Consider the following 72,089-nt stretch of genomic DNA (forward strand, 5'->3'; position numbering starts at 1 on the left):
TTGTCTGAGAAAATCTTGTTTAGTAATGTTATAAAGCGTAAGTAAATCTATTTTCCAACTTCTATATTTCAGAGATTTCAATCCAAGTTTAACCAATCTATTATTATACGATCTATTAGATATGTTGCAACGACTACATCTCAAAAGGGTAAAATTTCTTTGCACAGACTCAATTTTGTCAATGTCTATTTTTAAACAGGGTGATGAAATTTAAGTATTGTATTTAAGCTTAGGATGAAGTTCCGATGAACGTATATTTTAAATAGTTTTATCAGAATAGTAGCTGAGTTTGTTTTAAAACTTTCAACATTTGATAAAATGAAATTTGTGCAGCATTATATAAATGATTTATGTGTTCGTTTGATTTAAAACTTTCATAGAAATATATTCCTAAATCCATAAAAACTTTAACTTTTGGTATCTTAGTTTTATTGATTAAAAGGTCAATTGGGTCAGACATATTGTTTTTCTTAATTATTAGAATATACATTTTTAGGACTTAAATCGAGTTTTATTTTTTTTTAGTCATTTGTAGATATTATCTAGAGTAAATAGTAAAATTTTTGTATCATCTGCAAAAAAATTCAAATCAATTTTAATATCAATGATTGAACTAATATCGTTAACGTAGATTAGAAAAAAAGGAAGGGGACCAACTACACCACTTTGTTGTACACCACTGTATATTGATAAAGGGTCTGACAGTGTATCATTAATGACCACTTTTTGTGATCTCTGAATAAAAAAATTATTGAACCACTTAACTAAGGACTCATGTAGTCTATACTGACTCAATATTTTTAATAGTCGTTTGTGTCGAAAGTTTTTTTTATATCAGTGTAAACAACTTTAAAACATTTGTTTTTGAGATAAGGAACTCTCCATGAATGTAAGTAAAATATTTTCCAAATTAATTTTATATAACTCGAAAATAAAGGTCAGGGACTAAAATGTTGTTGATTTTCATTAGACTTTATTACTAATTAAAATTTAAGAATTGATTTGTTCAAAATTAAGATGTATTGAAAATAAATTATCAGGACCAGTTATGTATAAATTGACAAGAAAGTAAAGTATAAAGCTAACAAGATTCTTTGTGTTTAAACTTAATAAATAATTGTATATTAATCTCTTCAACAAATGACCAAATACTCGATTTAAAAAAAAAAAAAGATTACAAATTAAAAATAATAATACTTAACAATGTGACAATTTCTAAAAACTATTTTTTTCAAATATTGTTTAAATTAAATTAGTTTTGAATTATCTTATATCTATCAAAAAAATTATTAAAAAACAACTTTATAGGCTTATAATATTAATTTGATTAACTTAACTAATAATAATAAAAGCTTAATTTAATAATTATTTTCATTTTTTTTTCTATATTCTTAAAGTTTAAATACGAAAGAGAGATAAATTAAATTTTGCGTTGTTTTTTAGCTTTCACATTTAGATTAAATAAAAACTAGCAAAAATATAAAAACTAATTTATTAAAGTTCTTCAAATAATTGAATAAAAAGCAATAAAAATTATGTTTTCATCTTTATTTATCCAGAAAACAAGGATTAATCAGTAGAGGTTTTTTTAATTATTTTCTTTAGTTAATCTAAAAATGTTGTTGATATCATTAACATTTATTAAACCGAAATTTGCCTCTTTTTATGCAATAATTAAAAACTTCGAACTTTAAAATTTCAAAAAATATAAATAAAAGCTAGCCAATCAATCCGATTTGAGAAAAAAAAAAATTTACTTTTAATATATTAGTGTAATTGCCCTAGAAATATTCAATTCTCATTCCATTATAAGAATTCTGATGAAATATACTAATGTTCAACTTCAGTATCCATACATTAATAAACAAAAGTAAATACAAATTAACAAATTAATGAAAAATTTCTAAATAAGCACTAAAATTTGCGATCAATCCTTTTTTATTTTATGGCGAATTCAGTTTGTAGTATTACTATATGAAAGAATTATTTACTAGCCAAACATTAAATGGCCATTTTAGTACACGCAACATAAATGCTTAACTGCTAAAATACTAAAATTTATAGAGAAAAAGTGAACAATACTGAGATTAATTATAATGTAGTTCATTTTTTTAATATTAAAAGTATGTTGTATACTACTTTAAAAAAAATATCTACAACAAAGTCAGTTATAATTTTTTTTTATTGTAATCACCACCAAGAATTATTTAACTTTTATAACATTTTTTAATAAATGCAAATTTTTTTTTATGGTAGAAAAACATCAGACTCAACGTTTTTTGAAGGTCAAGCAAGCAATTTGTCTTCTGCTGTAATTCTACCTCCCCTCTAGAATTAACATAAAAATACATAAAATTACTAACTTACTAAAATTAGTTAATTTTAAGATAGTATAAGATATTACTATAAGTTAGCACAGGGGTTTTATGAGGAACAAGCCTTATTGACATATACTGAAAAAAATTTATAATGACTAAATTTAAGAAAAAATTACTCTCGAAAAATATGTACAATTTAACCGCTAATGTGTGATAAAATAAACATAAAATAAATAAATCTTTATCACAAGCCATAAAGAGTATATTTGTAAAAATCATTAAAAAAAATCTTAATTTTAACTCTTCTGCTTTAGTTATTTTTAGTTAGAAAGTTTATCTTAAGCCAGAAAGTTTTTCTTGGCAGACCTCAGCAGTTTGCCAAATCTGATGAATTATTATCTAGTAAAGAATCAATTAGACATCTCTATTTTGTAAAAGGAGAAGAAGTACAGAACAAACAATGTTTTTTTTTGATAAAATAATAATTTTTAAAGATACTTGAATGCTAGTATGCGAAAGATATCTTTGCTTATAGTTATAAGCAGATTAAAAAAAGTTCAAAGTTTCTTTCTGATATTTGCTTGTTTAAATTTTAAACTTTAAAAAAAAACAAGTCAGTAACCTCTTGCAAATTCATGCACATTGCGACCACAGTAAAAGTGTGTAAAAAGGGTAGGAAATATACCTACTTATGTTTTCCTTTCACTATTAAGAAAATTTTTTATTATAAGAATTTTGAAAGAAATTTAAATAACTACTTAAATTAATAAAATTTTCAATGAAAAAAAAATTAATAAAAGTTTTAAAAATTTTAAAACTTGTAACTAATCAAGAGTGCATAGATTTGCAAAAGGTTACAGTAATTACATTGAAATTTCAACTTATGAGATTTAAAGTTATAATATGTAAACAGGTCTTTTTGAAATTACAATCAATGTGCTAGTTATTACAATTTATGACTGTTTTTTTAGATACTCTAGTTTGTAAAAACAAAGTCCATAAATATATATTTAACTAAGAAGTGTTATTTTTAGCTTCCAATTATTCTTTAAAATAACTTAAAAGTTTTTGTGATCCTTATAAAATTATTACTTTTAACCTATGAGTCAATATTTTGTTAAAAAATTATTTTTTCAGTAATAAAAAGTACACTACAAAATTCAAAAAATCAAAATTACATTTCTAATCTTAGACTGTAATAACTTAATTTTTGGTCATAAGTAAAATTGTAAAAAAAATAAAACACAAACTAAGGGAGTTAGAGTTTAGTTAGAGGCTAGCACACTTGTTTTTAAACTAAAGTTTGTTATAAACACAAGCTTAGTTTTGTTCTGTTTTATAATGCTTCAGTAAAAATTTATTTAAAGTTTTGTAGGTTTTACTTAAATTAGTCTATTTTTAAGATTCTTGAATACAGTTTTGTCCCAGTATTTATCTGTGTAGTAGCTTTATAAAATAGTCAGCTAAACAACTTAATTGTTGTTTTATAATAATGGCTGAATTCAAAACTTGGCAATATTTTTGTCACATAAAACTCCATGAATACAAAAAAAAAGTACACTTAAGTACCTTTTTAATCAAGTATTACTTTTGTTATAAATAATAAATATTATTACCTAAAATAATCCAACCAATACTAAAATTTTTACCTTTTATTTTTACAAACCCACTATCAGAAATATCAGCAATTATGTATATTGTGCATAGAAGAATAAAAATAAAACATAAACTTTAAACACAGTGATGCCATGAATAAAAACAAACAAATAATAAACAACGCATACAAATAAAATAATAAAGCAGATAAAATTTGTTCTGCTTCCTTTCTTTCAGTCTTTTATGTACAGTAGATCACCATTTGCTGCAGACATTTCCAAGCAACTCCCACTGATCTGTTCTTATATTCAAGCTTTAAAGGTTGAGCTTACTTTGTTATTAAAACATAATTTTTGATGACCTTGGTTGCTTTGCCAACAAGCAGCTGCTATACAACAAAGACTTTAAAATTTGCTTTTCACCTATCCTTAGAACTTGACCAAGGCAGCAAAGCCTGGGATGATTGAGAGTAAAGTACATGCTGGTAAGTGGTAGTTGCCATGTTATTCCAAGAATGGAGGCGTTGTAAGTGGAAGGTGTTGGTTTTTTGATTTTTACTCCTGTTAGAATACTGCATACACACAAACAATAAGCGTTAGCCTTTGTGCAAATGTTTAACTGCTGGTTATCCCAAACTTTTGCAGTCACACAAGCAAAAGTGACTGATGCCTTACCAATACGACTTGATTTTTGTGTCCAATTATTCTTCAAGAGTCAATATTTTAAACTATTTATTGTCAAAGTTCTACTTGTAGACTATTGATAAGTTACCTAATACTTTTGTTTATTTTTATATTGTTTTAGAAACTTACTGTTAATGACTAAACAGGCTTTAATTCTCAACATGATTTATTTTATAAAACAAAGCATACACAAATTTATAAAACTAAGAATAGCCCCAACAATGTGTACTTTCAAAAACCTGGAAGATATTTCTTAAAAACCAGTGGCAACCCTGTATTAAGCATTTTACCTGAAGTAGAAGAGTGTTTAAATTACAAAGAGTTTTTTTTCATATAATAATTGAAATATTGAACTTTTAATTTCTACATTATCATACTTTCTCTATTGATTAGTTAAGAACATAACTTGTTTAATACTTTTAATAAAAAGTTTAAAAAAATTAGTTATAAAACTACTATAACATTTAAAAAGGAATCATGGTAACTTTAGCTACATTAAAACTAATCAGGCTATTTTAAAAACAAAGACTTTAAGGTTAGTTTAGATTTTTAACTTTAGAGTAGGTTTTATTATACTCTAAATTTAAATTTTTAGCTTGACGTTATTATTAATTCTCCAGCTATTATTTTATTTTGTTATAGTTTTAACTTTATATTTCTATTCAAGCCATTTTTTAATTTTTTTTTACTTATACAACATGTTATTTTTATTTTATCTATGGCTTAATCAGGCTAGTTTTTGGTTGCTCAGGCTATTTGTTTGCTTTTAAGAGTGGCAACCCTGTAGTTGTTATACTAATTGAGTTGATAGAATATTTTGTATTAGGAGTTTATTAACTGCTTAAAATCCACCTTATATGTTTTGACTTAAGTTACAACTAACTAATGTTATCTAAAATTTAAGTTGTAACATTAGTTCTTTTACTTTGATGTACTTAGTATTAAATTTTATTCTTTTTAAATAATTTTAATTTCAAATGGATAATAATGTACATTATTTTTTTATTGTTTACTAGAATATAACCAGTTATTACAACAAAGATGAAGTTTTTTTATTAATTAATTAATTTTTTTATTAGGTTTATTAGCTTTAAATTCTCTGAAATGTACCATGGTGGTAAAATTCGTTCCAGAAATCCGTTACAGCCAAACAGAGATGTTGTTAGTTTTTTAATTTAGTTTTTAGTTTATAATTAGAATTATAAGCTGTACTTTAGATACTTTGTGCTATATTTGAATAACTAAATAAAAACTTTTCAATTACTTTATCTCGTCTCAGAGTAAACTGTATTTTTTATGTTTAAATTATACTTGAAAAACAGTCAGCTACCAGTTTTAACTTAAGGGTGCATAACTTTTCAAATTACAACAGTTCAAGTTTGAATAATTCTGTGATATTGTTCATCATATCTATTTTAATAAATGTTGAAAAATGAAAATATCTTATCATCATAATCTTATTAATTAGATCTACATGCACATTTTTTATTTCAAAAAAATTAAACTTTTTTCAGATATGGCTAAAATAAGTTTACAAGATAAAACTGTTCAAATATAGATTTAAGTGTTTGCTAAGAAAAGATCCTAGTAAAACAAGTTCACTGGAATATAAATAAAAACAAATTATACAGTAATCTTCCTTTATTGTAACAACATACGTTTCTGTGTATTAATGAATCAACACACTTTAACTGGGTTCTGTAAAAAATAAATACTGTAATGAAAGAATATAAGCTAAAGTAGGTGTATACATGTGTTCATTAAAACTAGAATAAAATAATTTCTACAGATAGTTAATAATAGGTAAAATACTTAATGTTAAATCCGACTGTTATAAAACTATATAATACTTGTAATTATTAAGTCTAAAATAAGTAACGTAAACTAAAATACACAACAAAACCACAAATCATAATATAAACAAACCACTTATTTTAGTGGTAAGAATAACTAATTCAAATTTATTTTACAGTTACCAATGATTAAACAAAATACATCCAATAAATACGTCACAATATATATGAACATTAAGACAGCTATTTAATTAGTATTGTAAAGTTAGTTAATTTAGTCTTTATGTTTGGGAAAGCAGTAAAGCACTTTAATATGAAAAGTAGTATGTAATCTATTTAAAAAAAAAAAGTGAAACAACAACCATTAATTAGTGGATCAATAAAGTTTAAAAACCCTAAAGACAATAAAAGTCACAGAAACTTGATATTATGTATATTTTATATTTTTTAATCATTAAAAACATTTAATATATAAAATATACGTAAGATAGATCACAATACAAAGAGTACAACAAAATAGATTACATACTACTTTTCATATTAAATCGCTTTACTGCTTTGCCAAACATAAAGACTAAATTAACTAACTTTACAATACTCATTTGCAAGCTTTTTTATTTTGCTAAGTAATTTACAATAGTTACATACTTTTGACTTCCATTCATACCTTTTTCAAAAAGAATTCTAATGTTACCTGAACATTTTATGGTATAATTTGTGTTAGTTAAATAAGTATCAAAGTTTATTTAGTTTATTTTTGTCCGTTTTAATTGTTTGTATTGTATTTCAAGTTGAATTGAAAGTATTTTTGTACATATGCAGATTTATAAAATGCTTGAGAAAAAAATGTAGGACCAAAACTAGTTTTTGATTCGTATATCTTAAAAAAACATATGATTAATCTTTTTGTTGGTACAACATTTACAATATTTATTAGTACAACATTTAAAATATTTGTTAGTAGTATTTGAATACTATATATTGTAGTAAACTAATCACATTCACAAAATTTTAAGTTATATTTTAAATCAAAGTATGTTAATACAACAATAACTAAATTTATGGTAGTTGTTTCACATAAACTAAGTAAATAAAAAAATAATAAAAAACGTTTTAATTACATAAGTGTAATAATTAAAGTTTCATTTAAACTACTAACATGAACTATTCCAAACTATTTAACTTTTAGCATGCAGCTCATCACGTGCATTTAACATTAAACACAAACTTGGGTAATCAAGTCCATAACAAGCTGAAGAGTCAGCAAAATTTGGACAAGCACAAACACAGATATGTAGTTTCAAAAGAAAGCAAACTTACAAACAACCAAAGTTCTACCATTAGGAATTCTGAAGCAATAGCAACAAGAAAGTTTACTATTTAGTTTTTTAGAATCAAAATAATTTTCACAGATAGGTCTAACGGAATGTTTAAATTTCTTACTGTAAATTTAATTTTGTTATATTTTTTTAGTCAGAATTTTGAAAACTTAAGCTTTTTTAGCATTTTGTTTTATTACATAGTATATTTTGCTTGATATATTTTGCAAACATTACAATTTGTTTTTGTGTGAATGCAAAGAAGTTAATCTTTATTTTCATTATGAAAAATGTTTGTTAATTTTTAATATGTACTAATTATTAAAAAACATTGGTCTTGTAGTTGTTTTTTTCATTTGTTTTTTTTTTGAAGATTTAAATACTATTTACTTAGAATTTATCTCCTTGTTTTTTTTTTGCATAAAAACCTTAAGTTAAAATATATTTTTTTAATAAAAAAGTACTTATATTCAAATTTTTTTGTTTAAAAAAATGTTTTTTATACAAAACAAAATAAATTCCTATACTGATCTAATCTCAAATTTTATAAGAATTGGTGATAAAGTATTACTTAAAAGTTACTAATATAGATAATCATGTAATACTTCTTAAATAATTCAAACTTGATTTTTCTGTTAAACTGAGTAATTTCTAAACTAATTGAAGTTTTTCTTCAACAAAAGTTACATAAAACTTAAAAAAAAAGTATGTGCAAAAAACATTGTGTAATCACACTATTTATTACTAAGCAGTTTATTAGTTTACTTTTTACGTTTTTAAATCTTGATTTGATCTATAACACTAACAACTCTTTTTAAGTAAAACACAGTTCTCAGATGTCAAAACTTTTTGAAACTTTGGATTATTTTTAACAAACTTAATTCTAGAGTATAATCATACATTTTTATGTTTTGAGTTGAAAAAAGGTGTTATTTTTTGTTTGTATCATACTTAAATAAAGCACTCGATGAAAAATTTAATGTTTGAAGTTAAACTTACAGCTATTATTATAATAACCTTTACATCTGTAGAATTTTTTTTTACACAATCTAATGTGTTTCAATCTGTGAAGTTTAGACTATTTTATACCAAATTACCTAATTCTTTACTATAACTTAGCAATTTTTTATAATTTTTTAAATTTTTTTATCTTACTTTCTGTTTTAATGTCTTCATAATCTTTTTATTTTTAAAACATTGCTAAAGTTTAATCTTTTCACTTTTTAGGTATTTTTTTTAATTATGATAAAATTACAGTTGTTTACTTGATATTGTGCCCTTACTTTATATTATATTGGTTGTTTAATAACTTGGTTAAATATAATTGCTTTTTAGATACTCTTCTAGCAGCGATAATCATCAACCTACACATAATTATCTTGTTAATCCTATAAAAAAGTTAGGTTAGTTTCTTTGAAATATCACAAAGTAAAACGTTTAAATAGACTTCTTTTTATACTCTAGCTATGTTTTAATTTTATAAAAACTATCCCTAACAATATATCTTACTAGCATTGTAAATATATGAAATCATTTATTTCAATCTTAAGTAAATTATATTTTAAAAAGTTCAGTTAAATTAACTATTCTTTAAACCAGGTTTCAATAACACCACCTCCTTTTTTGCTAAAAAAGAGCAGAAAGTTATAAGTTCGAGGCACAAATTTACTTCTTCTCCAAAGTTTCAAAACAATGATGTATGTTGTGGTTTGCGTATCACTTTGTTTGTATTTTATTAAAGCAAATGTAACTTAGTTTTTACAAAACATGTTTTTATCTTTTTTCAAGGACCATGTGTACGAAACAAGCAAGCCAGTCGCAGCTGTGACGACTTCGGCAGAAAAAGTTTTGTTTGCTGAGAATGTTCATTATCCGGGCGTTCCTATAGTATACAGGACTCCTGATGAAAAATCAGCCAACCCTGACAGAATTAATTTGGATAGGTGTTTTTCTTCATATGATTTTTTGTATTTGATACTCTTGTTTAAAATCTGTTATGTTTCCTAAGATCAAAACTTTAGAACATTTGTAGTTATGCATTAGTGTTTTTAAAGTTGTTGTTTTGGTTTGTAAATAGTTAAAATACTTTTTTCTAAGGATCTGGAAGGATTTATTCTTAAAATAATATCTGAATGTTTTAAACTTACGAAAAAGTCTTCTTTGCTTTAGAGACTTAGTTAACTGTAAAGTGGATTAAGTAATATACACTGTGGTAATTAGTTGGTTTGTTTATTTAATTATAACTGAGCAAAATTTAAAAACATATAAGTAAGGTTAAATATGTGTGTGTTTGAAAATAGTAACTTATGTTTACTAGTTACTTTTGTTAAATCTACATCTTCTAGTACGTAATACAGTATTAAATATTTTATTCCAAACTAAAAATTAAGAATTTATAAATCTATTTATTTTATTGTTTTTTTAAAAAGTTATCCATTTAACATTCGTAATTGCTTAGTCACAACTATATACTATATTGCACTTATGTATTTTTACTAGCTATGGCTGTTCGATTGTATCTTTACTGTATATTTTAGAGTTAAGCATAATATAGGTATTTAGTATCACTTATAGTTACTTTATTAGACTAGAGTTTTGTCCTGAATGGCTTTTAATGTAAAAAGCACTGTTAAATGAGTTTGGTGAAAAATGGGCAAGAAAACTGCATAGTAACAATAAGATTGTTATACTAACAACTTTTATACAAGTTAAATATAAATTGCTTACTAATAGTAAGAATTGAAATAATTACACCAAGTACTATACATAAATTAAAATTATAAGGTAAAAAAGTTTACATTTGTAGTTGTTAGTAAGCGTTAAAAGTTTAAAAAGTTATAAAGGTTTTAGTTAATTTAACTTAATGTTGTTACAAGTAAAGAAACTTTTAAAGTTCATGATTTAAAGTTTTGTTGTAGTAATATTAACAATATTTAATAGTACTAATGATAATGGTGTTTATAACTAATATTTAAAATAGTGTACATGTATGAAAGTAAAAATAAGTATATATTTATATATATATATATATATATATATATATATATATATTTATTTACATATAAAATAAGGTTATTATTTAAACTTGAACACCTTCTACTGAGCCCACTTGAAGGGCTTTTAAATAATTTATTAGAAAAATAAGATTTAAAAAAACACTGGTACACATGTTTCATAAGGCTAGACGCCTTAATCATCAGTTTAATTATTAATTTTTATACTTAATACTTAATATTTTTTGTACAAATTTTGCATCTATGTTTTGCAAAGTGCTTTTTATTTTAAATTTAACTGGCTGATGATTAAGGCGTCTAGTCTTATGAAACATGTGTGCCAGTATTTTTTAAAATCTTATTTTTCCAATAATTTATATATATATATATATATATATATATATACATAAATATAAGGCAACAGGGTAAGGCATTTAAAGTTTTAAATTGGATACAATAACATAAAATACATAAGCAATCAAGTAAAAACAATTTAATACATTATTTTCAGTTTTAGTGTAAAAATTCCTTAATAGAGGGTATGTCAAATTAGGTTGTATCTTATTTTAAGGTTTTTTCCTTGTTTCCAAGTGCTTTTTTTAATTTGCAGTTCTTTTAAAATTTCATATGATTTTATTTTATTTTCTCTAATCTTGTGCATCATCTTTCATCTGAGTTCATGTTTCACGTTATTGAGTTTTTTTTTAATTTCATGTATATTTTGATAGTTCAGTCCTATTGAGTTTCTCATTACATTTTGCTGTTTTTTTTTATGTGGAATTTATTTGTCCAAATGTCGTTATATGGTTTTATAGAGCTTTTTACTCGAAAATAACAAACAGTTCAAAACATTGTTGTAAATAAACTGGAGTGAATAAATTTACTCACTCTATTCTATTTTTGTTTAGACCCCATGATTGTGAAAGACACCAAACTTACTTTAGATTTTCATATTACAGGAGAAATTTAAAAGTTTGTCCAATATTACGAGGTGAAGAGCTAGTGCGACTTTTAAACTTTCAACACAATCTTATCACTAAAGTGGAAAACTTGAATCACTTGCAAAGACTAATATTTCTTGACCTGTACGACAACAAAATAGAAAATATGGTGGGCGTCTCTCAACTGACAAGCTTGCGTGTTTTGATGCTTGGCAAAAACAAGTTAGTACACTTTTTTATAATTTTTAAAAAATCAAATGTTCATTCAAAATATTATGTTTTGTTATCATTTAAAAACTTTATTTTACCATATTTTGCACGTAATGTTACTTATAGTACAAAATATTTATAAAATTTAAAGAATCACGAAAATACAAGGACTAAAAAATCTTCTCAAGTTAGATGTCCTAGATTTGCACGGTAATCAAATAAGAGAGATTAAAAATTTGAACCAACTTAGTGAATTGAGAGTTTTGAATCTTGCTGGAAATCTTATTGAGGTAATTTGTGACAGACTAACATTTATTTAGTTTAAAGCTTTGAAGTTAAAATAGCTTATAGTATTTTTTATACTTCTTAAAAAAATGTGTCCCTAAAAATGATTTTATTACACATTAGATTTATTTATTTTATTTTTGCTTAAAGAGCTCATCAGTACAAAAACACACTGAAGACATTTATAAGATAAAGTTATTTTAAATTTACTATTGGTCAAAATTTTATAATACAAAAAATTAAGTATACGTTTAAAAAAAGAATTTAATTTTATATGTTGAGTTTCCGTACTAAATGTTTAGACGTTTTAGTAAGTTTAACCAAAAGCGTAAAAAAGACTTTGTGTTTATACCTAAAAAAGTAAATTATCATTGTTTTTTACTTATAATTTAAAACAATTTAATTAAATAAAATAACCTACACTTTTAAAAATAAACCTGTTATTAAATAAATGTTAAACTTTATATTTTCTACTGAGTTTTTATTAATTTAAAGGTAGAACTATAAAATAGGATACTTTTGTTTTTAAACATTTTTATGTTTATTTGCTTTGTCTCAACTTATTAATTGTGCTAGGTTGTCACAAATTTAAAGGGAATGGAAACCTTAACTGAACTCAACCTCAGAAGAAACAACATAACATCTATTGAAGAAATAGATTTACTGCCTAGTTTGCTGAGATTGTTTCTTAGCTACAATGACATAGAAAAGTAAGTTTTTCAGGTACACATTTAGTAAAAGTATGGCATTGAATTTATTAAATAATTCGATTTTATTAAATAATGAATTATCTTAAAGCACATACACTAAATACTTATTTACAGTTAATGTAAATGGAAACTACAAACTACATAATTTTTGTTAAACATTTATTAAAATCTATATATAATCGGTTGTTGAATTAACACAAATTAGAAAAAATCAATTAAAAACTGTTAAATTAAAAGTATAAGAGGCCAGATGTTTTTAATAAAGCTGTTTTTTTTTTCTAATTTATAATACACCTCTTCATAAATTCAGAACCTCTATATATATTGAAAAAAAAAGTAAAGTTAACTTAAATGGTTATATGAAAATTTACAAAACACGTTATATATATATCTTATTTTGATGTTTATTGATGTAAGTATATATACTAAAAAAACTTAGTTACTTGAGGATACAACTCTATGTAGTAAACTTTAATAATTTAATAATAACTTTGCTTTTTACAAGGTCATCTTCTTTGTTTATATCTATTTTAGATAAACGTTGTTGTTTAGTCCTAAACTAATCCCAAACTTATTTTAAAATGTCAAATATGAAATTTTAATTTTAAAGACTAAAATGTTTCAATATTAATAATAAATTAATACCAAATAAAAGACTTCATAGTTATAAATTTTTCTTCTGTTTTATGTACAAATTTTCAAAGTATTAAACAGGTTATGTAAGTATTTGATACTTATTAAACTATTTATGACTATAAAAAATCTTTAGTTTTTTTTATATGATAATTCAGTATTTTATCAACATTTGTGTGTGGTGAACCACAAGCAAAATGTTTATTGGTTGTAAGAGGTTGTTATACACAGTTGAAATGTTTTATTAGTAAACCTCAATAATGAATGTACTGTTTACATTTTTTAACACGTAAAATTACTAATGTATTTCAAAATCAAAATTTAGTTTTATTAGTTAAGTGTGTATTTTTTGTTTATATTTATTCTTAATTTCTAATTATATATCTATTCATAATTTTTTTTTTTTTTGGTATTTTAATTGAATAATTTGACTTTTTGACTAACATAATAGTTAGTTTGTTAGTCAAAAAGTTAAATTATTCAATTAGAATACCAAAAAAAAAAATATTATTGAATAATATTATAAAATAAATGTTAATATAAAGTTTTATTAAGTTTAATTACAAAAAAACAAGTTTAAAACATTTAATACTTGAGTTTTTGGTAGCTAAATAATATCCCTCCCTTTTTAGTTGGGAAGACATTGCTTGTTTAGGTGAGTCTGAATCATTGTTAGAAGTTACACTGGATGGAAACCCGTTCAACAGCGATGCTCATTATAAACAAATTGTCATTAAAAACATGAAACTGCTGAAGCAGCTCGACATGAAAAGAGTAACTGTTAGTCTTGATAATTTTTTAAGCAATAAAAGATCAAAATCAAGTTGTGCCATTAAAGCTTATCAAAAAAATTCTTTAAGAAAAGCCATACAAACTTGTTTTTTCTGGTTCTCTTTGAAAACTGCAAACAATTATTGTATAATTTTAAGAATCTTTATTAAAATAAACGTTTTTTAAGGATGAAGAACATAGAATAGGAAACAACTTGTTGAAGAAAGAACAAGAGGAGAAAAGAGAACTTCACAGAAAAGTATTCAAATTTTACTTATTTCTTAACTACTTAAAATACTGATATATTTTGCATTGCCTTACGTTAACTCGGACTAAGTTTTATAAGACTTATAAAAAATGATATCATTTAAGTATTTTAAAAGAGTTTAGTAAAAAAAAAATAGTAGAGTTAAGATAATTATTGGTTTCTGAAAGTCTTAAAAATGGTTACTGCCGATATATTTTGATTTTTTTTTTGACTTTTATAAGTGCTCAAGTATTTTATCATTTAAATAATAAAAACGAAGCTACACTTTTACACCAACGATTAATAAAAATGTTTTAGTAAACAATATTTTACACATAATTTAGGATATAAAAGAACCAAAAAATCACTACGTTTTATTCAAAGCAATTTATTTTGTACAACTATTACAAAGGAGAAAACTGTTTTATTTACTAATATTTTCTTGTTGTTTGATATAAGTAAAGAGTGACACGCTTGTTAAATAAAATAGTGAAGTTGTGCACAATAGATCATTGAAGAAAAAATTATATATATATATATGTATTATTTGTGTTTTATTTTCATTACTCAATTCACTCATTATATGATTCAATTGTCTTTATTAGAATAGAACATAATACAACTTGATTTTAACTGTCAACTTTAGCTTTAGATTTGAACAAAGTAATTAAGATTTTTTGAAATATTATGATAACACATAAAATTTTCCGAGTATCTTCATAAAAACTGGCGTGGAGACTAACTCAAAAATATTTTATAGTTGTTAGAATTTCATTATAGTTCTGCTAACTAAAATAGATACTCTTTATGTTTTTATTGCATTATCCATATATTGCACTGCTAGCTCTTGGCTACTTTATTTCACAAGTTTTAGTTATATTTTAATTCTGTACTATACTTTTTAAATATATGCTCTGTTAAGTTTTGAATTAGTTATATCTTTTAAAATCTTATAACAGACTATCAATTCGTTTAAAGTCTTGAAATTTATGTTGTAGTTTTTGACCCAGGCTTTTACGACATTCAAATACAAATTTTTTATTATAAAATAATTTAGTTAAAATTTTAGCTTCGTATCACAACTTAGACAATTTCAGGGATTGGAAAAAGAAAGAAAACGATCTTTGATTTACAATTGTGCTATTAATTGGAGATGCAAATATCCTTTTAACAAAACTAAGTCGGAGTTAAAGTTAACCACTGATAATGTGTGAGTTTATCAAGTTTTTATCGTTGTACACTAAATTTTTATAGATAAAAATAATTTCTTAAACAAAAATATTTTTGTTTTTTAAGTATTAAATTGAAAACCTTATAAAACAAAATAGTTATATAATTATATTTTATTTCCTTGCTTTTTATTTAGTACTAAATGTACATGGTATATTTTTATTTTTAAATCATCATCATTAATGAAGCTGTTTTATTAAAAAACACAGCTTTTAATAGTTTTACCTTTAATATTTTAAATGTTGCTTTTTGTTCTACTTAAAATTTATCTATTTGAAAGTTTGACTGTAATGTGCTATTGCAACTGTTTATAAGATAAATAACGAGCAAGAGGTTTCATAAAACTAATTAAAAAAACAGATTGTTTTTTTACTAGTCTTTTTTTTTTTTTTTAGTTTGCAAATGTTTTCATTAAACAAAGGTATGTTTTCTCGATATTAAAAAAAGTTTTAGCCGTTATTGAAGTAATTTTAACAGTTTTTTATTTTACACTCCAAAAACTTATAAAACAGCAAACAGTTTCATATTCATTGAAAGCGCTACTAATACCTTGCGTTAGATTATGAAAAAGCCTTAATATATTATCGAGTATTTATCTTGGCGAAACAACAAAAGCAAACATAATGAGCACTTTCGCCATTGTTCACCACTTGTTACTTGTGACGCAATAATGTGCATTTTCTATTTATAAAACCTTCGTCTGCTTTAAAGAACATTCGGGGCATTTAAAGAGTTTTACCTCCTATAAGGTTTTGTTAATACTGCTACTTTGCATAAAGTTATCTATGAAATCTATCTTTTTTATTTGTACTATTTCGCTTTAAGTAGATACTGTGATTTTTTTATTATAAAACTCACAATTGCAGGGTTGAAACAAAATCTTGGATTAAAGAAATGGTCGCAGAAGCTAAGACCAACGAAGAAATTAATCTACTAAATAAAGTGTAAGCTTTTTTTTAGCATGTATGTTGTTCAATTGAAGTAATTTAGTTGAGCAAATTTGCAATTCATTAGAATACTACTGATTTTTAGTATAATGTATACAACTACAGTAGGTGATCGATAATGTACGCACCTTGAACACAGGAAAAAGTGCTTAGCTCACATGAAATCTGTACTTAACAATTTTGAGACGAATTTACTCTTTTCACACCGAATAATATCTAACATATACACTTAAAAAATATTTTTTTAATTAATTAGGATTATATAGATTAAAAAAAGATTATTGATATATTTATTATACCCGATTTTATTAATAAGTTCTAAATATAAAACAATGTTTCACCCTGTAGGGTTATAAATTAAATCTGAAAAATGTAAATTAAACCAAAAAGTTGAAGATAGTAAAAGTTGAAAACTTTTATTGTTATTTCAACGCTTAATGTATAATAATAACTATTCTGTTTTGAGTATTTAACTTCATTATTTTAGAAAAATATAATTTCATTTTTTCAAAAATCTTAAATCACACTCATTTTTGACATTTAGTGCGTACTTTATAGATGTACGTACTCATCTATGACACATTAAAGTTAAACTTAAACCTAAAAAAGCCTTTTGACAAACTTTATACTGCAAGTTATATGCAATAAAACTTAAAATCACTGAATCGTTTAATATCATTATACACAAATTGATTATTTTCTTAAGTAACTATAACTAAACCATCTGATATGCCATTTTTTAGGCAAAGTTTAAACTTTTTCTACTTATTGTTTCTGAGATTTCGAATATTTGTTTTCAAATGAGAACAACAAATGTTATTTAGTATTTTATCAAGACCTTTGTTTCTTTTGTATATTAGCTGTCAAAAATAGTATACTAAGCACAGCTTAAAAACTTAAACATTTAACAGTTATGTTACAATCACTTTACAAGTTATTCTATTTACCTATTTGACGAGCTTGTTAATATATTTGAAGAGCAAAAATTGTGAAAAAGTATTTAATATCAATTCTAAGTTTATAAATTTAGATAACAACAAATTTCAAAGTACTCATTTTATTAAAAATTACGATGTTTTCTTTGGATAATTAGTAGTGCAGTTCAACGGAGTTTTAAGTTAGCTGATTTGTACTTAACATCTATTTTTAGAGTATCATAATGCTAGTTCATAAAATTGGCTCAGGAAACATTCTAACTTTTAATAAATTAAGTATTTTAAAATCTCTTGTCGTTTTAATCTAACAAACTTGTTTCTTTCAGATCATGTATTAAAAAACATTGTTAAAAATATATCTATGTTAATAAGTATTTTTTTAATACAGAAGCAATAAATCTCTAGAAGAAACTAAGTTATTTCTCACTGATATCGAGGAGTCAACACTTTATTTGTTTGGGAACGGTTCTCTAAATGTTTTAGAAAAATACTCTAGTAAGTTTAACATTAAAATATTAAGTTTGGTTATTAATAATTTACAATTAATTTTATTCTTTAAAATATAACATGTTTAAAACAGTTGTTCATATTCACAAGTCTATGATTTTTATTTGAGTTTGAAAATATAAACTATTAAACTTTTTAAATGAGAAATAACTCATGTATTGTTTTTTAGGCAAAGAATAAATTTAAAACCATAGCTCACTATTTTAGTTTCAATATTTTATGAATTATTCTATAGCTTAAAATTTTTATACTGACGAATCTCGCTATATTTTGCTTAAGTACGGTACAAACTTTACATTATTAAAATAAATTAAAAGTGGTCTGTTATATACAAAACTGCATTTTGAATCAGGCCCACAGTTGTGCTCAACCATACACACGATTGAAGTTTACTTTATTGAATTCGTTCAGTTGACTCAGTATTTTGAGCTGTTGCGCACCAAATTTCCGTCTTTTCAGGTGATTAAAATGTTTATGCTTGTTTTTAGTTTCTATAAAAACCAATAGCAGCAAAACTTTTAATATCATATTTGCTTTGAAAATTTCCTTCAAAATAGTATAGTTTTATTTTTCATATAAAGTTTAGTTTCATACAAACAAAAAAACTCGCAGAAACTAGTGCTGAACGAGTGTTCAGTGGAATCTCTGCCGCAGCTGAACAGTATTTCCAGTTTACACAATTTGAAACACTTGTGCATATCGGAAGGAGACGCCAACCCGGTAACCCAACTGCATCTGTGGAAGTTGTATTGCGTTTTCAGACTGAAGTTCATGGGCTTGCAGTTTCTTAATGACCGCATGGTGAGTTTTCTTTAAAACAGTTCTACTTAAAATTTTAACTTAATTATATTGAGTTTATTTACAATACTAATGCTAGTGAGTTATATTTTATTCGTTTTGATTATCAGTAGACAGTCTTAAATTTTGATTAACATCATTAAAACGCTCTATCTTACCATAAATTATTCGATACAGATTACTGACAAAGAAATTGTGCAAAGTGAAAAAGTTTTTGGAAATCTTACGCTGGCGACCACTTCAAAACTTTCCCAATATCGACTATCGAAAATATATTCTGATAATCAAAAAAACCGAAATAAAATCTCATCAACTAGTATGTGGTTCTGTTATAATTTTTTGACCTTTGCAGTTTACTTTTTGTTCCTTAAAGCTAAATTATTTTTGTCTTAAATTTCAAATAAAACAGTTTAAGTGATGCTTATTTACAAGGTAACTCAATATATATATATATTTATTTTAATTGTCAGTGTATTTTTTGCAGATAAAAATGTTACAAATGTTATCGAGCCAATTGGAGTTAGTGCTTTAAAATATCAAACGAAAACGAAACAAGTTTGTGCAGTTGGTGTTATATACAAATATTTTTTATTAAATGCGATATTATTTAGCATAATCCATTTGAATATTAATTATCTCTAAAAAAAATGAAGTTTTGTTTTTAATTTTATATATCAAACCATGTTATAAAAATAGAAAAGACCAGTAGTTTTCTAAGTTCAATACAACTGTACTGTAGATCGCTGAAGAGAAGACTTCGTTAGTATTAGATTAATGAGTTCTGATGTTACAATACTTGTTTAAATTAAATTACTTGTTAGAACTTATATCTTAAAAACGGGATTTTACAACAAGATTAAGCAGAACACATCTTTAAAAAAAGTTGATTGTTATCAAAGTTTCGTGCATAGCAAATAAGTTTTTAATACTTTTAAATAAGTTTAAGTACTACTGTGCACATATGTACTGTATACTGTAGTAAACACTAGCATAAAAAACTGTACCTTAAATTCACAAAATAGTTTATGAATTTAATTCTTTTAGTTATACACTTGAAAATTTTTGTATTACAATGTTACTTTTTCATTTCTGCTTAAAGAGTGTGTCGTATACTTTAAATTAGAAAATTATAATTTCCCGATGTCGTATGTGAAAAGGTACGTGTAAAGTTTTAACTAACAAAAAAAAAACGGATAGTTGTCTAAAATTTACCGAATAGCGCATTTTTTCAGGTCAAAACTGCTGATCAAAACACAAGCAAGTTTGTTGAGGAAGTTTGCAGGAACTCGTGCAGCACTGCTGACAAGCAAAATGAGTTTCGTCTTTCGTGGCCGGGCACCTTTGTCGAGATGGCGGCAGACGCGGTGCTTAGAATGCAAGACGTCGAAAGCTTCGTTCGAAATGAAGCTTCCAAGTTCTACGCTGAGAACTCTTGAATGCTTTGAAATAAGATTTTAGTTTCAAACTGTTCATTATTGTTTTTCCTAGGATTTTTTTCTCGGCCAAATTTTTTTGTTTAGTAAAAACGTTCAACGCCAAAATTAATTTGTATTTTTTGTGAATCAATTCAATAAGTATTAATCCATTTATACTGAACGGGATTAAGTTACTTTTCAATCATGAATTTTGTTTTAAAAAACCTTTGTATTCTTTAAGATTTTTAAAATGTGCCATAAGCAACTTTAAACTACCTACTATCACTGTGTTTATTTTTTATTTATTATGAAAGTTGTTTATCTTTATTTTATGCAATTGATCCAATTAAATTAAGTTGTACATTTATTAAACTTTTTTTTTTCACTAGTGAATCTTTAAAGAGTTATGTTTGTTATCTTTCTATGAAAACATTTATTGAGCCCTTTTATATACATAATATGAATCAAGTTTTAAATATAAAGCTTGATTAGTTAGTACTGAAAATCTTTAACAACTTAAACTTCAATTTATGGGGATTAAAAGATTATTTGGATCACAGTTTCTATTTGATGATTTTATTATCAATATTAGGCTTTTATTTTCTTTTTTTTCAATGTTTTTAAAATCTGTTAATAAAAATTACATTTTCTCAGTCGAATTTCTAAATACATTAGTTTTTATGACCTGGTTGGAATTTTTAAGATAGATGTTTATTTTATAAGAAACAATTGCGAACAGAAAAACTATTGAAGTATTTAGTATGTTACATGCAAATATTAATAACGAAACAATTCATTGTAGTGAGTGAACTTGTAAAGTAGTCTTTTTAAATGTTAACTTTTGTTATCGTAGTAATCAAACAAAATTTTCAAAAAACACAAAAAAAAAGTAGGACTTACGTTGAATAAAGTTTGTTACTACTGATAACTAGATTATGCAAAAAAAGCTGTTTATTTAATTAACAGTGCGTACTATCGTTTCTCGTTTTTTATTATCTTGTAGTTTTTAGAAATACAACAATTAACTAAGTTTTTATTGACTAAACAAAATATTTAAAGAAAAATATTTTCTTTAACAGGAACCTAATTATAATTCAAAACCGAAAATTGTATTATAATAACAATTTTTTTTTTATAACCCACTAACTAGGAAAGTTTATTTGCAAAAGTTTAAGAACAACTTGTTTTGATTAATGAGCAGTAAATTTTAAACATTATAACTAAAATATAAGTAATCATATTTTTAAGTATGTATAAACAATTTTGTAATAAAAAGCCATCACTTACTTAAACCATTTTTTAATCAGATTTTTTAAAGTGTGCACAAATTTTTTAAAATTTTTATTCCATTATATAACTTTGATATTTTTACAAAGTGGTAAAAACGTTAACTGAAAAAGTATACCCAGCTACAATTAATCATTGAAACTTAGTTTAAAATTTAGTACTGGATAAAAAAAAAATTTTAACTGAGCTAAGTGAAGTATTTTCTAGATATACTTGAAATGTGATAAAGCCTAACTTAAAAAAAACTTATTTTTAAAGTACGTTGTATAATCAATTACATTATTGTTTTTAATACATACACAAAATACTTTTTGTTATAAGAGAATTAAGAATACATATTGAAAAAAAAGATATTTTAAAATAAAGCTAGTTGCTTAAATTTATTTTTCTTTGAGATTAATGTTTTCAAAAAGGAGTAAAATTTCCAGGCATAGTTGTTGTTAGTTCCAGGTATAGTTTTTTTTAACTTAAATCCTTATGCAGCGGGCACGGACATTTAACTAAAATAAATTTAGATATTACAGCCTCTAGAAATATCTTTTTATTCAAAATTTTTTTTCTTAAAAAAAGTCACTTCGGGCATAAATTTTCAAATTATTTTTTATGCAATATGCATAATGTTTAGCTACATCTGAAATAATTTATCATTTAGCTGTATATTTTTGTTATTTTTTCACATAAAAGGTTGTAGATTTTTCAAATTGTTATAGAAAAGCATTCATAACTATCTAAAAGTACATCTAAAGCGTTTCAGGATATTTAACAAGCAAAATAAATAAACATCAAGTACCACCTGCTTTTTTCGATCAAAGTTTTTTGTTAAAGTTTACCAAGTGTTACTTTGTTTTTATAGCAGACCTGTTATAAATAAAGCTTTTTTAAATCTCTATGTTTTAGAACTTTGACTTTAACGCAATTATTAGTTATGATTAGACGTTTAGCGAACTAGAATATAGTCCATTGAACAACAAAAAAGCGCTAAAAATATTTGGTCCTAGAAAATGCTGCACAAAGAAACCTTTCGGTTATCTAATCGCACACCACGGATAATTTTTAATGTCTTGTCCATGACATGTTATAGACGTAAGAAACAACAATATTGTTTATTGAAAGATAAAAAAGCGCTCAAAAAGTTTGGTTTAAGGACCTGGTGTACGAAAAAACTGGTTATCGAGTTGTACACCACAAACATTCTATTTTTAGCAAAACTGACATTTTTTTATCTTTAATTCATTTAAATATATATGATGTTATTTCCTATATAAATAATTTCATATAAGATAAACATTTTTTAGGTTTAATTTTGTTACAAAATTCAACAATTTTCATTACTAAATAGATGTATTCAATAAGGTTTTTTATGTTTATTAAGACATATATAAAAAATCTTTAACTAGTAATTGTTTAGCGTAATGAACTGTCAACAAGTTAGTTAAGTTTGTTATATATTTGGAATGTCAATTTAAGTTCTATAGTTGAATCAAAGTTACCCTATTTCATTGATTTGTTTAACTAAAATTAATCAAACATAAAAACTTTAATTAATTTAAAAACGCTTTTTATGATTTCAATGTTTACAAATCTTTATTTCTGGCAAACCCACTACTTAAGCTTATTAATAAAACACTATTAGTATTACTATAATATAAGTAACAAAATCTGACTATAAGTATGGGTCTGTTTCCCGTAATATTTGATGAGTCAGTAATTTTTTTAAAAGTTCTTTGAAATTTTTATTTATTTATACCCTAATCCCTAGGACAACTTACACAAAAGTACCAGAAATAGTACAAAAATTAAAAAAAAAAAAAAATTTGAATAAGAAAAATCATGAAAAAAGGCTATTTTATTTTGCTGACTCAGCAAATGTTAGGGGAAACACCTTAGAGTTTTAACAAAACTAGTTTTTATTATTGACTTAAAATTTTTGTTGTAAGTAAATCACCTGACTGTTTATATGCATATATGTATTGAGAATTTACCAGGTTTAATAAAACATATATGCTGATATGGTTTTTCTATAATTATAACAATAGTCATAATAAGCTTTTATAATGTTAACCTGTCTGATGTAAAATTTAAGGCTTATGTTTATATTTTTGCAAAAAAAAAACATACAAATTAAGTTTGTTTTGTCAGCATCCAAGTACATTACAGCTAGTTGTTAGTAATTGTAAAATAACTATAAGTTTTAAGATAAGTTTTTCTTAATCCCAGCCTAGTTTATTTTATTTTAAATATAGTTTTGTCTTAAAGACTATGTTTAACTAAGTACTATTGCTTTATAATCTTGCCACATATCAAATAAATAGTTATACATATATTTTTAAAATAATTTTATCATAAACTTGGCTACACTTTTTGGTCACTCAGTTCTGACTTTTTTCTGGCAGCCACATTCCTGCACAAGTACTAGTTTGTTAACTTTGTTTTGATTGTAGTGTTTTGTCATTATAGAGTTTGGAATATAATATGTAACTAATAACTAACCATGAATTTTTAACTTAGATATATTTTTTCAATGATATTAGCAGGGTTGCCACTTTACCTGGAAACCTAGAAAAACCTTGAAAAACCTGGAATTAGACAATTTAGGCAAAAATAACCTGGAAAAACCTGGAATTTTTATTAATATTAGCATTTTCAGTAGTAACATTTTGATTTGACACAAAAAATTTATCAAATAATTAAGATTTTTTGTCATCATCAAAAATTTTTTTATTAAAAAAATACATTTAAAGTTTTACAATATCTTTTTGATATTTTTATACTACTTAACACAGTTTCCTATATAAAAATTAACTTAAAACTAAAAATAGACCCAAAAATGTGTACTTATAAAAACCTGGAAGAAATTTTGAAAACCTGGAAAAAATTCGGAAAAAAACAAGTGGCAACCCTGTATTAGGACTCAAACATTTTTTTTAATTTCTAAAATAATTTTAGTTTAAAAGTCTGCATTTAAGGGCATAGGGGGGTCCAACATTTTTTTTTTACTAAAATAACATTGTATCTTAAATGAAAGCTTAAAGTACAAACTACAAGCCAATTTTTATAAAATAAAAAAATATCATTTAACTTTTGAGATATTGTAATTGTTATAAAAAGTTTCGGATACAAACGTATGGACAGCTAATTTTTTATGGGTAAATTTTCTTGTAAATTTAAAAAACCACTAAAATCCTATCCATTCCTTCATTTTTTGAGCTAGAGACCTCAAACTTTCAGGAAACGTTCCTTTCGTAATTTAGAAGACTTTGAATGTTGGAATTATGAAAATATTGAAAAATAAAAATTTTAGATAAAAAAAACAAAAAAATTAAGTGGTTTTTTTTTAATAAAAATTTTATTTTTCAAAATTTAAAAGATTCCTGCGTTCAATCTCTTTAAAATTTAGTAATACACTTTCTGTGAAAACTTGAAGGAGATTGCTTAAAAAATGAAGGAGGAGATAGATTTTTAGTGAAATGGTCTTTTTTTGCATTTTTAGTTTGCGCCTTCCATTAGGAGCCTATTGAGGTCCCCAACTTTGATCGCTCATATCTCAAAAAATACTTTGAATTTTTCATGCGGTTAAAAATGTCTGATAGCTCAGATAAAACTCTATAAAATAAGATCTACTTGTAAAAATCAAGGTGGACCCCCCTATGCCCTAACTAAGTTATCCTATACCTTTTTTAATTGTTACAATTTAACCTTTAACTATATGTTAAAGTTTTCTCTTTTGCTTTACTTCATATATCAAAGATATTTTTATAGCCTTTAACTATTTGGTCCATATTAGTCATTAAAAAAAAAAAAAAAAATTAGTTAAAGTGTATGTAAGCTAAAAGCATTAATTCTCAACAGCTTAAAATTGTTATCTCAATAAGTAGTTTAATCTGCACTTTTTTATTAATTAATATAATATCTTTTAAGGCTTGAATACCTTTCTATAGTAAATTAGCATTTGAATTATTGATAATACCTATGAAAATAGAACAAAATTGATTTTCATAAATTTAAACACATTTTTTACACACTGAAATAATTTTTATACAGGGTTCAGGGTTGCCAAAATACTTGGAAACCTGATATTTGACAATTTAGACTAAAAAAACCTGAAATTTTAAAAATTAAAAAAAAAAACCTGAAATTTTGAACAAAAGTCACTAATATACCTAGTAAAACCTGGAATTTTAAACAATTTTTACATGTAACTAGAAAAGTTTTAATTTGACACAAAAAATCTACCATATAGATAAAAAAATTTTGACATCATCATTTTTTTTATTTAAAAACCTTTTTGGAGTAGCTTTACAGTATCTTTTTGATGTTATACTACTTAACACAGTTTTTTACCTTAAACTTAACTATAAACTAAAAATAGACCAAAAAATGTGTACTTTTAAAAACCTTGAGGAAATTTTTGAAACCTGGAGAAAATTGGCAACATTTGGCAACAATAACATTAGGTAATCCTTAGGGCTCCTATTTTCCTGGTTTTCCCTTAAAAATACAGTTTTACAAAAGAAGTAATTATTTAGCTTTTTTGACATTAGTGTGGGACTAATTTTCACTAATATTGTTGACAATTTTTAAATTTTTTAAGATGATTATTTATAAATTTTTAATTGAATAAAAATAACGTTAAGTTGTTTATGTAGTTTAATAACTAAGTTTAAAAAAAATTATTAGATTGATGTTTTAATATATTTTTTATGGTGTGTAATTATCAAAGTTATCAATCTTAGTTAATTGAATCCTATGTTTATTTTTATAACTAAACACAATAAAAAAAAAACAGATATATTTGTAAATTGTCTGTTATTTTAATATGGGTTTGTTTGGTTCTAACAATCCTTTAAATGAAACTTTAAGTGAGTTAACTTGTTTTTATCTTCTTTACTTTTACTATTGTTGATTAAATAAAATCCAATTTCAAACTTTCAAGTAAAGTTAATATATAAAAGTAGTCTTTAAGTTATTTTAAACTATAATATTTTTTATTATTATCATTTTAAAGTATTTTAAGCAGTAATATATACTTAAACAAATACAACTGACTTAACTTTTAATTGTAGTAAAAAATAAAATTGTTGCTGTTTTTAGCAAAAAAGATTAAAAAATTATTTACAAACAAATCAAAAAATTTATTTGCTTCTTAAAAAATATTTACAGTAAAACTCTGTAATAATAAGTTTATATCATGTATATATTTCAAACAAAAGCGGTTCTAATACAATTAATAAATTTACAAACAGATAAACTTTGCAATGAGTCCAACACAACAGAAGACACTGATTGGGGTGTTGTTTTAGAACTTTGTGATAAAATAAAAGAATATGAAAAAGGGTTTGTTAAACTTTTTTTTTCGTTTTTTAAGTTTATTTAAATTTCATGTTATTTAATTTTTAAAACAAAAAGTTAATAAATGTAATGTATACTATTAAATACTTAAAAGTAAGCTCAAATGTTTATTTTTGACTTTTTGTGGTATTTAGCATTAACTGTGTATTTTTAGTTTCTATAAAGTATTGTAATGATAAAAAGATTAAAACTAGTTGAGATTTTTAAAAGTCACTTTGTTAGGAATTGATATAATGCTGTACTTTTATTTTTAATGTTTACTTAAAGTTTAAAGCGTATAGTTTTTTTGTATACTCTTATTTAATGTCTATAATAGTAAGTTGATTAACGTAATAAAACTTTTATTAAATTAAATTCTTATAAATGAATAAAACTTGATCTATAACTTAAAATATGTAAGCACTGATATCTAACTTATCTTTAAGTTTTTTAAGTAGAGTTTATCCATGATATGTTATAATGACATTTTTTAAGTTGTGTTAATTTAACTCAAGAGCATAGGAGGTTAAGATTGTTTCTATTAATGATAAACATTGTAATATATATATAATAGCTTAAAATAACTTTAGGAATATAGTTGTTTTATTAAATATATTGACTACAATTTTTTTAGTGTAATTTTCTCAAAAGTTCCAAAACTACCAAAATTTTATCAATTTTTTAGCTAGATACCTCAAGTTTACAGAAAACATTTGATAAACAGTTAAAAATCTTTTTTGATGTGATTTTTTAAATAGTCAAAAAGTTGAAGTTTTAGATATAAAAAACAAAAAATGATGTGGTTAAAAAATACTCATATCTCAAAGAAATAAATACTACTACTGTGCTTATTCACTTATCCAAACATATTGGGCATTACATTTTTATAAACATATCCGGATAAGCATTTTTCTGGATAAGTACAAAAAGAATTTATTTTCATAAAATAGTATAACTGCTGTATATAATGCAATGCATAATAAAAGCTTAGCTCCTCTTTTTTGCTTTAAACCTATTAGAATTTTCTTCACTTTTCAAAATGTTGGACAAAGTAGACTTACCTATGCTTAACTGCTCTATTACAAAAGACTTTGACATATTGTTTTTTACCATTTTACAAACTTCTAGTTTATTTTCAATGGCTAGTGCAACTCGTTTCCTTATTTTTTATGTCTTGTCCATTTGTAAAACGTGGAATGTTGAGTGTGTCAAACTTATATAACTTATAAATAAAAGTAATAAAAATTCACATGCACCTCATCTTAAACAAAAAGTACTTGAATCAACTACTTATATGATACAGTTTGAATTAAATATCGAACATAAAAGAACTGTTATTCATTCATTTCTGAAAAAATCAGAATTTTATCACCTATAAAAAAAAACTATAACGTTTTGAAGAAACAACTTTATGTCATACTTTAAATAACATTGTTATAACAAATTTTTGATACTGACTTACCTTACATACAAAGGTTTTTGATAACTAAACTTGTTTTGAACAAAGTTTAAATGTAAGCTTTAAAAGTATTTTGACGTCATAATAATGAACTAAGTTTTTAAATCACTTAAACTTTTTTACAGCATGAAAGCTTAAATATTTGTATTACACAAACATGTTTGTGTTTTATATTGAATTTTTTTTAAGTTTTTTATTGCCTGAAACTGTCTAGATAAGTGAAGTCAGGATAAGTGAATAAGAACTATACTAAACATACTGCTAAAAATAGACTTTTAGTGAAAAAGTCTTTGTCTGTATCTTTAGTTTGTGCCTTCTAAAAGTACTATTGAAATTACCATCTTTGATATGGGTAGCTGTCAAATTTGCACAAGCGTACAAAATTGCACAGGGGGACAAAATTGCCTGAGTGCATAAAATTGCACAAAGATATCTTTGCAAGGGTTGAATTTTTTTATATTTTTTTAGTTTTTGTATTAATTTATTTTAATATTTTTTTCACTATCACAGTTACCCTTAATCCTTACCCTCGGTTGGTAACTTATTTTTTTATTTGTCATATTAAAAAATATTTTTACTATCACTATTACCCCTAACTCTCACCCTCAGTGGGTAACTTTTTTTTTTTGTTTTTATAATTTTATTTTATTCTTTTATTAGTTGTTATTTTATTTTTTACTATCACTGTTACCCCTTACCCTTGGTCAGTTACTTTTTAATTTTTTAGTTTCTTATCAATTTATCTTTTAGTTTTTTTTTGTTTTTTTTACTCTGGTGCAAAAATGTAACTCGTGCAAAATTTACCCTTGATGCAAAATTGTCTTCGTGCAAATTTTTCTTCTTGCAAAAGTATCTTAATGCAATTGTGTGCACTCGTGCAATTTAGTAACCTTGTGCAATTTTGTCTTTGTGGAATTTAAACCTGTTCTCCTTTGATACATATATCTCAATACATATTTTTAATTTTGTTAAGCAGTAAAAAGTGTCTAACAGTATACTAGAAACTCTACAAAATAAAATCAACTTTTCAAAATAAGGTAGGGACCCACTATGCCTTTAACTATAGTTACATCATATTGATTATTCAATTTAATACTAAATTTTTTTAGTTCTGTTGAATAATTATGAGTTATTTATATTTTCACCAGTTAAAATGCATTAAGTTATTAACCATTTCATAAGTTACATTTAAAATTGTATCTATCTGATTAGTTCCTTGACTTTAAAGCTGCTTTTGTTTTGAAAATTGAATTCAGTTTGTTTCTAAATCCCTAGATTTTCTTTGTTTTAAATCATCAAGTAAAATTTATCTAGATTCATTATTAAATAAAGTATTTGATAATATCACAGTGTAAACTCTTTTTAAATTACCCAATACAATTTTTTTTGCTTTTATAAACCAGTTACTTTAAAACTTTATCAATGGTAATTTTCTCTTTAGTTTTATTTAAATAATTTGTTTAATATAAGTTTTATTTTAGTTTTTTCAAATTTCTTGCAATCATATCTTGAACAGTACAAATATGATTTTATAACAAATATGACTAGTAGCAATATTTTGGCTATCTTTAGCATAAATGAGGTGTTTTAGCCGTTATTCAATAAGCATTTTAATTTATTTTACTTCATTTAAAACTGAAAATATATTTGCTAACAGCCCTCAGGATTTTACAAATGCAATATTCAACAAGCTGACCAACAAAGTTCCTCACATAAGCATGCAGGCTTTGACTGTACTTGATGCTGTTGTACAAAACTGTGGTGCCAAGTTCCACAAGGAAATGGCCAGTCAGGTGTGGAAACATTTTTTGTGAGATAAAAGTTTTAATAAGTTATTAACAAAATGTTGTTGTCAAAAATTGTGGAGTCCTGGAAAAACTTCACTGGAATAACTATACTTCATAATATATTTTAGATTTTAATGTTTAGTTATGAAATTTCGATTTGACACAGAAAATCTATCAACAAATAAATAAAATTATTCATTATCATAGATTATTTTATTTATTGAAAAACACATTAAAGGAGCTATTTAGTATCTTTTCAAAGTTGTTATACTATTTAACACTTATTTTAACTAAACTTAATTTCATACTAAAAATAGACCCAAAATTGGGAACTTTTAAAAATCTGGAAGAAATACAGAAGACCTGGAAGAAATTCTTTAAAAACATTAAGCAACCCTGTGATAATTAAAACATAATAATAAAGTGTAATTTTTAAATTAACATTTAGAAATGTTTATATTTAGTAACTAATTACTTGATGGAACATATATTACTAGAGTTTGTTTATTAGAAAATTTAAGTTTCGAGCTGAAAAAATATTTGAATACAATTATTTGAATTATACTTTTTTTATCTTGAAGTGTATGTTTCTTGTTGGTATTTTTTTAAACATAACAAGGGTAATTTGTTTTAAACCTAAATGTTGTAAAATTTGTCTAAAAAGGAAAGTTTAAATTTTTCTAAGTACAGTTTACTCTGAAAATCTATTTTTTAATTTTTTTAAATAGATTTCATTATATTTTTTAGTATACATTGTATATATGCAAACATTTTTTATGTAAGTACTAGTTTTTGAAAATAAATAAATGAATATAGGTTAATTTTTAAGTGAAATTTTTTAAGTCTAGAAATTATCTGGTTTTCTTGTACACAATTTGTATAAGTACTTTAAGCACAATTTATTAATTTTAGAAATTTGACAAGTCTGTACCTTTTTTTTAATTATTTTTTTTAGAATTTTACTGATCTTCTACGGGATTTTCTATCTTCATACAAAAATAAAAAGTGTGTAAACAAAATGAAGTTTCTAGTTAGAAAATGGGCTGAGGAGTTCAAGGATGATCCAAATCTAGCGTTAGTTACTATAATGCATAAAATCGTAAATAGTAAAATTAATTTTTGACATACTTTTGTGATTTATTTCATTTTAATATCCTTAAACATTTATTTTAGATACTATGTACTTATTATACTATAATTAAATTGTTTTATTCTTTATGCAAAGTTGCCAAACACTCAAACTAATCAGGCTAGTTTAAATTTCTATAAAAACTTATGTCAAATTCAATCAATTGAAAAATTTTGAAGGTGATTGGAAAAAACTCTAGCTAATTTTGATATTTTTCCTAAACCTCAGGCTAGTTTTTTTTTTTTCTAGATGTTGAGTTTATTTTTTATTATTATGTATTTTATGGGATCCAAGCTTTAATCACAGAAGTTATATATATATTTTTTAATCAATCTGGCTTGTTTTACCTCATAGAGTAATAATTTTCTGTTTATATTAAAAATTGCTTTTTTTCAAAAGTTTCAAAAATATCTTTTTATCACATTTTTAATGTAGTTTTATCTTTTTTTTGCCAAATTGTAAAATATAACTTAAAGATTGTTCATAGATTATAAGATGCTAGTTTTTCCTAGTTAGTAACTTTACCAATGGGTTAAATTAGATCATAAAAACTTTAAGTTTTAATGTTAACATATTTCAACTTGATTATAAAAAGATACCTTTATAATAAGCATTAAACAGTTGTTTTCAATAGTGTTTATAATCATTAAAACGAACTAGTTTTTAATTTTTATTATAACATTTTTCTGTAAATCTGAACTTTTCCCGTCATCAGGCACTTCTTGTCGATTTACTACTTCTTGAAAGGAGAAGGTCACTCGTTTCCTTCAGATGACGAATCAGACGTCACCAGCAAGAAGAAGCAGCCAGCTTCAAGTGTCACTAACAATCCCGATGCCGCTGCGAGCCAGCAAGAAGCTGAAGACCTTGCTAAAGGTTTGGGACTTTTTTGTTTTTATAATTTCAAAGTTATCAAGAGTAATTTTAACTGAGTTAATAAAATTATATAATGTTCTTATACTATGGTAGATTGTAATTATTTAATCATTTAAATACTTTACACAGTTATTTACTTTAAGAAAAACCATGGGTTTTATATTTTTTTTAAATGTAATTTTGTTTCAGAAAACTGTTTTAATAAAAGTTTTGTAGTGTTTATTGGTCTACGGCAGGGATTGGCAATTTTACTGGCAAAGCTTTTGGTGGGCAAATTTGTCAAGAAATTTTCTCATTTGACCAATGTTTTTTATTTATAACCACAGCTTTTATTCTTAACTAAATCCTACCTTTTCAGCCTTAGCAGCTTCTTTGCAAGATCAGGAAAAGAGCAAGGCAAGATCTTCACCCGTCACAAGCTCGTTATACCCATCTATGGCTGGAACTTCCAACGGTTTTTCTTCTAGCTATACCACTTCAAACTCGGGTTGGATACATGTTTTTTGCTTTATTTCTGTATATTTTAATTATAGAAAACCATAAAATAATTATTTGCAAAACCTTAGAAATTGTTAAATTTAATAAAAAAACAATTTTATTGTGTTACTTCAGATTTTAAAACTTTATACAGACTTGAATGCATAGTTACTATGTTCTTTGTTATTTAAATTGTTCTAGCTACTTCTGCTTGAATAGCTTGAAACATAATAAGATAGTGTAAAAACCATTTAGGAGCAAAATCAAATAGACTGGTGAAAGCTCTTTATGATTTTGAAGCAGCTGAAGACAATGAATTAACTTTTCACACTGGAGATATTATAGAAATACTTAATGACAGGTTTTTTGGTTATTAAATATAATTAAATGATAGTATTAATAGAAAAATTGAGATTTTTTTTTAAATGTAAGTTGCATATACATAGTACAAAAATTCCGTTTTCATTCTATACTTGTTATCATTTAAATTTATATAATAAATGCATTACAAAAAAAATTATAGAACAAAGTGGTTGTTGTATCGGTTTTAAAATAAATGTATTTTCTTTTTACCCAAAAATGTAAACATTAAGTGACGCCGAAGACACCATTTAGTAAATATTTAAAACGTTAAGTTATTGAAATCTTTCATAAGTGATGACTTAGCTTATTTTGAACCGATACAAACACGTCATGGTATTAGTCCAAACAAGTTCATTTGAATATTTCTTTGATTGCTGTTTATTTTAAAACTTCTTCTTTTTTGCTTATTTAAGCTTTTTTTTGTATAAAAAATTTAATCTGTTTAATTTTTGTACTTAAGTCAACTATAATTTTTATAAAAAAAAAGTGTAATAAAATTTAACCAAATTTCATAAAAGTTTAGGGAGATACAACTTTTTTTATAGATTTTTTACTGTTTGAATAATCAAATTTTTGTTTTACAATTTTTAATGATTAAGTATATTACTGTTTTGTATGTATTTGTAAACGTATTTATTTACTCATGATGTAATGAAAATATTGCAGTAAAACACAAAAATATTGATAGCTTTGATTGTTTAAAAAATATGTTTAATTCTTAAAAGTTAAAATCAAAGTTTAACACTTTTTAAAAGCTGACGCAGTTTTGCTTATATAATTATAAAGTTTTTAAAATTACCTGACTTTTGTTTGTCCTATTGCAGTTATTTATTTCTTGTTTGAAAAAGTAATTGAAAACACTTAAATGATGTGCTAAGGTTATTAATTTAAAATAAAGTTTGTACATTTTTCACAACTAATGTGTTTGTTTAATCGCATCTAAATTTAGTTGATATTTATAAAAATATTGATAAGAATTCTAGAATTTAGCTGTACTGCATAAAATTAATACTAGTTTTTAACAATAGTTTAATTTAAAGTACAGTATTCATAAATATGTAAAAGGTATAGATTGAATCATAACTGCTGATTTCTTTTAAACCATTGATAACAAAAAGTTGAATATAAATTATATGAATCAGTTGATTAAAAAAGTTCATTGGTTAGCTGAGCAATTTATGCTGTGCAATTTGCATACTTGTTTGTTGTGTAATTCATTCGACCGAAAATTCCTTTATTATGCTTAAAATTACTTTGGCGTTTTAAAATTTAAATATTAAGAATTAAAAACCGTTCTTTTTTATGTTGGGTGAACAATATGCACACCAATTATTCCTTCAACACAAAAAGTATTCTTTGAACACATAAAGCACTCATGTAGAGACTTTTGTTTGCGCGGTATCTTGATTAAAAATTACAAACTCAATATAACACATTCGTAAAAAATAAACAAGTTTGTAAAACCAGTGATCCGAACTGGTGGAAGGGAGAAATGAACGGGAGCGCAGGACTGTTTCCCTCCAACTTTGTCACTTCCGATTTGAACAAGCAGGTCGAACCTGAAGTCTTTCAAGCGAAGCAACCTGAAGCCGTGGAGGTAATACAACCTGAAAAAGTTCTCTACGTAGACGAGGTATGGCTGATAGTTTTCATCTAGATAACATAATAATTTAATTTTTTTATTTGTGTAATGGTATCATAACTTATGTAGAATTTTATAAAATAAGTGTTCAAATAAAGATATAAGAAGACAAACAGTGTTAAAATTTTTATATTAAGCGTACTACCTCTGTTACGTTGATTAATTTTAAAGTAGTGATGTACCGGACTCACTATCCGGGTCCGGGTCCGGCCGGATATTGCCATTTTTGTCTGATATCCGGATCCGGCCGGATTCTAATTTGAAAAAAAAGTCCGGATCCGGTTCCGGCCGGATTTTAGTTTGTAAAAAAAGTCCGGATCCGGTTCCGGCCGGATTCTAATTTAAAAAAAAATCCGGATCCGGGTCCGGCAGGATCCTAACAAAGATCCGGCCGGACCCGGATATAGTTAGTAAAAAAGAGCATACTGAAAAGTATTTTTTCAAAAACAAACCCTGTGTAAATTAGTAAGAGTCATTTTTGTCAGTTAAAATTAAACACCTACCTTGATTGGCTCATTTTGTACAGGTGACTAATTTACATTTGTTTACTTTTAAACTATGAAATAAACATTTCAGAAATGCAACTCTTTACATATGTTGTAAAATTGAAAACTTTGGAATGAATACTTGCATTATTTAGTGTTTAAAGTTGAGCTTAGAGAATATTTAGAGTTAATACGGTTGAATGTACGAGCCAATGAGAATCATATGACGAAATGTTTCAAACTAAATACTGATGCAACAAAACATCAGAACATGACAGGCAGTTTATATGTAAGCAGTTAGTTAGTTTGGTGTGCAGCTTGAAGCAATAAAATATCTTGAACTTTTTTGTGAATGCTTATTGTAAGTAGTATTTTGATTTAAAAGTGAATATTTCAACTGGTGTTTAATTGTTTAAATATTTAAGCCAGGTTAATAGTTTAATAGTTCATTAAAAATTTTAAAGTTTCTTGTTTACTTAAAGTTTTATTTAATTCTTAGTTTATTGTTTGAAGTCTTTTGATATTGATTTAAATAGCTTCCAGTTTTTAAAGTGTTACCAAAGTAATTAAAAGTTTTGTATATGCTAGTGTTTCTTGTTGTGTTTTATATAAAAGATTCATCAATCAAAACTGTCGTGTCTGATTATAGAAAGTAGTCTCAGTTAGAATTTAGTATTTGTTAGATATTAATTAAATAAGGTAGGATTTAATTATGATGGGTAGTACTAATAAGTTAAGTGTACCACAATCAGTCCACAACTTTACTACCAAATCGTCAATCTTTGCCAGCTGTTCTACTGATTATTAGATTAAAGTATTTTTTCAGTTTTTAAAAACCTCATTCTGACTCAGGCTTGTTTATATTCACTCTAGCTAGTTTTATTGACTTAAACAGTGGCAACCCTGCTAGTTTGAAAATTTTAGAAAATCTTGGACTGCCTCAGGCTAGTTTAGTTTTTTATAAAAACTCAGGCTAGTTTTCTTTTAGATTTTGAATGAGTTTGAGCTGATCCAGTTTTAAATATTTTGTAATTTTTAGTGTATTTTCTTCAAGAACTTGATTTCAGATTTTTAATTGTAAATAACACCTAAATTTGTAAACCTTGTGGCTAGCTGTTCTACTTGTTATTAGATTTAAGTTCTTTTTTTCAGTTTTTGAAAACCTCATTCTGACTCAGGCTAGTTTATACTAGTCAAAGAACCGGACTCACTATCCGGGTCCGGCCGGATATTGCCATTGTTGTCTGATATCCGGATCCGGCCGGATTCTAATTTGAAAAAAAAGTCCGGATCCGGTTCCGGCCGGATTCTAATTTAAAAAAAAAGTCCGGATCCGGGTCCGGCCGGACCCGAAATTGTGGGTCCGGTACATCACTATTTTAAAGTTATTTTTAAAGCAAATATTTTTTACAGTTTTAGCGCGAATTGTTTTAGATTTACCTATCTCTGAAAAAAACTTAAACGTAATAACTTTAAAGTTGTGCATTTACATAACGTATATACTTCTAATGAACAAGATTGAAACAGGCGCTCATCGACAAAACTTTGTCTGATTTACAAAACATTGATCCGGAGTCTTCCACTGCAGATCCTACTGAAATGCTTAAAAATGAAGGTTAAAAACAAATATTACTTTTTTAAAAGTTTAAAAGCATTTTCCAATACTTAAATAATACTTGTTTATTTTAACAAAACATTCAAATTTAATGTATTGCATTTTAGGCGATATAACTTTATATATATATATATATATAAATATATATAAGATGTAACGTTAAAAGGCGTTAAATCCTGGAGATCCTGATAAGCTAAGCTTATCGGAATAAATACCACAGGTGTTCTTGTGCTAAAACTTTATTTCAACTAACGGCGTTTCACTGCTCTCAAATAAATTTAAGAACAGATCTACGGAGTCTCAAAATTCTTAGAGCTTTTTGAGACTCCGTAGATCTGTTCTTAAATTTATTTGAGAGCAGTGAAACGCCGTTAGTTGAAATAAAGTTTTAGCACAAGAACATCTGTGGTATATATATATATATATATTTATTTATATATATATATTTTTGAGATATTTCAGACATTTTAAAATATTTTGTACAGAGGCTTGTTTAGCAATGGAGTCACTGGTAATTGATAAACTTGACAAGATAGATGCGGAACACTTGGGTCTGACCAAACTCCACTCTGATATGATATCTGCGCTCGAATTGTACAACAAGTACGTTCCAATGTAGATACGATATTTATAATGTAGTTATGATATTTTGAATGTGCATTTTAAAAAAATGTAGTTATATTAATTTTTTATGTTTTATACCACCAGTAAACACTAAAAAAATCACCCGTTAAATTATTTTTTACTAAGCGCATATTAAATTAAAATATGTTGGAATATTAGAAGATTATACACAAATACTCTTAACACTCCCCAGTTTTAAACAAAACGATTGTAAAAACAAACAGACTGATGACTGAGGCTCCAGCGCCTTCTTACCATCCACAAATGATGAATTACGGTTATCAGTACAATCCACAATACACCATGAATGTTAGTCAAATATCATGTTTTGTTTTCTGGCAATAAGCAGTGCCAAATGACCTGAGTATAAAGTTAATATTAGATACGTTGGCATTTAACTAAAATTTAATAACGTAATCTTCTTTATTTAAGTTTAGTTATAAACTCTGTGCTAATCTTGGATAATTTTTCATTTGCTTTTAAAATGTCAATAAGTGTTTTGCTGCAGTACTTATGCTTTTCTTTTTTATTATCACAATAACTTTTTATCAGCAAGGTGGCGTACTACCTTCCCAACAACAAATGGGAGGAATGCAGTACAATTATCAACCTAACAACATGTATCAACAACAACCTCCTCAAGTGAGTTTGTGTTGTTATACTGTGTCAGAAACAATGAATTGTTTAATAATAAGTGTTTAACCTTTTAATATTCCATTACGTAATCAATTTTTTTATGCAGAGATTACTCGTTCTCGCATTTATTAAAAATAGTATTATTTGTTCTTCATAATTGATCTAGTAAGTATAGAGTTTACGGACGTTCATCTTAGGTTGATAAATGTTAACTTATAATTGAAAAACCAGTTAAAAGCAGCAAACTTGTCAGACGCAGATGCAAATGCAGTACCAGCCACCTGCGATGCAGCAATACCAACAAGCTCCCGGGCAGCAGCTGAACTACCAGCAACAGATGCCCGCTCAACAGGCTCCCAATCAACAAATGCAAGCTCAGCAAATTCCAGCGCAACAAATGAACGACCCGCAAATGAACAACCAGCAGCAACAAATGCAGCAAGTCCCCAACCAGCAACAGCATCAAGGTGTGTGTTTTTAAAGTTTTTTGCTATGTGGCCTGTTGCTTAACCGTTACCGTTTGTGTAGCTTTAAAAGTATCTAGCGCAGTGTGCCCAGATTGCTCAAGTGTATATTTTTATGTTGTGTTACATTTAAAGTCTGAAGGATCTTTTAAGATTAAAAGTAATTTTTAAGGGTATATATTGATAACAGATAAACTTTTTACTCGTCTAAAAAAACACAATTAGCAGATTGTTATATTAAATTATTTTATCAAGACATCTTACTGAGCAAATTTTTACACCATAAGGTAATTAATGTACTGCGGAAGCTTCATCTTATCATTTCGATAGATAGCATGTTTTTTTGGTGATTCAGGTAAAAAATTCCTACAATTATCAACGAAGTATTGTTCATTAGTATTGCTACTTTGGTGCTGAAAAAGTTAATCATTAACTAATTTTTTTAAACCAAATCAAGTTTATAAAATTCATGTTTACTTCACTGAAACTTTTTATGATTAAGACATTTTGTTTATATCTATATATATATATATGTGCGTATTTTCATTGATAATAAAAAATCACATAGATGTATTACTAAGTTTAAATACTACTAGCCTTTTGAACGATACCACTTATTTAATTGTTTTTATATGTTTCTTACTATGGATTGTAAATGGTGAAATTTTATATATGTCATTGATATATATTTTTAGAAGTTTCCTTGTTTGAATTTAGATAAGTTAAAAAGTAGATTTTATTAAAGATATTCATAATATTTTTTTGATTTGGTCTGGTTAATATTAAAAAGAAAATTATCTTTAACAAAATTCTTGTTACACTTATCAAAAGTTTTTTCGAGTTAAAAAAAAAAGGTTATGCCTATACAGCAGTAGTTCTTAACTTTTTTACCCCCTTTTAAATGATTATTACCAAATTTACTACAAATATACAAAATTGTTTTTAATTTTGAGAAAATACTAGATTTTTGAACTTTAAGCTTCATAAATTCAAAATATAGTGAAATTTATACAGTATTTTTTATAGATTATTTTTTTTAACTTTAAGAAAAATACAGTTAAATACTAACTTAAAAATTAAAAAGACAATTAATAAACATAAGTTCACACAATATATAATTAAGAAAATTTACCCCCTAAAACAAGGTTAAGAATCGCTGATTACAGTTTTAAAGCTTAGTATTGTACTATCCTTTATTTTTGTTCGTTTTATAAATGAGCATAAACTTATAATTTCTTATTTTACAAAAGTTATCTAAAGAGCTGTAATTAACATATTTCAATCTAAAGTTAGAACTATTGAAATTCTAAGTACTTTATGAAGATTCCATTCAATAAATTTTCAAATCAAGCAAGTGAAAAAATTCTTACTTGTTTATTTACTGCCGTGCACACTATTCCTAATTTTATTTTGTTTAACTTGTTTATCAAGTAATTCTTAGTAAAAAAAAATATAAATGTTCAATGATTTGTAAAAATTTGTATAGATAAATTAATTTCAAAATTTACTAAAATAGATTAATCTTAAAGATGTAAATAGTTAAATCTGGCGAAATAGTTTGTTTATGAAACATAACCTCTAAAATATTATTACAACATTACACAGCTAACTTAACTTACTAAGTAAAGCATTTTATCAGTTTGCATTCATTACACAACAAATTTAATTGAATTAGTTTAATTTTTATTCAATCAGGTAAGGTAAAAATAAGTTCTTCTGTTTAGTTTTTTCGATACATTAGTGAACTAGCATTTGTTGTTACAATTTTTTTAAGCGCCTTACAAGTTAAAAAAAAAGTAATACTAACTTTTATAAATTAAACTGAATAAATATAATTGACAATTAAAAAAACGATCATTGATCTCAAAGCTGTTGTTATTTTGTATTCTTTAAGTCTTAGTCTATTTTTATAGTTTAATAGTAGCCTAAATATTACTTAGTTAAATAGTTTTCACTGATTTTTTTTTCATTTCTCTAAAGCCCAATTTGTCATTATCTATTTTTGATATGCAATTTTAATATTAATTTTTTAAAGTATTTAGTTATTTCTTTTTATATATGACCTAAAAGTTGATAAACACTTGTTTAAATGTTGATTACTGTGTTTTTATTTGCAATGACGCATGATGTATATGTTTATGTTGTACAGGTTATAACCAAGCTAATTATTACACAAACCAAACGGCCACTCAAGCTAATTCTAACTTAAGCAGGTAGTTTTCTTAATTGTTACTTTTATAAACACATATTAACCTCTTAATTTATTTAAGTTTCATGCAGTTGATGTGCTTTAATTTCATGTATAATTTTTAGTATTTACAAATCTGAGCAATTGACTTCAACTACAGCTAGTTATGGTTAAGTTTTAATTAATTAGTGTGATTTACAATTTTTTTTGTTTTAGTTCTAATACGTTTTTAAGTTTGTGTTGATTGATTTATTAATAGTTTTTTATACCAATTCAGTCTTATAAAAATCGCTTGTTTTATAAGTTTTTTTTATAAGCACAGTTGATTTGTTATTTTATTTACTTCAACTTAAAATAAATAATAATCTAATCCAAAGTATAATCAGTGTTTTTGTTTAAAAGTATAGAGTTGAATTGCAAATTATACATCAGAGTAGTATATACAGGGTTGTCATAAAACCTGGAATCCTGGAAAAACCTTGAATTTGACAATGTAGGCAAAATAAAATTATAAAAACCTGGATTTTGATAAATTTTGTAAAACACCTGAAAACTTCAACAAAAATCACTAAAAAAACTTAAAAAAACAGAAATTTTAAACAGTTTTTACATATTGAAAAATTAAATTTTGATTACTTACAAATATTATTTCATATTAAATACTATTTTTTCTATTATATAGAATTTTATTTATCATAAAACACATTTAAATTAGCATTTGAGTATTTTTTCAATGTTTTTATAGTATATTTAGAACATTTTTTTTTAACTTTAATAGTTTTATGCTCAAAATGTACAAAAACTTATACTTTAAAAATCCTGGATTAGTTTCAGAAAACCTGAAAATATATTTTTAAAACATAAAGCAACCCTGTATATAATAAAAATTTAATCAATATTTTTTTTGTCTACGCAAAATAAAGCAGTGGTTATGTTTAAGTTCAGAGTAAAGACAAAAGGAAATCTTCATTTAAGATAATTCCAATTAAAAGTTTTTCAACACAGTCCCATTTGGCCTTAACTTTGCAGCCTAATTCAAGTTTGTTTTCAAAGCAGAACCTTTATAACGAAGCCTTTTTGAATCAACAGTTCGTAACGTTTGTACTTTTGCACTTGACTCATCAAGACTAGGTGAAGGAAGATCTAAGTGTAAAACCCGTAACATCTACAACAGCTATATTTACAAAAAGCTCAAATTATGGCAAATATCCCTAGAATTTCTGACTAAGTTCTTAAATTAAGCGGAAATAAACACTTTTAATACCATAGTACCATGTTCTCCCAAATAAAGGAGACAAGATAAAATTAAGTCGTATTTGTGATTTCACAAAAATATACTTAAATTGGATAATCACTAGTTAGATACAGTTTAGATCAGGGCTCGGCAGGTCAAAAAGGAACGTTTTTTTATGTGCTTTAAAAAACATGTTTAAAGACAATTTTTTTCAACAAAAAAAAATTAGGCGATAGAATATCCTTTAAATATAACACTAAAATTTTATTTTTGTGTTTTCGAAAATATTAATATATTAAACTAGTTGAATAAAAATTTTAATGTGGCCTGCGGGCCGCAGTTTGCCGACCCCTGGTTTAGATACTTAAAATCTTTACTTAAAAAATTTAAAAATAAGCTTTATACGTGCAGGTAAATATGGTTATAGATTGATGTAAAACAAAGAATTATAAATTAATTTCTTTCCACGTTGCAAAAAATAATGTTTTAAACTAGTATTTGTAAGACTAAGGCAATGGGCAATTCAAAAAATCAATAGATGACTATAAAAATAATCTCTTAAAAGTATTTGCTAGTACAGATACCACTAAATTTATAAAACCTGTAAAAACTGAACCCGCTTATAAGAAAAGTAAAACATGTAATTAAAAAATATAAAATAGTTTCTTGTTACGTAACAAAAAATTGCTACTCTTAGTAAGTAAAGTAACTTTTCTTAATTAATTAGTATTTTTTTTAAACGCAATTTATATTTTGTTATTTGTATTGAGTGTTACAAACAGCAGTAGGATCAATATATGTTGATTTTCATTCGAAGTTTATGCCATTCTCATGATATTAAAAGCTGGCTTTTTCCGAGATGATATAAATAAAGTAATTATTTCATAAAATTATTTAAAAAAAATAGGTATTTAAACTCCTTTGTTTTATTATATACTGTTAATCTTTACACATATCAAACCAAAAGAACATGACCTAAAAGAGTTCCATTGAATAGTAAAAATTTTACAGTTTTTTTTTGAATTCTAAAAAGCAGGTATAAATTTTTAGATCATTTTTTTCTCATTTGTTTCAAAACTGAAAACAATGTTTTAACCAAAAAATAGAAACAAAAATGAGCTTTAGTTTTTTTAGCCTACATGAAGCATTTGTTAAAGTTTTCGTACAAAAAGTAATTCTAAAAATTACTGTATGACTTTTTTTAGACTAACATATTATTTTTATTTTAAGCTGGATTGACAATCAACCATAACAGTTTCAAAAAGGTCCTTTTTCGAACATAATCAAGTAAAAATAAGTAAATTTATGTACTTATTCAATTTTTTCTAGTTAGTACAACAAAATAATAACAAAAAAGAGACAGTAGAAGGATTTTAATTTCAAACTTAGATCTTTAATTAATGTTAGAGATGTTTTAGCTAGCTGTTATTAATTAAAAAGCATACTGCAGTTTTCTTAGTTACTTTAAAGAGTTTTTGTTTAAGATTTTTCGAGTAGCATGCAGTATTGTAAAACTATTAAACTATAGATTTTACATTAATATAGTTTTTTCTTTTTTTATTGTTTTGTTTTAAACTAAAAATATAAGTTTTTGAATTTATAAACTAATTTTTATAATTATAGAGTTTGTTTTATACCTCAATTAAAACAAAACAAAATAAAGTTTAATTTACTTTTTAGTCAGCTTAATACAAATAATAGTAGTTTTTTATGTTAAATACCAACAAATTTATGAAACAGTAATACAAACTACCACAACAACACAGCTGCACCAACAGCAATAAATTACCAGCAACCATTCAACACCACCTACCCACAAACTGTAAGTTTTTTTTACATATAACCTCAATAAGTAATCCTAACTTTGAAAAAATGGAATTTATCATATACTTTTTTTTTAATTTGTTTCTTTTTAATCACCAAGACCTATCTGGGTTTTAACACAACTTGACTGAAGTTTAAAATCATTGCATTAGTAAAGTTTTTATTTTTTTCAGAGTGCAGCCCGACCCATGTGATTTTGCAGTATCTCAACTTTCCAATATTGTCTCATGTGCAAGTTTTATATGTATTATGCTTGAGCCATTTTTAAGCATGTTGTTATAAATTTAATTTTCTAAAGTTAAGCTTAACATATGGTTTTGTTTACGCCTATTTATATAACTGCTGATAAATTAAGTTTCTAACTTTTTTGCATTACCAATTTTTGGAGCTACATATATTTATATAACCGTTTATTGTTTCTTGTCAGCAAATTTATTTAATAAATGATTTCTAATCTAAAATTTTTTATATTCTTTTAATGTAGAAAAAAACAGGTTAAAGTAAATGCTTTAAATTTATAAAAAAAATGTATTATAAACTACACTGTAAATTAAAAAGACCAAAGCTACAGTCATTTAATTTATCTTTATTTTTTTAACAAACATGAAGAGTATATTTTATATACAGGGTTGCCAAAAAACCTCGAAACCTGGAAAAGTCTGGAATTTGATAATTTTGAAAAATAACCTGGAAAAAACATGGAATTTCGTACAAAAATCTCTAAAAAAACCTGGAAAAACCCGTAATTTTAAATAATTTTTACATATCAAGTAGTAAAATTTCGATTTGACACAAAAAATGTATCATATAGATAAAAAATTTTTGTCATCATCAATTTTATATTTATTTAAAAAGTACTTAAATACCTTTACAGTTTATTTTCAATGTTTTTATACTAATTTTTATACTAGAAATATACCTAAAAATTTTTAGTTTTAAAAACCTGGAGAAAATTTGCAAAAACATTTGGCAACCCTGTATGTATTAAGAGCATAGCCTAGACTGTGTTGTTTTACACAAAATTTTTACAAATTAAAACAAGGATTAATAAACTACTCTAGAATTAGTTTTCATAAAATATAAGTGAAACTAATTGAATATATTTTTTCTTAAATATCTAAAACCTAACCAATCAACTAAACGTAGTTTCGTGATTTTGCTAGATTCGTCTTAAAAGAATGGGGGTTAATGTTTTTTAATTGTAAACAATACAATATACTTTTTGTTTGATAAATAATTTCACTAAGCCTACTAGTAAAATTAGCTCTCTAGTGTATGTTTAAATCTTTCATTACTATTGATTCCAACTAATTTAACTTAAACAAAGTTGAATTTTTTGTTTACCAAAAATTTTGTTTGATGTTTTTTTTTAAATATGCCTAGTTTAAATAAATTCAAACTGAATATTTCTTAAGAAACTTTGGTCGCCATTTATTTTGAAAGTCCATCATAAATTTTATGTAGGGTTTAGATTAGTAGGTTTATGTAAATAATTAAGCGTTTACTTGAAAATTTAATAAAATAAAAGTTTATTTGCTAACTATAATTTTAATTTGTCGTCATTTCTATAAATTTTCAATAGTTGTTGTCTTTTAAAGATTAAGTATCAAAATAATTACTAGGAATTTTCTGTTATCAAAAAAAAAATTAGACCAACTGGTTTACATAAAAAATTGCTTCTTAGTAATAGAATAATCTGTTTTACAATATTTGCTAGTTTTCAAGCAAGCAATCGGGAGAAACTAAGAGATACCCTTTTTGTCCGATTTTAATTTTTAAAAGTACAAAGAAGTAGACTAACAAATTGATAGGACAACATTTACGTTTGCTCTCTTCTGAACTCTTTATTGAAAAATTTAGAACTCACCATAAATACTAAATTTTACCTTTTTTTTTAGTCAGCACAATAAAAGATGTTTTGTCTTAACCGTGAAATAAATATATTTTGTATTTCCTCTCTGAGGTACCTGTTTTGAATTAAATAGAGAAACACGACACTAAAACAACTTGTTCAGCCAACACTACAGAATGCTTTATTCAAAAACCGAACGTCAAGTAGCACACGAAAGATCTCCTTTTTTATAAATTACTAAAACTATTGAGTGCTTTTATTTTAAGAGTATCAGTCAAAGAGAAAGTTACTATCCAACGGAAATGTTCTATTCAAAAAGATGTTTTTTATAACTGAGGATCTCATTAATCTTGTACATAAAGGTACATAACTTTATTAATAAATTCTTGAATCAATAAATTTGTAAAAACTGTTAAAAATTAGATACTGTTTACAAAATCTTAACGCTTGTGTTTTTATAATTACACGCCAATAAACAAATTACAAAGGCATGCTAGTGTGAAATAAACAAACTGATCATGGATATATAAAACTTATACGAGCTCGCCATAGACTGATCCATGTGTAAAAGTAACAAGCTCGACAGTCTAGTATAACTTAGAAAACAATATTTAAGATAATAAACACAGTTTCAAAAATTATAAAATAGCTATTATATGAAAAAATAGTATCAGCACATATCAGCTCGTTTTTTTCTTTTAAATTCACTTTAATTGACAGTGAAAAAGTACTGTGCCATAACAAAATAACCTAACTTTTTTAAACATGCATGTTAGGAATATATCTCTCGTTTTTGAACTAAATAACCCACTCGATTTAAAAATTGACAAAGATGTTTAAATTAATTCTAGTTGTTTATTTTTATCGCCCCTAAGTATTAAAAAATGATATAAAACCGTTGTGTGACCTACTTTAAAAGTAATAGAACAAGTACATGCTTTATTAAAAGAGATTATTATACCTCTTTCGTACACCCGATTCTTAGAACATATCATTTGAGAGCTTTTCTTCAATCGTTCAGTAAACAATACTAAAAGACTAAAAAAATTCAACGGCTCTATTGAGTGCTGATATAAAACTTTTTACAATGAAATCTTGTAACAATCTAATGTGTTTATAATCACAAAAACTCTTTTTATTTTGTTGAACCGTCTGATAAAAAAAAACTTTAACCGCATTGAAACTTGTTTAAATCTTTGTATCAGTGTATACTTTTAAGTATACTACCGTTACTACAAGTTATCAACTTTCTGATCACGAAAATAGTTTCTATTCAAGTCAAACTAATAAAAATCAAACGTAATCTTATCGATTGTTTTACTCTTTATAAGCAAAAATAACTTTAGCAATATGTTTTAGAATATTTTTTACCAGTTTTTTTTACTTAAGTGATCAATCGTAGAGTTTTATATTAAGTTTATTTTATCAACCTATTGCTTCTCAATCACTTTTTGTATTGTTTTGTAGTTTTTAGCTTTTCATGATTAGATATAACATAAACAATAAACTAAAAACCATAGCTTGCACAGACAAAGAGGTTTTGATTATGATTATCTTTATTGTTTTTTGAGTAACGTTGTACTCTCGCATCAAAATGTGAGCCGCTTGAGTAAAAATCACACGAAAAAAATAAAATACTAAAAAGACAATTTTTTTATTCTAAAAATGTATAAAATTTAAAAATGAATGGATAAAACACAATAAATAAAAATAGTTAAGAATTTTGGTACATAAAAGAATACGATATTGTAAATAATAACACATTAAATTTTTTTATATAATTTATAAAAAGTACTTAAAGAAAATATAAAACAATCAATTTTAGTAGTTAAAAGCATTTTTTTAACATGTAATTTTACATAATTTATAAAATACTTAACTGCTTTTTACTAGGGGCGTAGGGTATATATCATTTTTAGTAAGTTGTGATCATTGGTAGTAAATATTTCGGGAAAAGTTAAGTTGTTTTGAGTATTAGAGGTATTTATCGAACTTTACTGTCACAATTTTATTTGATTTTTTGTTTAGTTTTAAACAAAATTTTTCTACCTTCTTGCACGAAGTTACATTATGTAGTAAATTACTCCACATAAAACGTCATTAATTTTTTATTAAAATTCAATTTATTAAGTAATACTTGCAATATTATTCTTTTTACCATCTTATTGTCTATATGATGGACCTAGGCTATAAATGGATATAAACATTTTTTTTTCTGAAATGATTTTTTTTTTAACAAAAACAAAAATTCTTTGTAACTTTCTAGGTATTTTTTGTAAACCCTGAAACTACAAAGTAGTCTAATCTACATTTTATTAAGTATAAATTAAAACACTAAAATTTATTTGAAACAATAAAAAGTTTTTTAAGATATAATTCGATGGATTACAAACTCTATAGTTGATAAAACGGGACATTAAGAAAAAAACAAATATATTAACAACAAAGTACTACAAAAAGCGTTATTTTAAAATTAAAAGAACAAGTTTTATGCTTCGAAAAATACTGAATAAAGAATAAGTTTGTTTGAAGTCTTACTTCTTTGATGTAACTAAAATACTTAAAAAAAATCTAGATTCAACAGTAAATTTACGACATGTCAAAAGCAACACTTTAAACAACCGAGTTGTTTTATTAATACAGAGTAAAATTCTTAATTTACAATGGGTTTAAAGGTGTATAACCGACTCCTTTTTAGTAAAATAATAATAATAAATTTAATTAAAAATAGTATTTATAACATTAGGCATATTTTTAAGCAACGACTACAAGTACTTAATTGAAATTTTACTGACACAATTTATTCGCTAAATACTTTGTACTCTTGTTTTCTTTTAGCCTTGTGTCCTTAAACAATTCAGGGTTCGTACGCAAAATTTTCAAATTTAGCCAGACACTTTTCATTTTACACTGACATTTTCTCAAATTGGTAAATACTGCCTTTTAAGGGCGATTCCGGCTTTCAGGCGGTGTTAATTAGTAAGACCGGAAAAGATTTAGTAATGAGCTAGTAATGGAACAAAGTATAGAAAATGAAGGCAACTTTCTTAAATTTTTTCCAAAGGAGCATTGATAAAATTGAGTTTGAGATACTCTGCCCTAACCTTTGATGGTCAGTGGCCAGTTAGTTTTATAATCAGTTGAAACTAAATAACTTTTTAAATAAGTTGTAGTAGCTTAGCTTATAAATAATAGAACTTTGTAGTACAACTTTCTATTTTCTAAACTTCAGGATATTTTGAAATGTTTAGTCCATGAAAAACATTAAATAAGTTTAAGTTTTCGGAGTTTGAATGTTTTGTAACCGCTAAAGTCATATTTAATATTTACTTTCAGAATGCTAGTTCTTTTTTTTTTTCAAATTACTTAAACTACATTAAAACTGATACACTCACTTTATGATACTTTTTTTTCGCTGATAAAAATACATACCTCTTTGAAAACTCTCATTTTTTCTTAAAAAACTAAAAGTTTATTTATAAATAAATTCGCATCTTGATATAATTTACTCAAGACAAAGTAAAAAAAAACCTTAAAACTTTAAAGCGTTTGTACTGACAAATACTGATATTTTGCCTTCAAAAGCCAAATACTTGTTTAAATAAAAATCACAATTTAATAATCGACTCAAAAAAATCTATAAATTCCAAGCATTTAAACTGACACTTTCCAACTTTTTGCAAAAAAAAAAAGAGATTTAGCCTGAAGCGTACAAACCCGTAAATAGGTTTATCGTCCAACAGCTATTTAATTTTTTTTTATGTGAAATATAGCTAACAACTTTTATGCTTCACGAAAATCAAATGTTTAAATGATCAGTACTTTACCGCCATAACTGACTATATTTTAAAGTATCTAATGTAAATTATTTTACCTAAGTAGTGATATTTTAATTTAGAGATGATATATATATATGTTTAGTGTATGCAACACAATTTATAACCGGTTCAAGTCAAGTACAATAAAAATTGCTCTTAACAAGACCATGTCATCAAAACTAAGATTCTTTTTTTATTACGAGATTTTTTAGCAACTTTTGTGTTTTAATAAACATATGTCACTTTAAAATAGTAGACACTATACTAGTATCTTTTATAACCGAATGGTTATTACGTACATCACAGGCCCTTTAAAAAACTTATTGAGCGTTTTTCAATTACCGTTTAATAAACAATATTCATTAGAAATATTCTGTATACTCTTGGCAAATGCTTAAGAGTTTAACAAATGTTTGGTTTTTTTATTTTTTTTTAAAGTGTTCTTTTTTTTGCTTCTTTTAAATGAAAAAACTAACTTGGTCTTCTCATTTAAAATAACATAGTAAAGTTCGTTTAAAAACTTATTTTTGTACAGTCTATAACTATTGCAAACTTCGAAAATAGCGTTGCAAAACAAATAATACAAACTTAAATCAAGCAATAACAGTAACTTTTGGTCATTTAAGTTTAATTTTTGAAAAAAACTGAAAGACTAACAATATATTGTATCTCTATAAAAGAACTCTAAAGGCTTAGAAATATCTTTGATGTTTGCAATTGTAAGTTTTTAAATTTACCTTATTTTGACTTTTTAGACTAAATTTTCTGCAATACCAACAATCTTTTACTGTTTGAAATTGATATATTTTGAATCTACTTGGTATGAGAAAGCTAAAAAAAATTACTCGAAAGTTATTACGCGGTTTTGCATTACTAAAGTTTTATTATAATAACTATAGCTTTCTTCAGTAATATAGGTCATAAATAATTAGTGTGTTAATCTAACACTTAATCTTAGTAACGTTTGTTGGAGTCAAAATACATAGTGCTATTCGGATGTCAGTTAATTTAAAGCTGGTAGTATTAGAGTAAACCAAGTAAGCATGTATATCTAAAAGTATGTAGTTCAATTTACTTTAGATAACTGAAAATAATTTGATTTATAAAATCTTATTTACTATTAATCAACTACATATGAATACAAACCCATGTTTAATCTTACTTGTGCTATATTTAATATATTATTGTAATAATAATAATCTTTTTTTTTAAACTGAACTTTTTGAGATTCAGCATAGTTTCTAATTTATAATTTTCAATATGCATTTATTTCAAACTTTCTGATTTTCTACTTGGTCTTTCCTAAGAAACTATGGTGAATTTAACCAAATTTAATGCTTATTTTTCAATTAATTATTTTATATCGTTAAAAACTAATTTTCTTACGTTAACTTGTTGTTTTCTTTACAATCACAAATTAAGTTGCCAAATATTTTTGGCTAATTTTCTCCAGGTTTTCAAAACTTCCTCGGGTTTTTAAAAGTACACACTTTTGGGTCTATTTTTTGTCAAGGTAAAAACTGTGTTAAGTAGTATAAAAACATACTTTGAAATTTCTTTAAATTTTTTAGATAAAATTTTTTTTAATGATGACAAAAAAAAATCAATTATTTTTTGATTATGATGGACTTTTTGTGTCAAATCGAAATTTACAAAGGAACATGTTAAAAATCCCAGGTTTTTATTCAACATTTCTCAAATTCCAGGTTTTTTTTTTGAAACCCTGTTAGGTAACAAATATTTCAAACTTAATAAAAACTGTAAATATATTTGATTTAACAACTATGTATTATATTTTATCAGCTCAAACCTACGATGCGGAATAATTAAACTAAAGATAAAAACGAAAACGTTTGAAATAGTTGCGGTTTAAAACCGAGACCTAGAAATGATTTGCTCACTAAATTATGCAGAAAGAGATAGAAAATGTATATCCACGAGGTAGATTTTTTTTAACGCTATCATCTATTTATTAATGCTAAGTTTCACAAGCTATTAATGAAGTCAATCTTTTAAGCATAACAATTAATTATAAGTTGTTTTTTTTACAATGGTTAGTGATACTTTAATATTTGCTTCTGTTGCACAACTTCTGCATTTGGTTTTATTTTATTTTCAAAATGTTATTGTTAATTTTATTTTAAACAAGTTCGGAACAACGATTCAACTAGTTTTTTTATTTATCATACTCTTTATTTTTGATAATTGTTGAAATATTTTTACCCACATTTGTATTATTTACCTAACATTAATTATTTGGCTTATTAGTTAAAAATGCTCCTTAAAAAATTAAGAACTAGACAAATATTAAGTAGAGACATAAACATTTTAATTTAACGTTTCTATATGTTTTACCTACAGTAGCACTAACTATGTTTTCTTTAAATATTGTAAACAAATCTATAACTAGAAATCAGTTCGTTCATTCATGTATACTATAATTTGATTTATAACTCTATATCTAAGCTAAAAATTAGTAGAGCATTGTATATATATTTAAAAACGATTTATTTTTTCATAAGTACAAAAATCTTCAAATTCATAGAATCTATAAAAATGTTCTTTCTATACAATCTGAAACAATTTAGCCCAAATAAGTTTTGATTCTAAAGATTGTTTCGGAAGGTTTCTAGCTAAATCAGCAACAAGCATTATTGGCGTATTTTTTACTAAATGGTCTTCATACTTTTTATCGAACGACTTTCTGTTTAAAGTGTTAATACTTGATCTAATAAAATCCTGTTTTACTATTTTTTCTTCCAAATGTTTTATTAACTTTTGATTTTCTCTTTCAGATTTTTCGAGCTTTTTAGCAGTAAGTAAACTCATGTTGTCTGTCAAAACTTTCAACATCAACCTTTCCTCGATTTCATTCACATCACGTGTATTCTTAGAAATACTTTGAGATTTTTCACTTTTTTGAACTTTTTTAACTTTATAATCACCTTCACATTTATCTAGAAGTAAGATTTTTTCCTTGATAAAGTTTTCCTGTTGAATAGATAAGGGAAAGAGGAGTTTTTCTGCTTTTTTTAAATTTAGCTTTGAAGTTAAAAGCTTGTTGTTATTTTCGTGTGAGGAGTTTTTTCTTTTTAACAAACTTATTTTCTCATTGAGATAGATTTCTTTTATAGGCATTTTAAATGGTGGGCTTTGGTTTCTTAATAACTATCTAAGGTTCAAGTTTTAAAAGTTTACTTTTTATAGTGTAGTAAAAGTTAAACAAAACTAGATAGTTTAAGAATTTTATGAAAAGAGTTAAAACTAAATTTTCGATCATAGAGTTTAAAGATCAAAGAGTAATATTTTAAACTTAAGCTCAGAATAAAGACTTATCTATAAAAAACGTAATTTAATCAAATTTAAGAAAATGCTATTTGGCTAAAGTTTTATGTTATAGAAGTCAACAAAAAGATAAAAATATTTACTCAAACAATCCTTTATTTCGAAATAAATCCTTTAAAATCCGTAACACAATCATCAGTTTAGGAATGATTACTATTTTTAATCAACTTAAATACAAGTTCGTTAAGTGTTTCCATTGTAAGAAAATTTAAACAAACATAAATGTACATAATTAAACTTCTTTAAATTATATTTAAGGTACTGTTCGTGCATTTAAAATTTTGCAAAGTAAACTTAAAAAATCAATTATTTCCAAACTTAAGTTGACCATGTTAAAATTTAAAAGCATAAATAAAATAAAAAAATTTAACTTGTAAAAAAAAACATTATAAACCAACGGTTATATAATACTTTTATTTTAACGATAGTAAAACACTAAAAAAAAATTTATATGAGTTATAATTTTTACTTTTATTAAGGTATGTTAACTACAAAAAATATAACTAAAACATGTGACCTACTTATTTCTAATATAGTTTCTAAAAGAGAAGTAACTTAAAATATTTTATAATGTATGCTAACTTATTTACTTAGTAAACTAAACTTTTAGAACTTATATAAGGTTTGAAAAAAACTTTTTCAAGTATTTTTTATGTATAACTTCAAATAGAAAAATTTCAATATTTCTATACTCTAAATCAAACTGTTCATGTCGGTTTAAGCTTTTTAATTATGAAAAAAAAAAATTAACAAATTATAAATTTTTTCTTCACAATTTAATAGAAAAAAAGATGAGCATTAACAAGATTCTAATATTGAATGTCCTAATTATACTTAAATGGTTTAAGTAAGCACATTAATATTTTAAGTAGAGATTTTATGTTAACTATAAATTATTAAAACATCTTAATCAGCAAAGTAGAATAAACTTAATAGTAATAAATAAAATATAATTTACTTTAGTACAGAAAATTTGCATTTACAAAAACATATATTTAACTAAAATGATCCTAAAATTCAGAACGCAAATATTCTATTATACTTGAGTTTTTAAACAAGAAAATGGTGTACTTAAAAACAAGCAGTAAATGTTTTAGTAGAAAAAAGTTATTTAAACTGCTTCACGTTTAGCAACAATTTTACAAAGTTCTACATTAGCTCCCAAGTTTAACAATGCGTGAATCCAGACTTCTTGTTTTGAAGACAGCTTGTCTAAAGGCGCTTTAACTTCAACTATTTTTGATTTACCTGTTTTTGGATTCCAAACAAAAAGGTCAGGCAGACCACTCCTGTCAAAGTCAGAACAACACAGAATTCGCTTTATCACGCCACTCAACACCTTGCTTCCCATGCAAACTGCAACTTCAATGGCTTGTTCCGGTGAACTGAAGATATCCCAGCTAACACAGCCTCCATTCACCTCATAGTTTTCACTCCATACATTTTTTATTTGCTCTTCACAATCAAAATGCTTGCTCTTCCAAGCTTCTATGAGTGAAATGCGTTTGTCTATTTGGGATTTTCTTGACTTGTAAAAGTCCGGAGTCCTGAAATCAAGAGGTAGTGTTTGATATTTATGCCTAAAAACATCAGGTACTCCAGGAAGGTAAATGATGTCCCACATCAATAGGCCAAGCAGAGTCATGAAAGTAGTTCCTTCTTTGTGCACTCCATTGGGATATCCTTGATCCCTGTAATGTAAAACTGCAAGCTCTTCTACTGAGCATGCAACAGTATCAGCTCCATCTTCCCTGATGAACTGCATAGATTTGCTCTGCATATGCTTTGAAAGATAAACTCCTTTAATTTCCACAACTGGAGCTTCATTTTGAGGCAGAGTGCAGTTCATGTCAGTTATGTTAATAGTGTGATTATTTTTTCCTATAATCTTGTTGTATTTCCGTTGAAATGCAAGTTTATAGTTTTGAGTAATAGAAGGATCATCAATACCTTTCATTAACCATAACTTTTGTAAACTTTCATTTTTTAAGTGAGAATAGTTTATAATCATTCTTTCAAACCAATAACCTCGTAATCTAGAGGTTTTATATTTTTCCAATAGCTTTTCTATATGTTTGTTTGCATCTGAATATTTTTTTAATTTTTCTAAAGCTTCAACCTTCACGTTTTGAATTTTTAATACTATGTAAGGTACAGTACATCGACGAGCAAATCTTGGTAGCGATTCAGAAGTACTAACAACTTTACTGTCAATTATTTTTTCATCATACTTTGTACACTTCACTATTGCAGCAGTAAAGTTTGAACTATCTATGTAGATATTTATCAGTTCAAGATCAAAAGAAGCTTCTTCATATTTAATGAGTTCATCTCTACTATGAAACAAAGAGTTTTTAACAAATATTTCATACTTGGGGTACAATACTTTACCCATGTTATTTAAAAGCATATTAACTAACTGACCTGGTCTACGATTTATAACCTTTACTTTTCCTGTAGTAGTTTGTACTACTGAATTTTCTTGTAGTGCACTTCGTACAGAATGATAAACAAGCTGACATCTGTCAAATACTTTTCGTTTTTCTGTGACCACAGAGTAGCAAGTTCCAATAATCATCAACATTCTATCTAATAAGCGTGATCTAAAATTAATAGTCTTGGAATTAAAGAAACTTTTAGATTTGTCTGAATTACTTACACATTTTTTAACTAGAAATATTGTTTCTTCTTTCCCTTTATAAGAAAAATTAAGCCATTTACAAAGTTTTGTAAGCATGTCTTTATTCATTAATTCAAGGTACTTATCAACTTCTAATTTTTTTGAAATATTAGATATTAAAAAGCCACTAGCTAGCAACTCATCAGTTTCAGTTTTAAGGTTCTTTTGAGTATAAGAAGCCAATTTGTTTTCATGAATCCATTCTTGTTTACGTTGATACAAATGAACATAAAGATCTTGAGATGATGGTTTTAGACTTTTAAAATCTGTTATAGCTTTTGCATCAGTACCCTCAAAAAGTTTCCAATCTTCTTTTTGGAGCATTATTGTGTTTATTACCTCTAAAAATACACTGTGAGTTCTTGATGGATTATATTCAACTTCTTCTAGTTTAACTACAGTATCTTCTTTACTTCCTACACAACCATTTATAGCTACAGAACTCTTTGAAGAAGATTTTTGAAATAGTTGCTTTATTGTAGTTTGAACTTTGTCTTTCTTGCGTTTTTTAACTGCCAATTTTGGAGTTATAAAATCACTATCAAATGAATTTATTTTACGTTTTCTTTTGTTAGGTATATGTTCAACATCATTTTTGATGTCTTTTTGTTTAGAGCTTGAACTCTCACTAAAACTTGAACCATTTTTATCTAATTTTTTATCCGCTACTTTCCCATTTGAAGAAGCACAACTAAAAGCTTTTCCATTAATGCTTGTTTTATTTTGCAATTTTAATTTGGGAGTTGTTGCAAGATTATTTTTTGTTAGAGATTTAGGGTTTCTTTTCTCTGTTTTTAATTGTGATAGTTCTTTTGAGTTCTGTTTTCTTGATAGTTTATTTCTAATAACTGCTTTATCTTCTTTATTTTTAGTGTACTGACGCAATTTTAAAGTGGACTTTTTAAGAGGTGCAAAATCATCATCAGATTCACAACTGTCAATTAAATTGACTTCAGTCGCTTCCAAAACACCATTACTCTTATTAGTTTTAATTCTTTGTTTATTACTATTGTTACCTCTTATTTTTTGCTTAATACTATCATTATCTGTTTTTGATAGACGCTTTACTTTCTGGATGCATTTTGAATTAAGTGAAGCAGTAGATATTATTTTAACAAAGGTAGTAGGTTGATGAAAAAAACCTTTACTAGTCCTCTGTTTGATTTTAGAATTAGAAGTCATGACCTACTTAATTTATTCTATATGTTTATATTTTTTAATCAATAAAATATAAATTTAAACATATCTGAAATAATACAAATTTAATTTTTTTAAACTATAAACTCAAGTTTTAATAGCAGAATCAATTTTCATTTTAACTGCTAATACATAGAATTACAGAAAATTAGTTTATTTATCTAAAAAAAACAACAAACTCTTTTTATCAAAAAAGCAGGGCAGCAACTTTTTTTTCTTAAACTTATCTAACTAACTTAAAGATAATTCTATTTTTTAAAGGAAATTTTAAGCAAACAATTGTGAAATATTACAGTGAAGTCATTTAGTTAAGGAAATAAGTCAAGAGTTAGCCTCTTTTTAAAAGGTCATAAGTAGAATTTGTTTGAGTTGATGCAGCCAATTTAAAAAAAAATATGATGGAAAATAAAAATAACTAGAAGAAAAGCAAAAATACAAGAAAAAAATTATTTACTAATAATCAAATCAGAGTTAACTCTTTGAGTCAAAAAATAGCCCTACCTTAAACTGCCTTAAGTAATTTTAAGTTTTTTTTTCAAATACTTTTTAAAATATGTTTTGCTTATGGCGCAAAATGCTTTTACCTCACGTTCATTTTTCTTTTTAATAAATAAAAGGAATGTTGCATGAGTATACTTCTGCACTAGATATTTACTAAACTTATGAGAAATACTGTTTTTGAAGAATCAACATTAAAAGTTTAAATCAATTGAGATTAAAATTCTATGGATAATGTTATGTAACTATGTTAGTTAACTTATATATAATAGAAAATTTTTTGATACTTTTTTGACATTTTAATGGACTAATTTTAATTTTACCACAAAAAGTACTCACTTGCATGAATAAACTGAAATCATGGTAAATATTAGTCTCAGATTTAAAAGAAAAACTACAATGTTATTTTTAAGAATTATTAAGAACTAGTCACACAAAGCTAAATAAAATTTTTAATGAAAAAAATAAAAATCATGTTCTTAAATAAAATTGTTTATATAAAAAAAATAATTTAAACTTTCATTCAACATGATCAACTAAATCTCATTCTAGATCCAGAAAAAAATATGTCTTAAGAATTTTTAGAAAGTTAAAACTACCATGATAGCTTTACAAAAAACTCAAACTGTAGTAAGTCATCCTGAGTTTAAAAAAAAAGTCAAAATACCCTGAGTTACGATTCATCTTGAGATTAGTTTAAGAATTTCAAAATATCTTGAGTTATTCCAAGTACATTGAGTGTGTGGCAACCCTGTCAAAATTATTTCTTTTATAATACAATAGTTTTATTTTGGTTAAATTAAAGTAAAAGTTTAAATAGTTTGAACTAACACAAAAAACCTGACGTCTTCTTAAAGTTAAGACAGGTAAACTTCCTTAAAAATTATGTTCTTAATTTTCAATGATTTTTTATTGAATTAAAAAAATTATAGTATGTTTAGCAGTTATGACAGTTTAAAATTAACTAAGTTTTGACTTGTTTATTATACTTATATAAGCTTTGAAAATAAATTATATGTATAACTATTTTCATACAACTAAGAAGAAGCTTGAACACAACATTAAATTAAGAATAATCATCACTTTTTAAGAAGTTTACTAACCAAAAACTTACAAAAAAATTATAAATTTATTGTGGGTTTCCATCCTTTGAGTCAAAAAACTGTCTTGAGTTATTTGAGATTTTCAAATCACTTTAAAAAAATCTAAAAACTTTGAAAAAAAAAGTAGTTTTTAAAAATTATTAATAATAAAATATTAAAACTGAAACAAATAAATAAACTTGACAGATTTTTTGAAAAAATTTAAAACTATCTAGATATTTTTTTTAATTTAAATTTAGCCTGAGTTATCCTGAATTATTCTGAGTCATCCTGAGGTTTCAAAAATTTAAAACTGACCTAAGTTTTCTAGAGTTTACTAAATGTATGGCAACCATGTTCAATCTATGAATTTTCAAAAATAATGAATTATAATTAGGAATTTTAAATTTAGTATAGTTGAACTTGAAGACTAGGGGTAGGGCAATTACTTTGATCAGCAGACAAGATGTAGAAAAATTTAGTCTTTGCAAACCAGAGCATTTAAATGTTGTTTAATTCACTAAAATTACTCTTTTATTTAATTGATTTTGACAAAGTACTAATTCCAAGAGACTTGTACTATATCTAGTCTAAGTTTCAAAAAAATAGTAAACGGTACTTGATTTTTTTTTTTTTCAAAGCCCAGAATGTTTCCTGTTAGTTTCAAAAAATAATTTACTGGACAGATTTTAAATGCAAAATTTTGTAAACATTAGCATAAACAATTAGTCATTTTATCTCCAGATTTGGCTAATTTACTTTACAATGGTCATCCGTCATCTAGACATACAGAATTAGTATACACTTTAAAATGTCAACTATATCAAATTTGTTTTTATTTTGTAGACGTTAGCTACAATATTTTTTTGTTAGTTTTGAAACATTGACCTGTATTTTGAGACATATATTTATAAAAAATTACATAATATTTTAGGTTCTGAAAAATTAAAATTCTTAAAAAATATTTTAAAGGGCCACATCTCAAAAAGTAATAAAAAGTAAAAAGAAAACAATGCTCAAGTAATTTTAAAAAATATAATTAAGCAGATAATAAATTAATAGTTTTAAAAATACTACATTTTTATAGATTTTAAAGTTTATTTTAGCTCTATCTCAAAAAATACTTTAAGTTTTTGAAACAAAAAATTCCTTATTTGTCTAATTACTAAGATTATGGTGGTAAAATATTAGTTTTTTAATATTTATTAAAGAAGATAATTAACAACAACTAACAAAATTTGAATTGTTAATGTTTGATGTATACTCAGGTCAAAGATTAGGATGCACTAAATACTTGGTGCAAACTATTAAAGTTTAAAAACCTCAAATTCATTAAAAGTATATCTTTTGTTACAACTTAAAAGCAAACTCTTTGCAATTTTAACATTACTAAAACACAAGATATGCTTTTGTAACAGTTTTTTTTTCAATTTCTAGGCTTGAAAAATTAAAGATAATTAATATAACATTCCAATTAAGTTGAATGATAATAAATAAGCAATTTTATTTTTATATAAAACTTATAATTTTTCAAGAACACAAGAATATCTCCAAATATATAATAATAAATCTCCAAAAAAAGGTGGCTAAAGAATATTTTCACAAAGTTATTTTTGTGCTATTTTATTAAATAATCTCAGTTTATAATTAAATAGTTTTGAGAAAAATTATTTAAGCAAAAAATAAAAAGCCTGAGTTTTTCAAAAAACTAGCCAGAGTTATCCTGACTACCTTGAGTGTTTGGCAACTATGAAACCAAACAATTGTATATAAAATTAAAAACAAGCGTGAACTTAGCTTGAGAGCAATTTTTAGGAATTTTATAAAAATGTCCAAACTTAAGACCCAATTATGTCCTTATCCTAACAGCTAATTAAAAACTTTTTTTTATTCTAAAGAACGGTCCTTTGTCTGTAATTTAAAAAAAATCCATTGAATTGGGGCTTGACTTTTTGAATGGGGCCCCTTTAAAAGTTTTGTGTTTTTTTCTAGTTTTTTATTTATACAACCATTTATTAAATTTTTTTTTTTTTTCTTAAACATAGTTATTAAAATGAGTTTAATGATGCTATAAAAAAAAATTTCAATTTTTTTTTTTTATACCATAAGCCTGACTAAACTTTTCAGAAAAATTCCAATTTTGCAAGATTTTGGTTTTTCAGATATACAACCTTTTGTTCAAAAATAAAATTTAGTTTTAGTAATTTTTATTTTCAACAGACTTGTATAGTTATGTTTTATGATGTTGTGAATTTTTTTTTCCAGTCTATTATTGTTTTTAAAATATATGACCCATACAAGTTTTACCTAAATTCTTAGCAACACTATTTGAAGGATTTCTTGCTCAAGTGCTAAGAATTTAGGTAAAACTTGTATGGGTCATATGTTATATTTTATGGGACATATGTTTATACTTTGCATAAAAGGTTGTATATCTGAAAAACGAAAATCGTGCAAAATTGGAATTTTTCTGAAAAGTTTATTCAGGCTTATGGTATTAAAAAAAATTTAAAAAAAAAGTTTATAGCATCATTGAACTTATTTAATAAGTATTTTTTTAAAAAAATATTATTTTTTAAGAAAAGGTTGTATAAATAAAAAACTAGAAAAAAACACAAAACTTTTAAAGTGGCCCCATTCAAAAATTCAAACCCCAATTCAATGGATTTTTTTTAATTAAAGACAAAGGACTGTTCTTTAGAATAAAAAAAAGCTAAGTTCATGCTCATAAATTAAAACTGGTCCAGCACTAAGAAAAAATTTAAATCTATAAAAATAGAGTGTTTTTATAAAATTGCAATTATACAAAAATAAAAATCCATCTATTAGGATCTTTAAAGAGTTCAAATTAAAGAAAAATTGTGAGTTTAGTGGGTATAAATTATCAAGTTTAGTACGAACAAGACAGAAATAAAGCAAATGACTACAGGGTTGTCATTCTTTGAGCCATCATAACTATCTTAAGTGACCCTAATAAACTGTCCCCAAGTAACCTTGAGGTTTTTTAATTTTAAAAAAAGATTTTTTTTTCAAAATTTGTAAAAATCTATTTTTTAACATAATAGGTTATAAAATAACCAAAGATTAGAACTAATCAACTAAGTTTCATTCAAAATCTAAAAAATATATTCCTAAGATTTTTTTTATCTTAAAACTATCTTGAGTTTTCTTTTAATTTCAAAATATCCTGAATGTCCATGTGAGTGGTAACCCTGTGTCACTCTTTGAAGCTAAAACTAGACTAAGTTTATTATAAAAATTAAAAAAAAATTAAAAAAAAAAACTTTTAACCTAACCAGTTTTAATATTTGATATCAAATACAACAGAAGGATTTAACTTTAAAGAAAATTTAGAAAAAAGTTAATTTTAAAGTCTTTAAAACTTTTCTTTGGTTAGATTTAAGATACAAAATCAAAACTAGCTTGAGTTGTGCATAAAACTTTAAACAAGCCTGAGTGAACATTAGGGTGTAACTGCTGCCCCTCAAAAAAAAAATTAGAATTTTGCTTAGTAAAATTTTTGACGTTGGGAAATCACATAAATAAGCAGTACAAAAAAAATTAGCTTTGTAGCTTTAAGCTTGCTAAAGCAAATTACTTTTGAAAGTTTTGCTGTATACCAGTATAATTAAAAAGGGGAAAAAAAGACTATTTCACTAAAAACTTATTTTCTCCTATATTTTTTGAGATAATTACCTGAAACGGTTAGGAAATGTTTCTTGCCATATTATAAAAAAAATTAAAATAATAAAATATTTAACTGAATTTTTTTTTGGTTATTTTTGCATAAAATTTTAATTTGTTATTAATTTTTAATTTTGTTTATACATAATTTTCTTAATACGGCAAGGAACATTTCCTACCCGTTTCAGGTCATTATCTCAAAAAACGGACAAGAAATAAGTTTTTAGTGAAATAGTCATTTTTCTCCTTTCCAAATATACCAATATTAAGCAAAATTTTCAAAAGTAATTTGCTTCAGCAGGCTAATTTTTTTTGTGCTGTCTAGTTATGTGTTTTCCCAAAGTCAAAAAAATTTACTAAGCAAAATTACAAGGTCAGGGCAACAGATGCACCCTAGTGAACATGTATGTTTTTTAAAACTTCAGACTAGCAGCTGTGCCAACCCTGTAACTAGTCTAACATCAGGGTTGCCACTCTTCAAGTCAAAAAATCTATCTTGAGTCATCCTAGTTTTTTAATCCTTAAAAAAAATTTCCCTATGACACAAACTAATAATACCTCATGTTCATTTTTCTTTAAATTATAAAAAGAGACAGGTTTGCCAAAGTTTTCTGAAAAGTTTTTTAAGGTTCTTCTTGAATTTCTTCCAGTTTAAAAAAAAAAAAATTTTGATCTATTCCTAATAACAAAATAAATTTAAGGTAACAATCATCTTAAATAGTAAAGAATATTGAAGAGATACTTAAAGCTAATTTAAATGTGTCTATTAATAAAAAATGTTCATGATACAAAAAAATTCTGTAAAATAGAAATTTTGTATCTAATTGAAATTTTTAATACTTTATATTAAGAATAGTTTAAAATTCCAAGCTTTTAGTGATTTTTACACAAAAATTAAGGTTTTTTTTTTCAAATTCAAGGGTTTTATTTTTGTCTAAATTGTCAAATTTCAGTTTTTCCAACTTTTCAAATATTCAGTTTTTTATCAACCTTGAAGAAAAAACATGTGTACCCTTATAAATTTATTATTTCAATAAATATAATGGAACAAAACAGCAAAATATTGAAAACATATCAACTAAATTTCATTTAAGTTTAGAAAAAATCTGTCCTGAGATTTTAAAAAATCTTAAAACTATCTGGAGTCAGCCTAAGTTTAAAAACAAGTCATAATATCCAAGTTACCATGAGTTGTCCTGAGATTTTCTCAAAATTCAAAATATCTTGAGTTGTCTCGAATATACTGAGTATATTGAGTGTTTGATAACCCTGTACCATGTTTAATTGATTGTTTATTTGAAATTGGATTATATAGTTAAATAAAAATTGCTTAGAAGTTTCAAGTCTATTTTTCATTCTTAGAAATAAATTAAAATGTAAACAATTACTTTCTTAACAAACATAAAATTAAGGGTTTATAATTATAAGGTTTAAGAAGTTTTTCTCATCACAACATTTCTCAAATTGATAAGCGTTTTACAAAACTTTTATTTTTTCTATTTATTCTAAAACTGTTTGTATTTTGTATTAGAGGCGCTGACTTATTTTTCTTTTATCTTTTAAGGAGGGTCAAACATTTCATTTTACAAAAAATAACTGTGGCTATTATATAAAAGCTTCAAGTATAAACTACAAGCTATTTTTGTTAAAATTTAAACGAATTAATAATTTTTTGATAAATTCTTATTTTAGTAAAAAGTTTCAGATACCTACATTTGGATTGCAGATTTTTTAAAGTCAATCTTCTCAGAAATTAAAAAATCACTAGAAATTTATCTCCTTTAATTTTTGTGCTAAACACAGGGTTGCCACTCGTTTTTTCAAATTTTTTTCCAGGTTTTCCAAATTTCTTCCAGGTTTTTAAAAGTACACATTTTTGGATTTATTTTTAGTTTTAGGTTAATTTCTATACAAGAAATTGCATAAAGTAGTATAGAAACATTGAAAAGATACTGTGAAGTTACTTTAAGGCCATAGGGGGTCCAACATTTTTTTTTACAAAAATTAACATTGGCTTTTATATGAAAGCTTTAAGTACAAACTACAAGCCAGTTTTTATAGAATTCAAAAATATCATTTAACTTTTGAGATATTTAATTTTTTATAAAAAATTTCCAATATAAACGTATGGACTGCAAATTTTTTGGGGTCAATTTTCTCAGAAATTTTTTAATTTACTAAAAATCTATCTCCTCCTTCATTTTTCAAGCAATCTTCTTCAAATTTTCAGGAAACATTCCTTATAATATAAGGAAAAAACATTACTTTAGAATTTTTATAATTTAAAAAAATAAAAATTTTATCACAAAAAAAAAAAAAAAAAAGTGTTTTTTTTTCAAAAAAAATATATTTTTACAATTTTTTTTTTTAATTCCAAAGTAACGTTTTTTTGTTATTGTATAAAGATTAGACTGTGAAAGTTTAAAGAATATTGCTTGAAAAATGTAGGAGGAGATATATTTTAAATGAAATAGTCTTTTTTCGCTGTTTTATTTTTCCCTTCCCATAGGGAACCTATTATGTGGCCTGACTTTGACTGGTCATATCTCAAAAAATAATTTGAATTTTTTTAAACAATAAAAAGCATCTTGAAGCTTAGAAAAAACTCTATAAAATAAGATCAACTTGTAAAAAACATGGTTTACCCCCCCCCCCCCCTATGGCCTTAATTGTGTTTTTTAACAAAAAAAATTTTTGATGATGACAAAAAAATCTTATTTATATGATAGATTTCTTGTGTAAAATCAAAATTTACTAATGATAATGTAAAATCATTAAAAATTCCAGGTTTTATGATTAAATTTCCAGGTTTTTCCATGTTTTTTTCAAAATTTCTCAAATTCCAGGTTTTTCCAAGTTATTTTTGCCTAAATTGTCAAATTCCAGGTTTTTCTAGGTTTCCAGGTAAAGTGGCAACCCTGTAAACACCTAAAACTTTATTTAAAGAAATATTACTTTAATAGCTTTGAAGACTTTAAATATTGGGATTTATTTTTTTTAAACAAGTTCTTTAAAAAAAACAGGGTTGCCACTTTTTGAATTAAAAAAACTGTTTTAAGTCACCAAAAACTGTCCTGAATTATACTAAGTTTTTTTCAAATCCTTGAAAAAAAATTCTATAAATTTTCAACATTAACAAAAATCAAGTACTTCAACAAAATTGGTTACAAAGTTTTGCAGCTTAATTTAATTTAAAATCTACAAAAAAAACTGTCCAGAGATTTAAAAAAATTTTAAAACTATCCATAGTTTTTTTTATAAAAATCAACAACTATCTTGAGTCAGCCTGAGTTTAATATTAATAACTTAAAATTTACTGAGCTGTCCTGAGTGTGTGGAAATCCCGTAAGAAACCTATTAAGTTCACCAAATATGATTGCTTATATCTCAAAAAATACTTTTAATTTTGTTAGGCCATTAAAATGTCTTATAGACTAAGCTGAAGTTTGAACAATATATTAATACAAGATATAAATGACATATATCTGTCTTCTTTATCTTGGACGCCAAACCTTTATTTTATGTTCTATCGTTCTGATACTTTGCAATTATGTTTTGATAATTTGTTTAAACTTTATAATTTATATATCATTCAAAGTATATTAAAAAAAATGTCCTGAGAATTTCAAAAATTCTTAAAACTATTCCGAGTTTTTTAAAAAATAACAAAACTGTTCTAAGTTAGCTTGAGTTATAAAAAAAATACTCTGAGTAATCCTGAGTGTGTGGCAACCCTTTTGTTATAGCCATAAACTTTTCATCAAAACAATTTTTTAGTTTACCTTAATGTTAAAAGAAAAATATCAAAGACTGATATGAATTTAAAGTTATTATCAGATGTTATCAGTACAAGGAAAAAAAATATGCTTGCTTTTATAACACCTTTTTTCATTCACTACTTTTGTAGTTCTGGTTTATAGGAATCATGATAGTGATATTCGCCACACACTATATCTAAATAATTACAAAAATAAGTGATATATTTTTATAAATGCTGTAAGTTTAGCATATTTTAAGTTGTTAAATATCAGTAACAACTGATTGACTTTAATTTTAATGTCTCTAGCCAACTACTTCAAGCTTGACTAACTTACAATTGAACTGAATAATTTACTGAAGTTTTTTACAAATTCAGAATTCGTCCCAAAGTTATTTAAGTGATCATAATTTTATAAAATTATTAGAGACAATTTTTGAGTTTTGTGTATTCAACGTTAATCGATATTACAAAGTTAACATTTTACAAAGGTACTAAATACAAAAAAAAATACTTTTATTGATCATTTAAGTTTAATAAACGTTTATCTTTGCAAAAAACAACAATAGTGATTTTTTTTACCATTATTTATATACTTTTATCGGTCGTATTTAAAATTCTACAAAAGATATTTATTTGTAGACTAATTATCATAGAAAATTTTTATTAGATAATAAATACTGGACTGTACAGTGTATAGAAAAACTATTCAAAAACGACTACTTTAAATCTAATGGTTCTTAAGTTCGTAGTTCTTGCGTTAAACTTGTCAGGGATAAACGTATAGTCACCTCTCGTGAGTTTACGCACTCATTTGATTACGCACTGTCGTTTAGTTACGCATTTGATAATTCTCAAAAAATACAAAAACAAACAACTCTAAAATTTCTTAATATTGTAAATTTATTGTATGTATAAAGTTTACAATTTTTTTTTTTAAATTCAAACTTAGCTCTATATTTGTTTTGACTTCGTAAAATTATATTCCTAGACGTTTAGATAAACATTTAACTGTGCCTCAGTGTACATAGTTTACTAAAAAACAAAAAAAAAGATCAAAATATTTGTTCTTAAAAGCTGGTGCACGAAGAACCTTTCGGTTATCAAGTCGTACACCACAGATACTTTTTAACGTTGAATCAAGGACATAGAGTTTGTACCATAAATCTTAATAGTTGCAAACAGTTTTTGTTAAATTTATTATAAATCCTAATTGATTCTAACAATAACCAAAGTTCACAAGACAATGAATATTTAACTAAAAAACGTAATTAATATACAAGCACATTACATAAATCTTTTTCTAATACCATGCAAGACAAGTTTAATTTTAGGTAAACAAGGATAACATACTTTGTATACACATAGAAAAAATCTATTAAAAAGCTTTTCAGATATATGTAGAACTTGAGTGAAAAATATTTTTCCTAACATATAACTAAGAAAGTTTCCAAACTATTTTTAACCAATTGCATTATAAGAAACTAGCCAATAAAGTAGGTATATTTGCTATATCTCGTTTGGTTACGCACTTTTGCTGTTAATACAAAAGCCGTAGAGAGGTCTATGTACTATTTTTTTTTTTTTTTATTGTCAAAAAAATACTTCACTAGTTCAAAATAATTCATACGAGATCCTCTGTTCAATAATAAAATCTGTATACTTTTTGCAAATATAAACATGCAAAAAGACATTAGGCTAAACTTTAAAATAAAACTGGCATTTATGGGTAAAAAACAAACAAAACAAAACTTATAATTATAAACTATCAGTATGGCAAAATCATACTTTTAACAGGTGATTCATACTAAGGTCAGAAAAGTATAAGCTACTTAGTATTTTTTTAGAGCTAAAATAAATAAACCTACTTACAATTAAAGAGCTTGTAATCAAACAAAACTCTTGTAACCATCTTTTAACTAGAAAAAATTACTCTACTTTAAGTCTTTAAAAAATAATTTAACTATAATATTGCGCCGTAGTTGTAAGTTTTGCTTAAAAATCTAATATTATTGTAAACTTGTGGTTACTTTTATTGTTTTTAATATTTACTTATACAAATTAAAATAGAAATATTTTTATTTTCTTTAAAGTTTAAAAAATATATTTTTTAATGAGCACACGAACACATGGTTTCTTTTATTAAATGAAGTTCTTCCGTCAGCGTTCGCTTTTTTAATCTTCTCATAGGTGCAGGTCGTGCAAATTCTTCGTAATTCTTATTTCTCCGATGCGCTGTTAAATGTTCAAATTATTGCTGTATTCAGTATTATTGTTTTTTGAATTCCAAATATATCTTTATAGTTCAGCACCGTTTTCCTTGTGGATTTCAAATATCTAATATTGCAATACCACCTTGTTTTAGAAGCCCCGTACTGCTGCCTACTGTTTTTTTATTTTTATGTGGTCACCGTAGCTTTAAAAATTACGTTCTTGGTGAGGTGGTCATTTTTAGTTGGACATTGGTTTTTGTTTATGCAATTGCAAAGTGACTCTTTTGTTTCTATGTTAGTATTTTCAGTTTTTCTTAATGTTATTTAGAGTTCTTTAATTGTGGCTTTTAATAAACATTGTTAAATCATCATGCAACTATACGACAATTCGCAGTTGTTTTCATTTATCTAACTGTTTAAACTGCTGCTTTCTTTAAAATGCTTATTTATTATTTAAAAAATATATTTTCTACATTTGACTCGCAAAATAGCGGATTAAAATAAATATTTTTTTTTGATCTGTTTCTTTTTTTTTTGATTACTAAAATATTTCGTATAAGTTAGTTTCTGTTTTAAATTCGATTTGTGTTTTGGTATGCACATTGTGCATATATTACCGTCAAATTTGTTTTTAATTTTATATAGTCTAATCAGTCTATTTCCCACCATTTCCGGTAGGTTGTTTTTGTAGTTTTAGGATAATTGGAATTGTTGTAAATGTATCTGCTTACTATATTTTCTTTATTTTAGGGTTTAAATTCATTGTTTGCAAAGTCTAAGGTTACGTCTAGAAAATTAAGCATATAGTCGCACCAGTATCTACTGTTATTTTAAAACCAATATCCTTAAATACTTTTATCGATTTTTATTTTTGTTTTCTAAATCTTAGTTGTTTTTTTGTTCGATAATTGCAAGGCCGTCGTCTCTATATAAGCCTATGTCTTAAATATCATAAAGAGGTTCAAGCTTGCTTGATGCGTGTAGTCCGATTAGATCGCATGATTCGGCACCGAAAAAAGAGTCCATGGGAACATCGAATAGATTGATGTTGTCTTTTTTGATTAATATTTTTTTACTAAAAATTAAAATTGTTTTACAAGTATGCTTATTTAACATAATATCTTTGTCCACCACTGTAGTGTCATTTTGCAAAGTTTATTGCGCTTATCAAGTTGTTTTCTGTTATGCTGGTATAAAAGTTTAAAGTATCAAATCTTATAAAGCATTTGTTTTTGTTTTTTGGACTTTATTGAACTATCCGATTACTTCAAACGAGTTTTTCCACAAAGACCAATCTAGACGCCTGTCTTATATTCGTCACATCTATTTCTAAGATATTTTTACTTATCCTTTCGAGTTTGTTTTTATCTGGGTTTAAAAGTCTACACTCAATTAATGAAAGGGAATATTTTGGTCCTTAAATGTTATAAAGGCGTCCGAGGTTGGGAGCTTTGGTTTTCTATTGTTTATGTATTTTCTTTCAGTAACTACTTCTTGAGATTCAGAATTTATTTGTTCGATTAGGTTTTTGTTTGAGATTTTGTAAGTTTTAGTTACGTTTTTGGTTAAGGGTGTTCATGTAGTTGCTTTGGTTTGCTTGATATAGGTTCCTTATTTTATTGGTAAATAGAATAGTTTTACTTTTAGTTAGTATTTGCTTTAAATCTTTTTGAAGAGCTATGAAAAATAAATGTATCACAATATAAGTGTAAGAGAGCAAAGCTATTTCAACAGCAAGATCCTTAAAAATACAACTAGTTTACATTATGGTAACCCTGCCAATAAGCATGGGTCAGAAATCTGTGGAAAAACAAAAGTGTTCGACCTTATAAGTTTGACTTGTAAACATTTTTTTTTGTATTCTATATTAAAGGTATATAATAATATTTCTTAAATTTTATAATATACCTTTTTAACATTAAACTTTCTAAATAAGGTATTACGAGTCTGCGCTGGACTTTTTACTCATTAATTTTATGAAATTAATTTTCAAGTAATCTTAGTTTATTGGAAGCTAAAGTTTTGCAGATTATTATAATCAGATATTCTCGTATTTTGAATACTTATTTCTAAAAAACACGTTTTTCTAAAAATATAATGAAGCAAACAATTATTATTAAATTAGACAAAAAACACCTGAAACGCTTTGTCTTGCTTTACAGATATGAATTTTTTTTTGATTAAATAAAAACATCAAAAAAAAATTATGACTTAAAAATCCAGCTTTTTTTTTCTTATTTGTTATATATAAAACAAACAAGTTTCTAAAAAGTTTAATTGAGATTTTAATTCTTATTCAATTTAGGCAAAAAAATTTCAAAGGATTGTTAGCTTTCTTAAATTTTTTAGAAGCTTGTTTATTTTATTTAGAGTGAACAAAAAAAAGTTGGATTTTTTGGTTGTATAAAAATAGTTTTTTGATGATTTTGTTTAATTTAAACAAAAAATGTCACATTTCTAAAGCAAAATAAATTGTTTTAGACGTTTTTTTGTGTAAATTGAATAAGAATTGTAAGTTAATTAATTTTTTTAGAAGCTTGTTTCTTTTTTATAGTATTAAATTAGTTGGATTTTTAGGTCATAATTTTTTCCCAATATTTTTGTTTAATCTGTAAAAAAAAATTACATATCTAAAGTAAGACACAGTGTTTGAGATATTTTTTTTGGAAATTTAATAGAGTTGTTAGCTCCATTTATTTTTTAAGAAAATGTGTTTGGTGCGAAAAGTTTAAAATTATACTATCCGTTTATGAATATCTGTGAAACTTCAGCTTCCCTAATTTAGAACGTTAAGTACGTATAAACGTTACCATAACGTGTTAAAAACAAGATTACTTTCTTTTTTTAAAAGCTTTTTGTGCAACCCAGTTAAACATTTAACTTTCGAACCATTCAAATAAAGTGTGATGCTTTTAGTACCGGTTTAAATTTGTAAAATTGTTGATTTTATGTTTAATTAAAATTTTAAAATATATAAATTAAAATACAGATAAGATAAATAAAACTAAAATGTTTTTACCACATATTTGAAACTATTTTGACTCATTTATTGGTTTTGGATAACACAAAACTATTTTTAGTGAATTCAATATCAACTAAATATAAAAGTTTCAACCATCTTTGTATGAAGAAGTTAAACACATAAACTTTCTTACTCTACTGCTTCAATTGAAAAGTTTTAAAAGAAGGGTTTTATTTCTAACAAAAAAGTGTTTCCAATTATCAGGATTAAATCATACAGATGTGAAATATGAATTCCGAGTAGTGATCTACCGGAAAAGTTCTGATCGTTATTAAAAAAAATCTGGATCCGGCCGGATCTTTATTAAGAAATGAAAATTTTAAATTAATGAAAAGGAAATTTCAATAAGTTTTTAACATGATTTATCGGAAAATACCAGGAAAAGTAAACCATTAAGTATAAACAAATTTATAGCGTACTAATAACTTTAAAACTTGTAATTGATGTATACTTAAGTTTTAAATTATACATAAAACCTTTTTCCGTTTGTATAAAAGTTACATGAAAGGTTTAATGAACACAAAAATTAGTTTTTTTACTTCTACTTTATTGGCATATATTTTTTTTTAATCAAAAAAACATGTTGATATGTTCATAAATAGTTGGTTACTAGGTTGTATGATCTTTGTTTAGAATTTGATATCAGAAAATGCAGTTTCTGACGTTAAAAATTGTTAACTCGAGATCACAACTAATCAGTAAATGCATACATGTCAAGTTTATCCCAAATATTATTCAAAACTTACTTAATTTTATGTGTTTTTTAGTTTTTAATGTCGTTTTTGTTCAGTTTAAATAGAGATATGTGTATTTCAAGTAATATTTTTGTATTTAGTATAATTACTTTTTGATTCATTTTTCAAAGTTTTTAAATAGAACACTAAAAATCAGTCGCGACGCGTAGTATTTTCGTTAGGGGGTGCAAAAAAATTTTTTTTTGATATTTTTAAATATTCTTTTAGTAAGATACAAATACTACAAATGAAAAAAATGTTTATTAGCAAAAGTTTGTTTGAAAACGAATAATTTAAATTCAACTTAAAATATGTTTTTTTATTTTTATAGGTTGATCATATGATCTAATGCTCCACCAAACGCGACACCCATCCTAATAATACTAAATATCGTTATAGTTTAATGATTTCAACTATATGATTGTGAGTTTTTATTTGAAATAGTTATTGTGTTAGTA

General features: G+C 25.1%; 3 protein-coding genes across 3 annotated transcripts; 2 read left to right on the top strand and 1 right to left on the bottom strand.

Annotated features, from left to right (window-relative positions):
• Positions 1-5,677: 5,677 nt before the first annotated feature.
• On the top strand, positions 5,678-20,601 carry LOC145834083 (leucine-rich repeat-containing protein 49-like). The gene is made up of 18 exons (XM_082941419.1): positions 5,678-5,758; positions 7,580-7,761; positions 9,045-9,112; positions 9,309-9,406; positions 9,498-9,652; positions 11,662-11,865; positions 12,005-12,143; positions 12,715-12,848; positions 14,114-14,261; positions 14,440-14,511; positions 15,597-15,709; positions 16,596-16,673; positions 18,000-18,106; positions 18,471-18,577; positions 18,731-18,919; positions 19,094-19,232; positions 19,401-19,471; positions 20,149-20,601. Exons 1-18 carry the CDS (start codon positions 5,702-5,704, stop codon positions 20,350-20,352), a joined length of 2,265 nt encoding a protein of 754 aa, XP_082797545.1. The 5' UTR covers positions 5,678-5,701; the 3' UTR covers positions 20,353-20,601.
• A 5,801-nt stretch (positions 20,602-26,402) lies between these two features.
• On the top strand, positions 26,403-44,414 carry LOC145833827 (signal transducing adapter molecule 2-like). The gene is made up of 16 exons (XM_082941022.1): positions 26,403-26,477; positions 26,862-26,952; positions 30,063-30,198; positions 31,148-31,266; positions 32,037-32,197; positions 32,556-32,684; positions 32,930-33,035; positions 34,505-34,670; positions 36,692-36,779; positions 37,265-37,382; positions 37,628-37,712; positions 37,956-38,045; positions 38,293-38,506; positions 40,653-40,716; positions 43,666-43,747; positions 43,923-44,414. Exons 1-16 carry the CDS (start codon positions 26,435-26,437, stop codon positions 43,941-43,943), a joined length of 1,713 nt encoding a protein of 570 aa, XP_082797148.1. The 5' UTR covers positions 26,403-26,434; the 3' UTR covers positions 43,944-44,414.
• A 9,341-nt stretch (positions 44,415-53,755) lies between these two features.
• On the bottom strand, positions 53,756-56,626 carry LOC145833309 (fanconi-associated nuclease 1-like). The gene has a single exon (XM_082940494.1). It carries the CDS (start codon positions 56,624-56,626, stop codon positions 53,876-53,878), a length of 2,751 nt encoding a protein of 916 aa, XP_082796620.1. The 3' UTR covers positions 53,756-53,875.
• Positions 56,627-72,089: the final 15,463 nt, after the last annotated feature.

This window comes from Thalia democratica, chromosome 4 (genome assembly GCF_965202585.1).
Source record: "Thalia democratica chromosome 4, ktThaDemo2.hap1.1, whole genome shotgun sequence".
NCBI lineage: Eukaryota > Metazoa > Chordata > Thaliacea > Salpida > Salpidae > Thalia > Thalia democratica.

Bases quoted from the DNA above. Each gene is read 5' to 3' on its own strand.
- LOC145833309 (XM_082940494.1), bottom strand. From the start codon at position 56,626: ATGACTTCTAATTCTAAAATCAAACAGAGGACTAGTAAAGGTTTTTTT.
- LOC145834083 (XM_082941419.1), top strand. From the start codon at position 5,702: ATGTACCATGGTGGTAAAATTCGTTCCAGAAATCCGTTACAGCCAAAC. The intron at 9,407-9,497 runs GTATGTTGTGGT...TCTTTTTTCAAG, and splicing joins CAAAGTTTCAAAACAATGAT to GACCATGTGTACGAAACAAG. The intron at 16,674-17,999 runs GTAAGCTTTTTT...TTTTTAATACAG, and splicing joins ATTAATCTACTAAATAAAGT to AAGCAATAAATCTCTAGAAG.
- LOC145833827 (XM_082941022.1), top strand. From the start codon at position 26,435: ATGGGTTTGTTTGGTTCTAACAATCCTTTAAATGAAACTTTAA. The intron at 33,036-34,504 runs GTTTTTTGGTTA...TTGTAAAACCAG, and splicing joins ATAGAAATACTTAATGACAG to TGATCCGAACTGGTGGAAGG. The intron at 37,383-37,627 runs GTACGTTCCAAT...AAAAACAAACAG, and splicing joins GCGCTCGAATTGTACAACAA to ACTGATGACTGAGGCTCCAG.